General features: G+C 45.8%; 3 protein-coding genes and 1 long non-coding RNA gene across 6 annotated transcripts; 3 read left to right on the top strand and 1 right to left on the bottom strand.

Annotated features, from left to right (window-relative positions):
* The first annotated feature begins 25,476 nt into the window (after positions 1–25,476).
* On the top strand, positions 25,477–30,141 carry LOC127292836 (uncharacterized). Of its 3 annotated transcripts, none has more exons than XM_051322336.1 (7): positions 25,477–25,724; positions 27,497–28,060; positions 28,159–28,304; positions 28,400–28,643; positions 28,749–28,853; positions 28,936–29,118; positions 29,213–30,141. In XM_051322336.1, the coding sequence occupies exons 2-7, from the start codon at positions 27,536–27,538 to the stop codon at positions 29,903–29,905; spliced, it is 1,896 nt and encodes a 631-aa protein (XP_051178296.1). In that variant the 5' UTR covers positions 25,477–25,724; positions 27,497–27,535; the 3' UTR covers positions 29,906–30,141. The 3 variants fall into 3 exon arrangements, with proteins under 3 accessions (XP_051178296.1, XP_051178295.1, XP_051178297.1); XM_051322335.2 differs by lacking the exon at positions 25,477–25,724 and adding an exon at positions 25,781–26,005; XM_051322337.2 differs by lacking the exon at positions 25,477–25,724 and adding an exon at positions 26,075–26,515.
* Positions 30,142–33,522: 3,381 nt separating this feature from the next.
* Positions 33,523–44,690, bottom strand: LOC127292833 (serine/threonine-protein kinase TOUSLED). Its single transcript, XM_051322333.2, has 16 exons — positions 44,096–44,690; positions 43,738–43,827; positions 43,419–43,616; positions 42,580–42,630; positions 41,783–41,890; positions 41,655–41,699; positions 41,139–41,251; positions 40,618–40,684; positions 40,016–40,082; positions 39,652–39,749; positions 39,236–39,415; positions 36,871–37,081; positions 35,786–36,050; positions 35,401–35,455; positions 34,987–35,148; positions 33,523–34,001 (listed from the first exon to the last, which is right to left on the bottom strand). The coding sequence occupies exons 1-16, from the start codon at positions 44,315–44,317 to the stop codon at positions 33,906–33,908; spliced, it is 2,028 nt and encodes a 675-aa protein (XP_051178293.1). The 5' UTR covers positions 44,318–44,690; the 3' UTR covers positions 33,523–33,905.
* A 40-nt stretch (positions 44,691–44,730) lies between these two features.
* On the top strand, positions 44,731–46,415 carry LOC127292835 (uncharacterized). Its single transcript, XM_051322334.2, has 3 exons — positions 44,731–45,339; positions 45,422–45,503; positions 46,017–46,415. Exons 1-3 carry the CDS (start codon positions 44,875–44,877, stop codon positions 46,178–46,180), a joined length of 711 nt encoding a protein of 236 aa, XP_051178294.1. The 5' UTR covers positions 44,731–44,874; the 3' UTR covers positions 46,181–46,415.
* Positions 46,416–56,357: 9,942 nt separating this feature from the next.
* Positions 56,358–57,642, top strand: LOC127292832 (uncharacterized). Its single transcript, XR_007845403.1, has 2 exons — positions 56,358–56,733; positions 57,303–57,642. It is a non-coding gene; the product is annotated as an uncharacterized lncRNA (long non-coding RNA).
* Positions 57,643–71,426: the final 13,784 nt, after the last annotated feature.

Raw genomic sequence — 71,426 nt, 5'->3', positions numbered from 1 at the left:
AACTAGTGGGATTTTTTAATTCCATGTATGTCCTGGTTAACTTTAGAGATGTAAAACCAGTCTATCTACCTGTTATTTGGGATCACAAACCTCGGGAAAAAAAGATGCCAAAACAAATCGAATGTAATTTTTGCAAAGATTCTGAATCTGTAAAGCATTTGTTTTCTGAGTGCATTGTAGCTAGAAATCTTTGGGATGATATTATTGATGTGTTCAAAATAGAGATCAATTTCTTTGAGGATGTTGCATCTAGGTGGTTATGTAACAACTTCAGTTTAATTTCGTTTCCTCTAAAGTTTTGTGGGGAATTCGGAATTGTAGAAATAGCTAAGTTTTTAATGGAACAACCTGGCTTAATATGAAACATGTTTGTAGTATGGCTTTACTTTATCTGAGGAGATGGGGACTTATCGTGAGATTTATGCCCACTATCTAATAGTGGGAAATAGAAAAAAAGAAATTCGTTCTATATACATTCGAACCACTCTTGGTCATATTTCTTTTTATAGAGAACTAGAGGAAGCCATACAAGGAATTAGTCGGGCCTATTCATACATTATCTAAACCAGGAAGTTAGATTCGGCGATGCCCCTCCCCTTTCGGGGGGCATTCCGATTTCCCTAGTATCATCATTTTTGCCGCGCGAATTCAGATTGAGATTAAGGAAATGAAGTTAATTAAATTTTCAAATCACTGACTCAAGCCAACTCCAGGCCCAATAGAAGCAAGCCCTACGGCCAATCCAGCAGCAATAACAGAAGCAACATCAATTAGTGGATTCATGGTGAGTTCCTCGTGTCAAAAAAAAAGAAATGGTTAAGGATACAATCAACGAAGAAATTCTTACTTCATAAGCTCTATTAGGGAGAAGTATACTATCGAAAAAGAACTTTATACTTTCTAAATAAAGAAAAAAAGTACCTAAAGTACCTGTGGAAATGGTCAAATTCCAAATAAAATAATTTGAAATAATTAAAGTAAAGGGTACATTTTACCCTGAAACGGGTATCTTTGTATCTTTTTTTCTTTATTGTTATTTCTAACTCATATTTATGAGATAATAAAATATGGCAAAAGCTATACCAAAAATTGGTTCACGTAAGAAAGTGCGTATTGGTTTACGTAGGTATACCATAGAAATTCAGGATAGAAAAGCTATACCTATTCATTGGTAGTAATCATGAATACTTCAAAAAAATGTATTTGTTTGAAGTCATGATCTGAACGAGTCGCACATACACCCTAGCACATGTTCCTCGACGCTGAGGGCATCCTTTAAGCGCGGCCGTTTTTCTCCTATCCATAATGATGTACCGGAAAATACAACGTTTTTATTATTTGACCAACCATCAGGAGAAGCAAATACAAGGGGTACACTAATTACTAAGACTGAGGAAGTCGCAATTAATGCAAAAACAGCTAATTGGAAAGCAATAGTCATATTTCTAATCCTCCAAACTACCATCAAATAAAGTTGACTACATATTTGATCCCTCACTTAACCAAAATTGTAAAAAAATACAAGAAGTAGGAGGGGTTTAATCATGAATCCATTGATCCTTCTCTTTAATTAAAACTTTTTTTTACTTAACCACTTTTTTTATTTGCATATGGGGGTGAGGAGAGGGGATTTAGTCTGTTCAAGGACCTGTTCGGTGCGAGCTGTCACTGATCATGGATTTGTTGGCTAGAAAAACCTCGGTTCCTCTAATGCTAGAGGAACCTTCGAGTGCACAAGCTTCGACCGGATATCTTCCTGGAACCTGCAAAGAAAATGTATCACAGTCATGGACCAAGCTTGAAATTAATGCCATTGGGGTCAGCTCCATATCCTCTCTCTTACATTGGGTCAGTCTTCATAAGTGAACCTAAATCAGGACTAATTTAGTGAAGTTTTGTCACTTTTCATTGGAGTCAGCTGACCCCAATGCAAATGAAGCAGCTCCGTCCCTGATCACGATGGGATGGTGACTCTGGCATACATCCAATAGCATCTAGAAGATAGCTCGATCCATGTCGTGCTATGACCTATGATGCTTTGCTCCCAATTAGCAGAGGTAGATTAAAAAAAATTGAGTGTTGGCTGTAAAAGTGGTGGTAGCGCTTTATGATTAGTGTTGTTCCGGCGGGGCGGTCTAGACTTTAAAGTCCCGGTAAAGATATTTTGATCGCTGATACGTCTCCGACGTATCGATAATTTCTTATGTTCCATTCCACATTATTGATGATATCTACATGTTTTATGCACACTTTATGTCATATTCGTGCATTTTCTGGAACTAACCTATTAACAAGATGCCGAAGTGCCGATTCGTTTTCTGCTGTTTTTGGTTTCAGAAATCCTAGTAAGGAAATATTCTCGGAATTGGACGAAATCAACGCCCAGGGTCCTATTTTGCCACGAAGCTTCCAGAAGACCGAAGAGGAGACGAAGTGGGGCCACGAGGTGGCGACACCATAGGGCGGCGCGGCCCAAGCCCTGGCCACGCCGACCTGTGGTGTGGGCCCCTCGTGACGCCCCTTGACCTGCCATTCCGCCTACAAATAGCCTTCGTCGCGAAACCCCCAGTACCGAGAGCCACGATACGGAAAACCTTCCAGAGACGCCGCCGCCGCCAATCCCATCTCGGGGGATTCAGGAGATCGCCTCCGGCACCCTGCCGGAGAGGGGAATCATCTCCCGGAGGACTCTACGCCGCCATGGTCGCCTCCGGAGTGATGTGTGAGTAGTCTACCCCTGGACTATGGGTCCATAGCAGTAGCTAGATGGTTGTCTTCTCCTCATTGTGCTTAATTGTCGGGTCTTGTGAGCTGCCGAACATGATCAAGATCATCTATCTGTAATTCTATATGTTGTGTTTGTTGGGATCCGATGAATAGAGAATACTTGTTATGTTGATTATCAATTTATATCTATGTGTTGTTTATGATCTTGCATGCTCTCCGTTACTAGTAGATGCTCTGGCCAAGTAGATGCTTGTAACTCCAAGAGGGAGTATTTATGCTCGATAGTGGGTTCATGTCTCCGTGAATCTGGGGAAGTGACAGAAATCTCTAAGATTATGGATGTGCTGTTGCCACTAGGGATAAAACATTGGTGCTATGTTCGAGGATGTAGTTACTGATTACATTACGCGCAATACTTAATGCAATTGTCTGTTGTTAGCAACTTAATACTGGAGGGGGTTCGGATGATAACCTGAAGGTGGACTTTTTAGGCATAGATGCATGCTGGATAGCGGTCTATGTACTTTGTCGTAATGCCCAATTAAATCTCACTATACTCATCATAATATGTATGTGCATGGTCATGCCCTCTCTATTTGTCAATTGCCCAACTGTAATTTGTTCACCCAACATGCTGTTTATCTTATGGGAGAGACACCTCTAGTGAACTGTGGACCCCGGTCCAATTCTCTATACTGAAATACAATCTACTGCAATACTGTTCTACTGTTTTCTGCAAACAATCATCATCCGCACTATACATCTAATCCTTTGTTGCAGCAAGCCGGTGAGATTGACAACCTCGATGTTTCGTTGGGGCAAAGTACTTCGTTTGTGTTGTGCAGGTTCCACGTTGGCGCCGGATCCCTGGTGTTGCGCCGCACTACATCTCGCCGACATCAACCTTCAACGTGCTTCTTGACTCCTACTGGTTCGATAAACCTTGGTTTCTAACTGAGGGAAACTTACTGCTGTACGCATCACACCTTCCACTTGGGGTTCCCAACGGTCGCGTGCTGTACGCGTGTCAAGCTAAATTTCTGGTGCCGTTGCCGGGGAGATCAAGACACGCTGCAAGGGGAGTCTCCACATCCCAATCTCTTTACTTTGTTTTTGTCTTGCTTAGTTTTATTTACTACTTTGTTTGCTGCACTAAATCAAAATACAAAAAAATTAGTTGCTAGTTTTACTTTATTTGCTATCTTGTTTGCTATATCAAAAACACAAAAAAAATTAGTTACTTGTATTTACTTTACTTATTTCATCATGTTCCCTTTTAATTTTACCGTAAAAAACATGCCGGTAGGACGCGGGTCTATAGTTGGGAGAAATAATATAGAAGAATTTTTCAACCATGTTAGTACCGTTGACGATTTTGAAGATAGACACTTGGTAGATCTTGCTCCTACTTATGAAATTGCTGCTGCTCTAGTTCGCAAGTTGGAAACTAAATTTGTTAATCTTAATCCTATAATCCAACACATGTTTTTTACACTCGGTGATATGGAAGAGGGGGAAAAGAAAGATTTTGTCTTAGAAATCCTTCTTAGAGAATTTGGTGGTCTAGCAAGGGAGGCTAGAAAGGTCTTTGCTAAATATGATATGATTGGTTCTTGCACCAATTTTGTTAGTCTCCTTGAAAAGATGGACATGGATAGAATAAGGTACACTAATAATATTAATGATGGTGGGGAGATCAAAGCACCAATACCATGTAAGCTCCTAGCGATGAATGATGCACTAGAAAATAACTATGCTTGGCTTGTTCCTGAAAATTTGTTTGATGAGAGTAGCAAGCCTAAGACTAATGAAAAGGGAGATGCTAAAACTTATGTATCCAATATACTATGCTTAGTTGAGAAAACTCCGCATCCCGCTGTAGATGCACCATCCTTCGATAATACTTGATACACACTTTCTGCGCCTAGCTGAAAGGCGTTAAAGAAAAGCGCTTATGGGAGACAACCCATGTTTTTTACTACAGTACTTTGTTTTTATTTTGTGTCTTGGAAGTTGTTTACTACTGTAGCAACCTCTCCTTATCTTAGTTTAGTGTTTTGTTGTGCCAAGTAAAGTCGTTGATAGTAAAGTTCATACTAGATTTGGATTACTGTGCAGAAACAGATTTCTTTGCTGTCACGAATCTGGGCAAAATTCTCTGTAGGTAACTCAGAAAATTATGCCAATTTACGTGAGTGATCCTCAGATATGTACGCAACTTTCATTCAATTTGAGCATTTTCATTTGAGCAAGTCTGGTGCCTCGATAAAATTTGTCAATACGAACTGTTCTGTTTTGACAGATTCTGCCTTTTATTTCGCATTGCCAGTTTTGTTATGTTCGATGGATATTTCGATTCCATTGACTTTAAGTAGCTTTGTGCAATGTCCAGAAGTGTTAAGAATGATTATGTCACCTCTTAACATGTATATTTTGATTGTGCACTAACCCTCTAATGAGTTGTTCTAAGTTTGGTGTGGAGGAAGTTTTCAAGGATCAAGAGAGGGAGATGATACAACATGATCAAGAAGAGTGAAAGCTCTAAGCTTGGGGATGCCCCGGTGGTTCACCCCTGCATATATCAAGAAGACTCAAGCGTCTAAGCTTGGGGATGCCCAAGGCATCCCCTTCTTCATCGACAACATTATCAGGTTCCTCCCCTGAAACTATATTTTTATTCCATCACATCTTATGTGCTTTGCTTGGAGCGTCGGTTTGTTTTTGTTTTTGTTTTTGTTTTGTTTGAATAAAATGGATCCTAGCATTCTTTGTGTGGGAGAGAGACACGCTCCGCTGTAGCATATGGACAAGTATGTCCTTAAGCTCTACTCATAGTATTCATGGCGAAGTTTCTTCTTCGTTAAATTGTTATATGGTTGGAATTGGAAAATGATACATGTAGTAATTTGCTAAAATGTCTTGGATAATGTGATACTTGGCAATTGTTGTGCTCATGTTTAAGCTCTTGCATCATATGCTTTGCACCCATTAATGAAGAAATACATAGAGCATGCTAAAATTTGGTTTGCATATTTGGTCTCTCTAAGGTCTAGATAATTTCTAGTATTGAGTTTGAACAACAAGGAAGACGGTGTAGAGTCTTATAATGTTTTCAATATGTCTTTTATGTGAGTTTTGCTGCACCGGTTCATCCTTGTGTTTGTTTCAAATAGCCTTGCTAGCCTAAACCTTGTATCGAGAGGGAATACTTCTCATGCATCCAAAATACTTGAGCCAACCACTATGCCATTTGTGTGTTGGAGATATGCCCAAGAGGCAATAATAAAGTGGTTATTATAATATCTTTGTGTTTATGATAAATGTTTGCATATCATGCTATAATTGTATTAACCGAAACATTGATACATGTGTGTTATGAAAACAACAAGGAGTCCCTAGTAAGCCTCTTGTATAACTAGCTTGTTGATTAATGGATGATCATGGTTTCGTGATCATGAACATTGGATGTTATTAATAACAAGGTTATGTCATTAGTTGAATGATATAATGGACACACACCCAAATGAGCGTAGCATAAGATCAAGTCATTAAGTTCAATTTTCTATAAGCTTTCGATACATAGTTGTCTTAGTCCTTCGACCATGAGATCATGTAAATCACTTACACCGGAAGGGTACTTTGATTACATCAAACGCCATTGCGTAAATGGGTGGTTATAAAGATGGGATTAAGTATTTGGAAAGTGTGAGTTGAGGCATATGGATCAATAGTGGGATTTGTCCATCCTGATGACGGATAGATATACTCTGGGCCCTCTCGGTGGAATGTCGTCTGATTAGCTTGCAAGCATATGATTTGATCATAAGAGATGACATACCGCGGTACGAGTAAAGAGTACTTGTCAGTAACGAGGTTGAACGAGGTATGGAGATACCGATGATCAAACCTCGGATAAGTAAAATATCGTGTGACAAAGGGAATTGACATCGTATGTAAATGGTTCAATCGATCACTAAGTCATCGTTGAATATGTGGGAGCCATTATGGATCTCCAGATCCCACTATTAGTTATTGCTCGGAGAGGAGTCTCGACCATGTCTGCATAGTTCGCGAACCGTAGGGTGACGCGCTTAAGGTTCGATGTCGCATAAGTAGATTTGAATATGGTATGGAGACGAAGTTTGTTCGGAGTCTCGGATGTGATCCAGGATGTCACGAGGAGGTCCGGAATAGTCCGGAGAATAAGATTCATATAAGGGAAGTTGATTTCTGGGTTTCGGAAATGTTCGGGATTTTTCCGGTGGTTGACTGGAAGGTTCTAGAAGGTTCCGGAGGGGTCCTCCATGGGGCCCACGACCTAGGAGGCCTAGCATGGGCCGAGGGGGTGCTCCCTGGCCTAATGGGCCAGGGGCACATGGCCCTGATACGTCTCCGACGTATCGATAATTTCTTATGTTCCATGCCACATTATTGATGTTATCTACATGTTTTATGCACACTTTATGTCATATTCGTGCATTTTCTGGAACTAACCTATTAACAAGATGCCGAAGTGCCGATTCTTTGTTTTCTGCTGTTTTTGGTTTCAGAAATCCTAGTAACAAAATATTCTCGGAATTGGACGAAATCAACGCCCAGGGTCCTATTTTGCCACGAAGCTTCCAGAAGTCCGAAGATGAGACGAAGAGGGGCCACGAGGGGGCCAAACCATAGGGCGGCGCGGCCCCCCCCTTGGCCGCGCGGCCCTGTGGTGTGGGGCCCCCGTGCCGCCTCTTGACCTGCCCTTCCGCCTACAAATAGCCTCCGTCGCGAAACCCCCAGTACCGAGAGCCACGATACGGAAAACCTTCCAGAGACGCCGCCGCCGCCGATCCCATCTCGGGGGATCCAGGAGATCGCCTCCGGCACCCTGCCGGAGAGGGGATTCATCTCCCGGAGGACTCTACGCCGCCATGGTCGCCTCCGGAGTGATGTGTGAGTAGTCTACCCCTGGACTATGGGTCCATAGCAGTAGCTAGATGGTTGTCTTCTCCCCATTGTGCTATCATTGTCGGATCTTGTGAGCTGCCTAACATGATCAAGATCATCTATCTGTAATTCTATATGTTGCGTTTGTTGGGATCCGATGAATAGAGAATACTTGTTATGTTGATTATCAAAGTTATATCTATGTGTTGTTTATGATCTTGCATGCTCTCCGTTACTAGTAGATGCTCTGGCCAAGTAGATGCTTGTAACTCCAAGAGGGAGTATTTATGCTCGATAGTGGGTTCATGCCTGCATTGACACAGGACAATGTGATGAAAGTTCTAAGGTTGTGTTGTCTGTTGCCACTAGGGATAAAACATTGATGCTATGTCTAAGGATGTAGTTGTTGATTACATTACGCACCATACTTAATGCAATTGTCCGTTGCTTTGCAACTTAATACCGGAGGGGTTCGGATGATAACTTTGAAGGTGGACTTTTTAGGCATAGATGCGCTTGGATGGCGGTCTATGTACTTTGTCGTAATGCCCAATTAAATCTCACTATACTCATCATGATATGTATGTGCATGGTCATGCCCTCTTTATTTGTCAATTGCCCAACTGTAATTTGTTCACCCAACATGCTGTTTATCTTATGGGAGAGACACCTCTAGTGAACTGTGGACCCCGGTCCAATTCTCTTTCTTGAAATACAATCTCTTGCAATCTTGTTCTACTGTTTTCTGCAAACAATCATCTTCCACACAATACGGTTAATCCTTTGTTACAGCAAGCCGGTGAGATTGACAACCTCACTGTTTCGTTGGGGCAAAGTACTTTGGTTGTGTTGTGCAGGTTCCACGTTGGCGCCGGAATCCCTGGTGTTGCGCCGCACTACATCCCGCCGCCATCAACCTTCAACGTGCTTCTTGGCTCCTACTGGTTCGATAACCTTGGTTTCATACTGAGAGAAACTTGCCGCTGTACGCATCACACCTTCCTCTTGGGGTTCCCAACGGACGCGTGTTGAACGCGTATCAAGCAGCCTTTTTCTGCGCCGTTGCCGGGAGATCAAGACACGCTGCAAGGAGTCTCCACTTCTCAATCTATTTACTTTGTTTTTGTCTTGCTTAGTTTTATTTACTACTTTGTTTGCTGCACTAAATCAAAATACAAAAAAATTAGTTGCTAGTTTTACTTTATTTGCTATCTTGTTTGCTATATCAAAAACACAAAAAAATTAGTTACTTGCATTTACTTTATCTAGTTTGCTTTATTAAAAATACAAAAAAAAAATAGTTACTTTTGTTACTATGTCTAGCTCTGAACCTGTTACTTCTTCGCCTGAAGAATTAGTCTTCACTTTCAAACAAGGGGATGAGGAGAGTTTTAAGGATGTTTGGTCTAGAATTTTTACTTCTTATCGTAAAACCGAACCTCAAATGACTCTAAGTTTGCTCCTTAGTAATTTTTTTTTGGTCTTATGGTTCGCTATAGATATGCTTTGGATACTTTAGTGGGAGGAGATTTCCTTCATTGCAATGGGGATCAAGCTTTTAATGCCATAAAGAAGTTGGTTGCATCACATGATTCAGCTAATAACTTTGATTCAGCCCTCACTAGCATATATAGTAGATTAAACAATCTCGAGATAAGTACATCTCGCTTGGATGATAACTATTGCCATGTTCGTAATCGTCTTGAACAAGTTTTAGTGAACTCTAAACTTTCATTGTGGGATCCTACTGTTAAAATTGTTATCGGTGATCGAACTCTTCATGCCTACTGTGATATTATGTCCGAATTTTGCCTTATGCCTGAGAGCATTTATAAATCTTTGAAACTTTGGGGAGTCGAGGAAGGAGGAGAAGAAATAACTTTCATTGATAACTCTGTTATAATTCCTAAGGGAATAGCTGCAGGTGTGCATACAACCATTCTTGGAAGAACAATATCCATTGATTATCTTGTTATTGAATGTGTAGGGACAGGAAAAATCACACTCGGAAGATCCCTGCTGAAACTATTGGGAGCAGTCATTGATGTGGGAGAAGGCACTCTGAAATTCACCTCTATACCGGGGGGAAATCATATATTTCCTAAACCAAAGGGAAAGAAAAACAATAAGAAAGGTAAGGGTAAAGCCCAAGGTAAGGTTGACACACCATCTCTTGATAATACTTGATATACACTTTCTGCACCTAGCTGAAAGGCGTTAAAGAAAAGCGCTTATGGGAGACAACCCATGTTTTTACCTACAGTATTTTGTTTTTATTTTGTGTCTTGGAAGTTGTTTACTACTGTAGCAACCTCTCCTTATCTTAGTTTAGTGTTTTATTGTGCCAAGTAAAGCCGTTGATAGAAAAGTTCATACTAGATTTGGATTACTGCGCAGAAACAGATTTCTTTGCTGTCACGAATCTGGGCTGTTTTCCCCTGTAGGTAACTCGGAAAATTATGCCAATTTACGTGAGTGATCCTCAGATATGTACGCAACTTTCATTAAATTTGGGCATTTTCATTTGAGCAAGTCTGGTGCCATTTTAAAATTCGTCAATACGAACTGTTCTGTTTTAACAGATTCTGCCTTTTATTTCGCATTGCCTCTTTTGCTATGTTGGATGAATTTCTTTGATCCATTAATGTCCAGTAGCTTTATGCAATGTCCAGAAGTGTTAAGAATGATTGTGTCACCTCTGAATATGTTAATTTTTATTGTGCACTAACCCTCTAATGAGTTGTTTCGAGTTTGGTGTGGAGGAAGTTTTCAAGGATCAAGAGAGGAGTATGATGCAACATGATCAAGGAGAGTGAAAGCTCTAAGCTTGGGGATGCCCCGGTGGTTCACCCCTGCATATTCTAAGAAGACTCAAGCGTCTAAGCTTGGGGATGCCCAAGGCATCCCCTTCTTCATCGACAACATTATCAGGTTCCTCCCCTGAAACTATATTTTTATTCCATCACATCTTATGTGCTTTGCTTGGAGCGTCGGTTTGTTTTTGTTTTTTTTTTGTTTAAATAAAATGGATCCTAGCATTCACTTTATGGGAGAGAGACACGCTCCGCTGTAGCATATGGACAAGTATGTCCTTAGTTTCTACTCATAGTATTTATGGCGAAGTTTCTCCTTCGTTAAATTGTTATATGGTTGGAATTGGAAAATGATACATGTAGTAATTGCTATAAATGTCTTGGGTAATGTGATACTTGGCAATTGTTGTGCTCATGATTAAGCTCTTGCATCATATGCTTTGCACCCATTAATGAAGAAATACATAGAGCATGCTAAAATTTGGTTTGCATATTTGGTTTCTCTAAGGTCTAGATAATTTCTAGTATTGAGTTTGAACAACAAGGAAGACGGTGTAGAGTCTTATAATGTTTTCAATATGTCCTTTATGTGAGTTTTGCTGCACCGGTTCATCCTTGTGTTTGTTTCAAATAAGCCTTGCTAGCCTAAACCTTGTATCGAGAGGGAATACTTCTCATGCATCCAAAATACTTGAGCCAACCACTATGCCATTTGTGTCCACCATACCTACCTACTACATGGTATTTTCCGCCATTCCAAAGTAAATTGCTTGAGTGCTACCTTTAAAATTCCATCATTCACCTTTGCAATATATAGCTCATGGGACAAATAGCTTAAAAACTATTGTGGTATTAAATATGTAATTATGCACTTTATCTCTTATTAAGTTGCTTGTTGTGCGATAACCATGTTCACTGGGGACGCCATCAACTACTCTTTGTTGAATTTCATGTGAGTTGCTATGCATGTCCGTCTTGTCTGAAGTAAGAGAGATCTACCACCTTATGATTAAGCATGCATATTGTTAGAGAAGAACATTGGGCCGCTAACTAAAGCCATGATCCATGGTGGAAGTTTCAGTTTTGGACAAATATCCTCAATCTCATATGAGAAAATTATTAATTGTTGTTACATGCTTATGCATAAAAGAGGAGTCCATCATCTGTTGTCTATGTTGTCCCGGTATGGATGTCTAAGTTGAGAATAATCAATAGCGAGAAATCCAATGCGAGCTTTCTCCTTAGACCTTTGTACAAAGTGACATAGAGGTACCCCATTGTGACACTTGGTTAAAACATGTGCATTGTGATGATCCGGTAGTACAAGCTAATTAGGACAAGGTGCGGGCACTATTAGTATACTATGCATGAGGCTTGCAACTTATAAGATATAATTTACATGATACATATGCTTTATTACTACCGTTGACAAAATTGTTTCATGTTTTCAAAATTAAAGCTCTAGCACAAATATAGCAATCGATGCTTTTCCTCTATGGAGGACCATTCTTTTACTTTCAATGTAGAGTCAGTTCACCTATTTCTCTCCACCTCAAGAAGCAAACACTTGTGTGAACTGTGCATTGATTCCTACATACTTGCTTATTGCACTTATTATATTACTCTATGTTGACAATATCCATGAGATATACATGTTATGAGTTGAAAGCAACCGCTGAAACTTAATCTTCTTTTGTGTTGCTTCAATGCCTTTACTTTGAATTATTGCTTTATGAGTTAACTCTTATGCAAGACTTATTGATGCTTGTTTTGAAGTGCTATTCATGAAAAGTCTTTGCTATATGATTCACTTATTTACTCATGTCATATACATTGTTTTGATCGCTGCATTCACTACATATGCTTTACAAATAGTATGATCAAGATTATGATGGCATGTCACTCCAGAAATTATCTTTGTTATCGTTTTACACCGGACGAGCAGAACTAAGCTTGGGGATGCTGATACGTCTCCGACGTATCGATAATTTCTTATGTTCCATGCCACATATTGATGTTATCTACATGTTTTATGCACACTTTATGTCATATTCGTGCATTTTCTGGAACTAACCTATTAACAAGATGCCGAAGTGCCGATTCTTGTTTTACTGTTTTTGGTTTCAGAAATCCTAGTAACGAAATATTCTCGGAATTGGACGAAATCAACGCCCAGGGTCCTATTTTGCCACGAAGCTTCCAGAAGTCCGAAGAGGAGACGAAGAGGGGCCACGAGGGGGCCAAACCATAGGGCGGCGCGGCCCCCCCTTGGCCGCGCGGCCCCCCCCTTGGCCGCGCGGCCCTGTGGTGTGGGGCCCCCGTGCCGCCTCTTGACCTGCCCTTCCGCCTACAAATAGCCTCCATCGCGAAACCCCCAGTACCGAGAGCCACGATACGGAAAACCTTCCAGAGACGCCGCCGCTGCCGATCCCATCTCGGGGATCCAGAGATCGCCTCCGGCACCTGCCGGAGAGGGGATTCATCTCCGGAGGACTCTACGCAGCCATGGACGCCTCCGGAGTGATGTGTGAGTAGTCTACCCCTGGACTATGGGTCCATAGCAGTAGCTAGATGGTTGTCTTCTCCCCATTGTGCTATCATTGTCGGATCTTGTGAGCTGCCTAACATGATCAAGATCATCTATCTGTAATTCTATATGTTGCGTTTGTTGGGATCCGATGAATAGAGAATACTTGTTATGTTGATTATCAAAGTTATATCTATGTGTTGTTTATGATCTTGCATGCTCTCCGTTACTAGTAGATGCTCTGGCCAAGTAGATGCTTGTAACTCCAAGAGGGAGTATTTATGCTCGATAGTGGGTTCATGCCTCGCATTGACACAGGACGATGTGTGAGAAAGTTCTAAGGTTGTGTTGTGCTGTTGCCACTAGGGATAAAACATTGATGCTATGTCTAAGGATGTAGTTGTTGATTACATTACGCACCATACTTAATGCAATTGTCTGTTTGCTTTGCAACTTAATACCGGAGGGGTTCGGATGATAACCTGAAGGTGGACTTTTTAGGCATAGATGCAGTTGGATGGCGGTCTATGTACTTTGTCGTAATGCCCAATTAAATCTCACTATACTCATCATGATATGTATGTGCATGGTCATGCCCTCTTTATTTGTCAATTGCCCAACTGTAATTTGTTCACCCAACATGCTGTTTATCTTATGGGAGAGACACCTCTAGTGAACTGTGGACCCGGTCCAATTCTCTTTCTTTGAAATACAATCTCTTGCAATCTTTGTTCTACTGTTTTCTGCAAACAATCATCTTCCACACAATACGGTTAATCCTTTGTTACAGCAAGCCGGTGAGATTGACAACCTCACTGTTTCGTTGGGGCAAAGTACTTTGGTTGTGTTGTGCAGGTTCCACGTTGGCGCCGGAATCCCTGGTGTTGCGCCGCACTACATCCCGCCGCCATCAACCTTCAACGTGCTTCTTGGCTCCTACTGGTTCGATAACCTTGGTTTCATACTGAGGGAAACTTGCCACTGTACACATCACACCTTCCTCTTGGGGTTCCCAACGGACGCGTGTTGAACGCGTATCAGGCCCCCAAGGCCCAGGCCGGCCAACCCCCTAGGGTTTCCTAGGGGGGGATCAACTTGGGGGAGGGGAAAGCCCTCTCCCCCCTCTTGGCCGCCACCCCCCCCCCCAACCCTAGATGGGAAGGGGGGCCACCTTGGCCGGCTGGCCCCCTATATAAAGAGGGGAGGGGGTGGCCGGCCACACCCCCCATCCATTGCCTCCTCCTCTGGCCGCCTCTCCCTCCACCATACGCTGCTCCGGCTTAGGCGAAGCCCTGCAGCTTTTCTTCCTCCACTACCACCACCACGCCGTCGTGCTACTGGAATTTGGAGGAGATCTACCACACCTCCGCTGCCCACTGGAACGGGAGAGGAAGGAGCTTCATCGACACCGTACGCGCGACCGAGTACGGAAGTGCTGCCGGATTGCAGCACCGGGGACGATCGTCTACACCAACAACGAGATTAATCTCGTAGGCTTTGGAATCTTCGAGGGTTAGTCTCATCTCCATCTCATTGCTTCGATCTTGTAGATTAGATCTTGGGTGTTCCATAGATTAGATCTTGGATTTATTCGTCTTTGCGGTAGGAAATTTTTTTGTTTTCTATGCTACGAACCCCATCAGTGGTATCAGAGCCATGTCTATGCATAGATCTGTTGCACGAGTAGAACACAATGGTTTTTTGGGCGTTGATGCTCTTGTTGCTTTAGCTTGTGTACTTTGCTTCTTGCGGGATGGTGGGATGAAGCGGGCCGGGCTAACTTTACATGACCGCGTCTCATGAGACTTGCTCCACGTTTGACATGCAACTTGTATTGCATAAGTGGCTTTGCGGGTGTCTGTCTCTCCCACCATAGTGAAGATTGTAATTTACACTTCTATTGTCAACACTAGTATCACCGTTGTGGTTCATGTTCATAGGTAGATTAGATCTTACTCGAAAACCCTAAACCACGTAAAATATGCAAACCAAATTAGAGGCGTCTAACTTGTTTTTGCAGGGTTTGGTGATGTGATATGGCCATGATGTGATGATGATTATATTTGATGTATGAGATGTTCATTATTGTATTATGGCAACCGGCAAGAGCCTAATGGTTGTCTTTAATTTTGTTAAAGACCTGCGTGTCTATTCATCATGTAATAGCTTTATTTCAAGTAGTTGTTATAGTAGCTATAAGTGATGGACAACCATGAAGCGGCGCCACTGACCTTGACGCCATGCTGGTGATGATGGAGATCATGTCCGTGCTTTGGAGATGGAGATCAAAAGCACAAAGACGAAAGGCCATATCATATCACACATTATGAATTGCATGTGATGTTAATCCTTTTATGCATCTTATTTTGCTTAGATCGCGACGGTAGCATTATAAGATGATCCCTCTCACTAAATATCAAGATAATAAAGTGTTCATCCTTAGTATGCACCGTTGCTAAGACTTGTCGTTTCGAAGCATCTCGTGATGATCGGGTGTGATAGACTCTACATGTGCATACAACGGGTGCAAGCCAGATTTGCACACGCAGATACCAAGGTTGCCTTGACGAGCCTAGCATGTACAGACATGGTCTCGGAACACGGGATACCGAAAGGTAGAGCATGAGTCATATGAATGATATGATGAACACTTTGAGTGTTCGCCTTTGAAGCTACATCTTTTCTCGTGAAGATCGGACTTGGTGTAGTGGATTTGGTTCGTGTAATCACTAAAACAATGCGAGGGATGTTGTTTTAAGTGGGAGTTCACCTAGTTAATTTCAGAATTAAAATTGAACTCAATTTATCATAAACTTAGTCTAAACTCTTTGCAAATATGTTGTAGATCATGGCGCCCCCTCCATCAATTTTAACCAGTTCCTAGAGAAAGAAAAGCTTAAGGGCAATGGTAGCAACTTCACTGATTGGTTCCGTCATGTGAGGATTTTCCTCACCGGTGGAAGCCTTGCAATATGTGCTCGATGCACCGCTAGGTCCCCCACCACCTCTGCGGTGTCCGAGGACATAAAGAATGTTTATGAGACTCGGGCAACTCGGTACTCCGAAGTTCGATGTGCCATCTTGTGCAGCTTAGAGGCAGAGCTCCAAAAGCGTTTTGAGCACCACGACCCTGTGAGATGATGCGTGAGCTCAAACTTATCTTTGAGACTCATGCGGCCGTGGAGAGCTATGAGGCCTCGAAGCGATTCTTTACTGCATGATGGAAGAAGGCAGCTCCGTTAGTGAGCACATGCTCGTCATGTTCGGGCATGCGAAGAAGCTCAATGACTTGGGGATGATGATCCCTAACCAGCTGGGTATTCATCGTGTCCTTCAATCACTGCCACCAAGTTACAAGAACTTCGTGATGAACTACAACATGCAGAACATGAATAAAGATTTACCTGAAATCTTTTCCATGCTGAAATCTCTTTGAAGTAGAGATTAAGAAGGAGAACCAAGTGTTGATGGTCAACAAGACCACCAGTTTCAAAAAGCAAGGCAAGCCTAACAAGGGTAACTTCAAGAAGGGCGGCAAGAAAGTTGCATCGCATCCCGAGAAGCCTAAGGCTGGTCCTAAACCTGAGATCGTGTGCTATTACGCTGGGGAAGGGGCACTGAAGCGCAATTGCCCCAAATACTTGGCCGATCTGAAGAGCGGCCACGTCAAAAAGAAAGGTATATTTGATATACATGTTATTGATGTCTATCTTACTGGTTCTCGTAGTAGTGCCTGGGTATTTGATACTGGTTCGTTTGCTCATATTTGTAACTCGAAACAGGAACTGCGGAATAGACGAAGCCTGGCAAGAGACGAGGTGACGATGCGCGTTGGAAATGGATCCAAAGTCGATGTGATCGCTGTCGGCACGCTCCCTCTACATCTACCTTCGGGATTAGTTTTAAACCTTAATAATTGTTATTTGGTACCTGCGTTGAGCATGAACATTATATCTGGATCTTGTTTAATGCAAGACGGTTATTCGTTTAAGTCTGAGAATAATGGTTGTTCGATTTATATGAGTAATGTCTTTTATGGCCATGCACCTGAGATGAATGGTTTATTCTTGTTAAATCTCGATAGTAGTGATACACATGTTCATAACATTAATGCTAAGCGAATGAAATTGAATGATAATTCTACTTATATGTGGCACTGTTGTCTTGGTCATATTGGAGTGAAGCGCATGAAGAAACTCCATTCCGATGGACTTCTTGAGTCACTTGACTTTGAGTCACTTGACAGATGCGAAGCATGTCTAATGGGAAAAATGACTAAGACTCCATTTTCTGGTACAATGGAGCGAGCTACAGACTTATTGGAAATCATACATACCGATGTGTGTGGACCAATGAGTGTAACATCGCGCGGTGGTTATCGTTATGTTCTAACCTTCACGGATGATCTGAGTAGATATGGATATATTTACTTTATGAAACACAAGTCCGAGACTTTTGAGAAGTTCAAGGAATTCCAAAGTGAAGTAGAAAATCAACGTAACAAGAAGATTAAGTTTCTGCGTTCTGATCGCGGAGGCGAATATCTGAGTTATGAGTTTGGCATGCATTTAAAGAAATGCGGAATACTTTCACAGTTGACACCACCGGGAACACCACAGCGTAATGGCGTGTCCGAACGTCGTAATCGAACTCTCTTAGATATGGTTCGGTCTATGATGTCTCTTACCGATTTGCCATTATCGTTTTGGGGTTATGCATTAGAGACAGCCGCATTCACTTTAAATAGGGCACCATCTAAATCCGTTGAAACGACACCGTATGAACTATGGTTTGGAAAGAAACCTAAGCTGTCGTTCCTTAAGGTTTGGGGTTGCGAAGCTTATGTAAATAAGTTACAGCCTGACAAGCTAGAACCCAAAGCGGAGAAATGCGTCTTCATAGGATACCCTAAAGAAACAATTGGGTAACCTTTCTATCACAGATCCGAAGGCAAAATCTTTGTTGCCAAGAACGGTTCCTTTCTTGAGAAGGAGTTTCTCACTAAAGAAGTGACTGGAAGGAAAGTAGAACTCGACGAGGTTAATGAACCTTCTCTCATAGATCAGAGTAGCGCAGTGCCGAAAGAAATTCCTGCACAGCCTGCACCGATAGGAGAGGAAGCGAATGATGATGATCATGAAACTTCGAACGAGGAAGCTACTGAACCTCGCAGATCGACGAGGGAACGTACTAATCCTGATTGGTATGATCCCTATCTGAATGTCATGATTGTGGACAACAATGATGAGGACCCTGCGACGTATGAAGAAGCAATGATGAGCCCAGATTCCAACAAATGGCAAGAAGCCATGAAATCCGAAATGGAATCCATGTATGATAACAAAGTATGGACTTTGGTAGACTTACCTGATAGCCGCAAGGCTGTCGAGAATAAATGGATCTTTAAGAGAAAAACAGATGCTGATGGTAATATTACTGTCTATAAAGCTCGACTTGTCGCAAAGGGTTTCCGACAAATTCAAAGAGTTGACTACGATGAGACTTTCTCACCTGTAGCGAAGCTAAAATCTGTGAGGATTTTGTTAGCAATAGCTGCATTTTTCGATTATGAAATCTGGCAGATGGATGTCAAAACGGCGTTCCTTAATGGTGATATTGAGGAAGAGTTGTATATGGTACAACCCAAAGGTTTTGTCGATCCTGAAAATGCTGACAAGGTATGCAAACTTCAGCGTTCCATTTATGGACTGAAGCAAGCATCCCGGAGTTGGAACCTACGCTTTGATAGAGTGATCAAAGACTTCGGTTTTATACGGACTCATGGTGAGGCCTGTATTTACAAGAAAGTGAGTGGGAGCTCTGTAGCGTTCCTCATATTATATGTAGATGACATATTATTGATTGGGAATGATATAGAACTATTAAGCAGTGTTAAAGGTTATTTGAATAAGTGTTTTTCAATGAAAGACCTTGGTGAAGCAGCATACATTTTAGGCATCAAGATTTATAGAGATAGATCAAGACGCCTAATAGGCCTTTCACAGAGTACATACCTGGACAAGATTCTAAAGAAGTTTAGAATGGATGAAAGCAAGAAAGGGTTCTTGCCTATGTTGCCAGGTAAGGTCTTGAGTAAGACTCAAGGTCCAGCTACAGCAGAAGAAAGAGAGAGGATGAGCAAGATCCCCTATGCTTCGGCAGTAGGCTCTCTCATGTATGCCATGTCGTGTACTAGACCGGATATCGCACATGTCGTTAGTTTGACCAGCAGATATCAAAGTGATCCAGGAATGGAACACTGGACAGCGGTCAAGAATATCCTGAAGTACTTGAAAAGGACTAAGGATATGTTTCTTTGTTATGGCGGTGACCAAGAGCTCGTTGTAACCAGTTACACCGATGCAAGTTGGAACACCGATCCTGATGACTCTAAGTCTCGATGCAGGTACGTGTTTATATTGAATGGTGCGGCAGTAAGCTGGAGCAGTTCCAAGCAGTGCACGGTGGCGAAATCTTCAACATAATATGAATATATAGCGGCTTCAGAGGCTTCATCGGAAGCGGTATGGATGAAGAGGTTCATTGTTGAGCTTGGTGTGGTTCCTAGTGCATTGGACCCGTTAGTCATTTATTGTGACAACACGGGTGCCATCGCCAATGCAAAGGAACCAAGGTCACACAAGAAGCTGAAGCATATCAAGCTGCGTTTTCATTCGATTCGCGAGTACATCGAAGATGGTGAAGTAGAGATTTGCAAAGTACACACAGATCTGAATGTTGCAGATCCGTTGACTAAAGCTCTCCCCAGGGCAAAGCATGACCAACACCAGAATGCTATGGGTGTTAGGTACCTTACAATGTAATCTAGATTATTGACTCTAGTGCAAGTGGGAGACTGTTGGAGATATGCCCAAGAGGCAATAATAAAGTGGTTATTATAATATCTTTGTGTTTATGATAAATGTTTGCATATCATGCTATAATTGTATTAACCGAAACATTGATACATGTGTGTTATGTAAACAACAAGGAGTCCCTAGTAAGCCTCTTGTATAACTAGCTTGTTGATTAATGGATGATCATGGTTTCGTGATCATGAACATTGGATGTTATTAATAACAAGGTTATGTCATTAGTTGAATGATATAATGGACACACACCCAAATGAGCGTAGCATAAGATCAAGTCATTAAGTTCAATTTGCTATAAGCTTTCGATACATAGTTGTCTTAGTCCTTCGACCATGAGATCATGTAAATCACTTACACCTAAGGGTACTTTGATTACATCAAACGCCATTGCGTAAATGGGTGGTTATAAAGATGGGATTAAGTATTTGGAAAGTGTGAGTTGAGGCATATGGATCAATAGTGGGATTTGTCCATCCTGATGACGGATAGATATACTCAGGCCCTCTCGGTGGAATGTCGTCTGATTAGCTTGCAAGCATATGATTTGATCATAAGAGATGACATACCGCGGTACGAGTAAAGAGTACTTGTCAGTAACGAGGTTGAACGAGGTATGGAGATACCGATGATCAAACCTCGGATAAGTAAAATATCGTGTGACAAAGGGAATTGACATCGTATGTAAATGGTTCAATCGATCACTAAGTCATCGTTGAATATGTGGGAGCCATTATGGATCTCCAGATCCCACTATTGGTTATTGCTCGGAGAGGAGTCTCGACCATGTCTGCATAGTTCGCGAACAGTAGGGTGACGCGCTTAAGGTTCGATGTCGCATAAGTAGATTTGAATATGGTATGGAGACGAAGTTTGTTCGGAGTCTCAGATGTGATCCAGGATGTCACGAGGAGGTCCGGAATAGTCCGGAGAATAAGATTCATATAAGGGAAGTTGATTTCTGGGTTTCGGAAATGTTCGAGATTTTTCCGGTGGTTGACTGGAAGGTTCTAGAAGGTTCCGGACCGGTGCTCCATGCGGCCCATGACCTAGGAGCCCTACCATGCGCCGAGGGGTGCTCCTCTGGCCTAATGGGCCAGGGGCACATGGCCCCCAAGGCCCAGCCGGCCAACCCCTAGGGTTTCCTAGGGGGATCAACTTGGGGAGGGAAAGCCCTCTCCCCCCTCTTGGCCGCCCCCCCCAACCCTAGATGGGAAGGGGGGCCACCTTGGCCGGCTGGCCCCCTATATAAAGAGGGGAGGGGGTGGCCGGCCACACCCCCCATCCATTGCCTCCTCCTCTGGCCGCCTCTCCCTCCACCATACGCTGCTCCAGCTTAGGCGAAGCCCTGCAGCTTTTCTTCCTCCACTACCACCACCACGGCGTCGTGCTGCTGGAATTTGGAGGAGATCTACCACACCTCCGTTGCCCGCTGGAACGGGAGAGGAAGGAGCTTCATCGACACCGTACGCGCGACCGAGTACGGAAGTCTTTGCCGGATTGCGACAGGGACGATCGTCTACACCAACAACGAGATTAATCTCGTAGGCTTTGGAATCTTCGAGGGTTAGTCTCATCTTCATCTCGTTGCTTCGATCTTGTAGATTAGATCTTGGGTGTTCCATAGATTAGATCTTGGATTTATTCGTCTTTGCGGTAGGAAATTTTTTGTCTTCTATGCTACGAACCCCATCATTGTGTCCACCATACCTACCTACTACATGGTATTTCTCCGCCATTCCAAAGTAAATTGCTTGAGTGCTACCTTTAAATTTCTATTCTTCACCTTTACAATATATAGCTCATGGGACAAATAGCTTAAAAACTATTGTGGTATTGAATATGTACTTATGCACTTTATCTCTTATTAAGTTGCTCGTTGTGCGATAACCATGTTCACTGGGGACGCCATCAACTACTCTTTGTTGAATATCATGTGAGTTGCTATGCATGTTCGTCTTGTCTGAAGTAAGGGCGATCTACCACCTTATGGTTAGAGCATGCATATTGTTAGAGAAGAACATTGGGCCGCTAACTAAAGCCATGATCCATGGTGGAAGTTTCAGTTTTGGACAATATCCTCAATCTCATATGAGAAAATTAATTGTTGCTACATGCTTATGCATAAAAGAGGAGTCCATTATCTGTTGTCTATGTTGTCCCGGTATGGATGTCTAAGTTGAGAATAATCAATAGCGAGAAATCCGATGCGAGCTTTCTCCTTAGACCTTTGTACAGGCGGCATAGAGGTACCCCTTTGTGACACTTGGTTAAAACATGTGCATTGCGATGATCTCGGTAGTCCAAGCTAATTAGGACAAGGTGCGGGCACTATTAGTATACTATGCATGAGGCTTGCAACTTGTAAGATATAATTTACATGATACATATGCTTTATTACTACCGTTGACAAAATTGTTTCTTGTTTTCAAAATCAAAGCTCTAGCACAAATATAGCAATCGATGCTTTCCTCTTTGAAGGACCTTTCTTTTACTTTTATTGTTGAGTCAGTTCACCTATTTCTCTCCATCTCAAGAAGCAAACACTTGTGTGAACTGTGCATTGATTCCTACATACTTGCATATTGCACTTATTATATTACTCTATGTTGACAATATCCATGAGATATACATGTTACAAGTTGAAAGCAACCGCTGAAACTTCATCTTCCTTTGTGTTGCTTCAATACTTTTACTTTGAATTATTGCTTTATGAGTTAACTCTTATGTAAGACTTATTGATGCTTGTCTTGAAGTACTATTCATGAAAAGTCTTTGCTATATGATTCACTTGTTTACTCATGACATTTACATTGTTTTGATCGCTGCATTCACTATATATGCTTACAAATAGTATTATCAAGGTTATGATGGCATGTCACTCCAGAAATTATCTTTGTTTATCGTTTACCTGCTCGGGACGAGCAAGAACTAAGCTTGGGGATGCTGATACGTCTCCGACGTATCGATAATTTCTTGTGTTCCATGCCACATTATTGATGATATCTACATGTTTTATGCACACTTTATGTCATATTCGTGCATTTTCTGGAACTAACCTATTAACAAGATGCTGAAGTGCCGATTCTTTGTTTCTGCTGTTTTTGGTTTCAGAAATCCTAGTAAGGAAATATTCTCGGAATTGGACGAAATCAACGCCCAGGGTCCTATTTTGCCACGAAGCTTCCAAAAGACCGAAGAGGAGACGAAGTGGGGCCACGAGGTGGCGACACCATAGGGCGGCGCGGCCCAAGCCCTGGCCGCGCCGACCTGTGGTGTGGGCCCCTCGTGACGCCCCTTGACCTGCCCTTCCGCCTACAAATAGCCTTCGTCGCGAAACCCCCAGTACCGAGAGCCACGATACGGAAAACCTTCCAGAGACGCCGCCGCCGCCAATCCCATCTCGGGGGATTCAGGAGATCGCCTTCGGCACCCTGCCGGAAAGGGGAATCATCTCCCGGAGGACTCTACGCCGCCATGGTCGCCTCCGGAGTGATGTGTGAGTAGTCTACCCCTGGACTATGGGTCCATAGCAGTAGCTAGATGGTTGTCTTCTCCTCATTGTGCTTAATTGTCGGGTCTTGTGAGCTGCCGAACATGATCAAGATCATCTATCTGTAATTCTATATGTTGTGTTTGTTGGGATCCGATTAATAGAGAATACTTGTTATGTTGATTATCAATTTATATCTATGTGTTGTTTATGATCTTGCATGCTCTCCGTTACTAGTAGATGCTCTGGCCAAGTAGATGCTTGTAACTCCAAGAAGGAGTATTTATGCTCGATAGTGGGTTCATGTCTCCGTGAATCTGGGGAAGTGACAGAAATCTCTAAGATTATGGATGTGCTGTTGCCACTAGGGATAAAACATTGGTGATATGTTCGAGGATGTAGTTACTGATTACATTACGCGCAATACTTAATGCAATTGTCTGTTGTTAGCAACTTAATACTGGAGGGGGTTCGGATGATAACCTGAAGGTGGACTTTTTAGGCATAGATGCATGCTGGATAGCGGTCTATGTACTTTGTCGTAATACCCAATTAAATCTCACTATACTCATCATAATATGTATGTGCATGGTCATGCCCTCTCTATTTGTCAATTACCCAACTGTAATTTGTTCACCCAACATGTTGTTTATCTTATGGGAGAGACACCTCTAGAGAACTGTGGACCCCGGTCCAATTCTCTATACTGAAATACAATCTACTGCAATCTTTGTTCTCTTTGTTTTTACGCAAACAATCATCATCCGCACTATACATCTAATCATTTGTTACAGCAAGCCGGTGAGATTGACAACCTCGCTGTTTCGTTGGGGCAAAGTACTTGGTTTGTGTTGTGCAGGTTCCACGTTGGCGCCGGATCCCTGGTGTTGCGCCGCACTACATCTCGCCGCCGTCAACCTTCAACGTGCTTCTTGACTCCTACTGGTTCGATAAACCTTGGTTTCTAACTGAGGGAAACTTACTGCTGTACGCATCACACCTTCCACTTGGGGTTCCCAACGGCGTGTCAATCGCGTTTGTATGTCTTTGTTTTGTTTGGTACCTCCGAGAATCTTGGTTTCATTTTGATAATATGGGGCCGGGGAGTAGTACTCCTTGCGTATCTAAAAATCATTGTAAGTGCATGTTTGGAAGGGTTTGAACGAGAGAAAAAAGTACACATACGTTGTTTCAAGACTAGACATAACTATTGATGTGTTCAACTGTGCTCGGATACGAGACGTTGTGTGGGATCTCCAGCGGATCGAGCCGTCAGCGACGAGTCATTTCAAGCCTAATTTTGAGATGCAAATGTGTCACCGCGGACACCGTATCTCCACGCGTCTTCCTGTTCCACTACCGGGGCCACACCGAGTAGCCCGTAGCCAGATTTGATGTAAACATGCCTGACCTGTCGCTCCATCTTATACTCCATATCTTAATCATACATATTTTTGGATCTACCCATTACAACACTCCATTAAACACTCTACCTCTAGTAGCGTAGCAGAGCACGAAACTTGAAAGAGTGCTTATTCCCAAATCTTCCAATGTTAGGACAAAATGAAGTTCCCAACGTTCGAAAAACAGCTTGGCATTACCGCAAACCGACACTTCAGATTAATTATAATCAAAATTCACACCTCGTTGTTTGACCAAAAAAAAATCGAGACAGAACTCACAAGAAGCATAGGGAATTTCATCGCTGTCCAACAAAATCGCAAGAAATGTGTCGCATCACTCCTACTCAATCGTAGTGGCCCAAACGTTTTGCTTCGCCCGGATCGGCCCCGGTCTGGTTACCGTTGGCGCTCGTGTCCCCACGAGGGAAAAAGGCGTCGGACCGACGGCCAAAAAACAAAAGGCCTACACCCGACCGGACGGCGGGCGAGCAACATGGCGCTCACGTTCCCCCACAACAGTGTCTCATCAGCCGTCCGTCGCCGATCGGGCGGCTAGATGCGCGCCCCGAGTCGAACGTTGAGATTTAATTCCTAATCTAATCTGCCAGCGCTTTCCCTGCGTCCCTGTCTGCGCCGCGCGTGTTCCCTCCATTGATTCTCTCCTCCTCTGCAGCATTGCACCCTCTATAAAGCCGTGGGGCGCCCTGCTCCGTTGCAGATCAATCACACCACCCGCCCATACCTAGCCGTTGGGCGCTGCATCGTCTTCTACCTCCGCCCTCCGGCCATCACCTTGCTTGGGTGAATTGATTTCCTACAAGTGGGAGATACTTGCGGGACTGTGCAGATAGGTGGCGGAACAGTGGATAGATAGATAGGCTCGTGCGTCGCTGTCGGACTCTGGATCGCCCCTGACTCATCGCCGCCGCGACCAGTCGCCGTCGCCGTCGCTTCACAACTCCGGTAAGTAACCGCCCCGCGCGCTATTTATACCCGCTTTCAGTTCCCCTGCAAACAGTACCACCAATCTTTGCTTTCGCCAACGCCCCTTTCAATCAAATCCCCTGTGCCTCCCCTACGTCTTCCCGCTGCCGCATTTGCTGAAAACACCCCGTTCCGTTACAACCGTGAACCTACGTCTTTCGCCAAGCACATATAACCGTCGTTCTCGTTTCTTCTTCTTTACTGCCTTCGTTCTCGGCGGCATCATGCCGGGCGTCACGGCCACCAAGCTGCTACAGAAAGTGAGTCGCCGAGATCGGCTGCAAAACTAAGCAGCGCCTTGCCGCCGCCGCTATGCTTGACCACGCTTTATCTATTTTTGTTTCTGTCTGTTGCGATTACCTGGGTCCTTGTTGCCGTTTCGCCTTCGGGCGGGCCTCGCCGGAAGATGCCAACAAATCCGGCGGCCGCGCCGTATGAATGCCAAAACACCCCGATCCGTTACAACGGCGGGGAGGGCCAGAGGAGGATAGTCTGCCCGTTTTTTTGGGAAGGAGTGGATGGCATTGAAGCCGGCCGCTGCTCCGTCTTCCATGCCCGCACCAATCCAACCACTCCTCCATCCATGAACCTTATCGTCGCCGCCGGCCCAGGCTATATAAAGAGGAATGAAAAGGTGGAGAGAAAGGCAGCAGGCTTCAGCGCTTCACGCCTCCTCTCTCCATTCTTCTTCTTCTTCCCATCCACCCTAGCTACCATTCGTCTCTAATCGTTGCCGCTGGCTCACACCACCACCGCCCTCTGTCCTTCTGGTAAGAGAGGCAGGCCAAGGCCAGCCATGGCCGTTTCTTGCTTGCCCATTCAACACTCTAGCTATTGCTGTGTCTTCTGTCAAACATAAAAAAATGAAAATCTTTTTTTTGCTTGTCTGTTGCTTGCTGGGAGCATTTACCGTGAGCTTGGCTTGGACCTGAGTCCAACTGTCCAAAGGTGCCGGCCGTTCACGCGTCTTGGATTTTGCCACAGATTTCCAATCGGTTGCAACAAACGCATTGAATTTGGGCGTTCATCGCCTGAGCACTTCACCCCAATGCCCCTCCTCATAGGATAGGAATAGTGCTCTGCTCTCGTGGTGGCAGGGTTAGCAGCATAGTAAACACCTCCCCCCTCCTCCCTGTTCTTGCAACGGTTCATACGTTTTGCGGCGTCTGCAAGGATGGGCGTCCTGCTGCTGTAGCGGCTGCCCTCTTCTTCCTCTGCTTTGCTTCTGGTGATTTAGTCATGTCTAATTATTTGCTCATTTCTACAATTTTCTGTCTTTTGTGTTAATTCTCTTATAGTTTTCTAATGTCTGCAAGTATACTCCGTTTGATTGCCATTTGAAGCACGGTTCTTAGTCTTCTTTTTGTTACAAGTACTAATTGCAGTTTTTCTGAATGTTGCCAGATATTGCACAGATACCTTAAAATAAACAATGGATCGCTTAAACTAACGTGACATCATCATACGACTCGCTTTCACAATCACAACTTGCACTAAAGAAATCATCTGACAACTAGTAGTATACTGTAGTAGTTTTTAACAAAAACACGCCGCAGATCACAACTATCTCTTAGCACTACTACAACCATGGCTTCTTGCATCCTTGCGCGTTCTCGGATCCCCTCGCCGTTGACTGCATCCATTGATCCTCCGCCATGTCGGTCGCCTGCCGTCTCCGGGCCGGCGTCCTCAAGCCGCTGGAGGACGGTCTCACTGTGATTCTCATCGGGTCGCTTGAATGTTTCGCGCAGGTCAAGAAGCTCCTGGTCCCGCTCCTGCACCGGCACAGGATGGCGCTGCTCACGGCGCCGGCGGTCTTCGCCGCGCTCCTGCTCTTCTGGGCAGTGCTCGGCTCCACCGACGCGGACGTTGCGCCGCTGTACAAGGACCCAGCGCAGCCCGTGGAGGCGCGCGTCACCGACCTGCTGGGCAGGATGACGCTCGCGGAGAAGATCGGGCAGATGACCCAGATCGAGCGGCTCGTGGCCACGCCCGAAGTGCTCCGGGATAACTTCATCGGCAGCCTGCTGAGCGGCGGCGGGAGCGTGCCGCACAAGGGCGCCACGCCGCAGGAGTGGCAGGCCATGGTGGACGGCTTCCAGAAGGCCTGCATGGAGACGCGGCTCAGCATCCCCATGATCTACGGCATCGACGCCGTCCACGGCCACAACAATGTCTACGGCGCCACCATCTTCCCACACAACGTCGGCCTCGGCGCCACCAGGGACCCTTACCTTGTCAGGAGGATCGGCAACGCCACCGCGCTCGAAGTCAGAGCCACCGGCATCCAGTACGCCTTCGCGCCCTGCATCGCGGTAAGTCATCTTAAATCCTTCAACAGCAATGCCGCTCAGAAATTTGAACTTTTTATTGTTGCATTGTGCTGAACTCTGCTGCTTATGTCCATGAACAGGTGTGCAGAGATCCGAGGTGGGGCCGGTGCTACGAGAGCTACAGCGAAGATCACCGGATCGTGCAGTCCATGACGGAGCTCATCCCGGGCCTCCAGGGTGAGGTCCCCGAGGGCTTCACCAGCGGGATGCCATACGTCGCCGGAAAGTATGACCCCGTCCAAGAACACTTTTGTCACACATGAACCGTCCGTCACTACTTTGTTTGTACAACTCATCTTACAAAGAAAAAATTGAATGTAGGAACAAGGTTGCGGCGTGCGCGAAGCACTTTGTCGGTGATGGCGGCACGGTGAACGGCATCAACGAGAACAACACCATCATCAACGAGCAGGGCCTGATGAACATCCACATGCCGGCTTACCTCAACGCCATGAAGATGGGTGTCTCCACCGTCATGATCTCCTACTCCAGCTGGAATGGGAAGAAGATGCACGAAAATGGAGATCTCATCAACGGATACCTCAAGGGCAAGCTCAATTTCAAGGTAAGAACAATATGTAACAATCATAAACAGTTTGAACTACTTACCAGATGTTGGATTATTGTAATCTTCAGATGTTCATTTGCTCTGTTGCATCTTGTTGTACAGGGCTTCGTGATCTCAGACTGGGAGGGCATTGACAGGATCACAAACCCTGCAGGGTCGGACTACTCGTACTCGGTCAAGGCTTCTATCAATGCCGGCCTTGACATGGTAAGGCCAACCTCCCAGTTAAAGAAACCATCTCTGACTGCAATGCTGCTTGCTGAGATCGACGATTCTTGTCATGTCGCAGATCATGGTGCCTAACAACTACCAGAGCTTCATCAGCCTCCTGACTGGCCACGTCAACAGCGGCGCCATCCCCATGAGCAGGATCGACGACGCCGTCACCCGGATCCTGCGCGTCAAGTTCACCATGGGCCTCTTCGAGAACCCTTACTCAGACCCCAGCATGGCTGGTTATCTCGGAAACAAGGTACTGATTGATGAAGCTGAATTTTAGAAACCAAAATGTTGGAAACGCACCTGAACTTCTGAACTTATGGTGTGCTCTGAATTTGATTTTCCAGGAGCACAGGGATTTGGCGAGGGAGGCGGTGAGGAAGTCGCTGGTGCTCCTGAAGAACGATGGCAAGGCGAGTGACAAGCCGCTGCTGCCGCTGCCCAAGAAGGCAGCCAAGATCCTCGTCGCCGGTAGTCACGCCGACAACTTGGGCTACCAGTGCGGCGGTTGGACGATCGAGTGGCAGGGCGACACCGGCCGCACCACCGTAGGAACGACCATCCTCGACGCCGTGAAGGCCGCCGTGGACCCGTCGACGGCTGTGGTGTTCGCCGAGAACCCCGACGCTGACTTCGTCAAGAACGGCGGCTTTTCCTACGCCATCGTGGTGGTAGGCGAGCACCCGTACACCGAGACCAAGGGCGACAACCTGAACCTGACCATCCCGGAGCCCGGGTTGAGCACCGTGCAGGCGGTGTGCAGCGGGGCGCCGTGCGTGACGGTGCTCATCAGCGGGCGGCCCGTGGTGGTGCAGCCGCTCCTGGCCGCGTCGGACGCTCTGGTGGCGGCGTGGCTCCCCGGCTCGGAGGGGCAGGGCATCACCGACGCGCTGTTCGGCGACTACGGGTTCGGTGGGAAGCTGCCGCGGACATGGTTCAAATCGGTGGACCAGCTGCCGATGAACTACGGCGACGCGCACTACGACCCGCTCTTCCCGCTCGGCTACGGCCTCACCACCAACGCCACCAAGGCCTACTAGACAGGATTACTAGACAGCAGGAAAGTACACCATACTAGAGATAGGAAACTGGGACATGAACCGTGAGTTCCTGCTCCCTGCCATGGCTGCCGATCGATTTGTTTCGACCGGTTTACTATTATTAGTACTATTCTTTTTTTACTGTCTTATTATTGTTGGTTGATCTGGTTGTATGCTCGGTTCTCATTGTGGAGCAGTATATAATCCAATTGATGAGCAATTTCAAGTGGCTTCAACCTTCAAAGATCAAGAATACTCTAGAAGAGAATAACAACACCAAACCAGACAGCTTATCTCACCAAACCAGATAGCCTTTATAAAAGGAAGATACATTCTTGAGAGTGTTGTCTCTGCCCATGAAATTATTCATAATGATTTGCATAATGGACATTCTGATTTTATCTTTAAATTGGATTATGAAAAAACTTATGATAGGGCTGATAGGGATTTTTTACTAAAGATGATGGAGAAAAGGGGCTTTAACCCATATTGGATGTCTATCATTAAAGGTCTTTCATACAATGGATATGTGGGTGTCAGATTAAATGATAAAAATAGTGAGTTCTTTTTTTACCAGTAGAGGTGTTAGACAAGGAGACCATATATCTCTAATCTTTTTAAATTTCATGGCTGATGTTTTCACCAAAATGCTGGTTAAAGCTGCTGCCAGTAGGCAGCTTGCTGGTCTTATGCAAAAGTTGGGTAATGGAGGGGGATGCAATATGCTGTTGACATCTTGTTATTCTTAGAAAATAACATGTGTTCTGCTATCAACTTGAAGTGGGTCATATCCTGCTTTGAATAGATATCTAGGATGAGAAACAATTTCCATAAATGTAATTTGGTTCCCATTAGTATAATGGAGGGGGATGTGCAGCTTTTTGATCAAGCTTTAAGCTACAAGTTGGGGGTGTTTCCTTTGCAATATTTAGGGATACTAGCTAAGGAAGGAGAACATACAACCTATTGTTGACACGATTTTGAAAAAAAAAACAGTAGGATGGAGGGGGAAACTTCTTAACCATGCTGCCAAGTTGGAGCTGGTTATAACTTATAAGTGTAATAGCTAGTATCCCTTTGTATCTGCTGAGTGTCATTAAATTTCCTAAATGGGCTATTTCCCTAATCAACTCTCAAATGACTCATTGTTTTAGGATAATTATGAGGGTCATCACAAGTATCACTTAGCTAATTGGGGATGGTTACTCAGAAGAAGGAATATGGGGGCCTTGGAATCCCTGACCTAGCTGAGATGAATCTTTGCCTCCTAGCTTCCTAGATTAAAAGATATAATCTAAGTGAGGACAAGCTTTGGAAACAAATTATTGATCATAAATACAGAGTTGGTAATCCTAATTTCTTTTCATGTCCCTCTACTGGTGCCTCTCCTTTTTGGAAAGGTGTGCTCTTGGCTGCTAAAGCTGCCAAAATGGGTTACCCGTGGAAAGTAGGTGATGGGAAGGAAGTAAAATTTTGGGAAGATCGCTAGTTGGTACTTGTAGCTTGGCCATTCAGTACTGGGAAGTATATTTCTTGGTGAATGAGTAAAATAAAACTATTGCTGACCTTTGGGATGGTGGATCCTTAAAAGAAACTTTCAGAAGATGTTTTGACCATAGGCTCATGGTACAATGGTTTGAGATTCTTCAAATTGCACACACCATTCAGCTTACTCCTGATAGTGATGTATCTGGACGTGGGAAGCTGGTGGATGTGGCAATCAGTAGATGTTTTGACTTTGTGTTTTCTGTGATGAGCTTGAGTCTTGTCGGTATCTTTTCTGTGAATGTGTTGTTTCTTTCAACATGTGATCTGGGATGAAGAGGATTTTGGGTTTTTACTTCCCCTCTGCAACTATAGTTGACATCTCTTCCTTATGGAAAAACAAAAAGAAAAATGTTTTGATATATATGGTTAATGTTGTTATCTTCAGAATTATCAGGCTTACCAGAAATGACATGGTGTTCAATCGAACACAATGGTTTAGGATGCAGGTGTTGTGGAGGAAAACTGCTTCCAACCTTTCACAACGTGGCATCCTACTAAAGGAGGAAGAAAAAGGAAGGCTGATAATGATGGTGAACAAGCTGGAAATCTTGGGTCGAATGACACCTCTGTTATCGTGGCTGGAACCTAGGTGACTCCTCACAAAAGGGCGAGAACTACTCTGGAAGTATGCACTATGAACCACGAGAGGTGTTCTGGACCTTTGCTAATCACTGCTGCAGACCTTGCGAGAACTCTGGGAGGAAATGGCTTGATCCTGGTGGGAGACGGTGAAGGGTTCACAGTGCTTCATAGGCCTTAGTCGGGGAAGACTTGGGTAGGATCAGGTCTTAGATAGGATCTATGAGAACAATTTTTTTGCAAAGAAAAAACATGTTCAAAAAATCTGAAAAAAAATCACAACACACATCTATGTTATATATGCAACGCCAAAAATTTGCAACTTCAAATTCGACATACATTTGGAGAGACAAAAAAGATAAATCTGAGTGTGAATAGTGTGAAATACTACTCAACCAGATCTGACACTATTCACAATAGAATTTGTCTTTTTTGTTTCTCCAAGTGTAGATCAGATTTTGAGCTGAAATTTCTTGGAGTTGTAGATACAACCTATATGCATGTTGTTTATTATTTTCAGATTTTTTCGCCTGTTCAAAGTATGTTTTTTCTGAGTTGATCCTATGATCCTACCTAATGGAGAGATCTTATACAAGTCTCTCCCGGCCTTAGTCCTCCTCTCCCATGTCTTCTCTTGTAGAGTTTGGTTTGTGTCAGTTTTACATCGTCATGAGTCTTTCCTCGAAGTGGGAAATGTTGAGAGCTTTGAAACTTCTCCCCCTAGCTAGTTTTGTGTGTAAGTCTGAGTAGACCTAGCAATATGTGATGTTTTGTAATAGCGCTGTGACATTTGGTTTCGGAAATGGAACTGGGGCTATGTCCAGTTTTTCTTTTTAAAAAAGAATAACAACACCAAATATTACCATATTAAGGCAAGTGGTAGGCCTACTAGAGAGGATTAGTTTAGACCAACGGGAGGGTAGAGTTAGGTATGTGTATTGCATTCATCCATGTGAAATTGGGGGATTTTTTAAATCAAACATGAAGTGATTGAGGTTTCACTTACATCCAAGAGTAGGGTATTTTTAATAACTGCAAAATCAAAACCACCGAAAGGTGAAATATGAATCTAAATTTAATGTTTATGTCACAGAGTTCCATCTCCCAAACTTCAGGGATCACTTTATTTCAAAAAACACAAGTTTCAAATAACTGAAAAAAAAATATAGATGTAGTGAGTGATGTGTCCTTCAAACGTATGGATCTAAGTATAGTAAAGAGTGCATATTTTCAAAACTCCAAGCTTTGTTATTTTTGTGTAGCCCAAAAATCAAACAATCTAGGGCTGCAATTGTTTCTGCAAGCTTGTAAGATACATCATTGACTGCATCCATATTTTTTTTAAAAGATTTTTTGAATCTTGTAAATATGATTTCCAGGTTTTTTTTTACTAGAGCCAACGAGAGTTTTGATATATATATCCAACTTAAACAACTGAGATACATCTTATATATCCCCCGGCGTATGCATCAGAAAATCCTTCGGGAACATACGAGGATTCACATACTGTATCTCTGATGAATGCTGGTTTGGCAAACCTTGCCAGCCATACGAATAAATACAGCCTTTTTGAAGGAGCCATCGTCAGTAACGCTAGGCACCAGCCAAAAACAAACATCACATAATGCATGGAGGGGCGGCACAAAAGCATTGAGAGATATCAGAGAGCATGCCCCTGAAGACTAAAAAGAGGCAGACCTTTGATGTTTCAGGTCACCACAGTTACTAGAGCAAACGATTTACAATATATACAGTCAAACCATTGGAGACATTCTTGAGTTCGTGAGATCTTGTCCAGAATCCTTTTTGCAGAGTGGCTCCCCAACCTCCAAAACAAAAATTCGACTTCTAGTCATGCGTAGACGTGTAGTGTCTACCTCTTTGCATAGGAGAGATATGGATCTTGAGCTATGGATAGAACGTCTGGTCTTTCTGATTGGTTGTATGTCAAGCAACGGCGTATCAGTTCCTGCATACGTTGAAGTAAAAAATATAAATGAAATTGACTGACAAACAAAATGGGAACAATAATGTTTCACATTAGTACAGCTAAAAAATTCCATTTGTGGTAATTGGCAATGCAAGATCAAAATATTGCCAAACTAGCAAACAAGCATGGATTGCGAGTCGAAAGACTAGTCGAGACTAGTCGACGACTAGTCTACGAGTCGCATTTGCAAGGTCGACTCGGCCAGTCGACTCGACTCATTTGATGAGTCGATCGAGTCGATCGACTAGTCTTGACTAGTCTCGACTAGTCCAGGTTTGTGAGTCTGTCGACTTAAAAAATGACCCCACATGTTATAATTTTTTCCATTCTTTCCTCCCATTCCCATTTTTCCCCGTGTTCCCCCGTGAAACCAAGATCGAGAGACAGTTTCCCCCGCTCAAACCCAAAAGCCAAAACACATCTTGGTGTTCTCAACCTGTAGGCTGCAAGAACCTGTCGGCCATTGGAAGGAATTGCCCAGGTTTTCCCCCACTCCCCTGTCCCCAACCTGTAGGCTGCTGGTTCATGGACAAGAGGAAGGCCTTGGCCATTGGAAGGAATTGCCCAGGTTTTCCCCCACTCCTCTATCCCTAGCCTTATATTCTATCCTACATTAAACACATTAGTAATTTAGTGTTAAACATGAGTCTTGCTGAGTCGAGACTAGTCTTGACTAGTCTCTGAGTCGCTGCCCCAGAACGACCTGTCGACTCGTCGACTCGCAATCCTTGCAAACAAGGGCACATACTTACTGCAAAAGTGAATACTTAGCAGATAAGGGATGTTATCATCATTTTTTAGATAACTCATGGCATCCATCAAAACTAGAGCCTAAGAACCAAGTTGAAACCGAACTGACAGTCTCCTGTCACAACGCATAGCATGCATAATCTAGCAAGGGAAACACTACAACAAGTGATGGCTCAAAACGTACATATGCCATATGAACAAACAGAAAATATACCTTCGCCTCATTTGATACAGCTGGCTTTGGAGGGAATTCCACCCTCCGTGCGTTGATGATTGTATCCTCCCGAAGTATTCTCTCCTGGGTCTGGTCATGACCAAAAGGACGCCTCCCATAGAGCATCTGATAAAACATTACACCAGCTGACCAAACATCCACCTGCATGACAGCAGCAGCAATAGTTTACTCACCAATCGGAATGAAGCTGCCGTTGCCATAACTTGGTTGTTTAAACTGAAAGTTTGGGAAGCTCATAAATGAGTCCAAAACTTGAAGAAGAGGGTTAACTAGGGATCATGTCTCCGATTTTGTACAAACAAAAATGCATATCCACGAGACCAGATTGACACAGTAGAATGGACCAACTGTTGATTACATTGAAAGGTAAAACATGCTGGCAAATATCAATACCTTAGATGAAATAAATGGTGTTTTGCTGAGATCAAAGCATTCTGGTGGCAGATACCTGGAACAAGAACAAAGAATTAAAAACCAGAAAAAATTCTCATTCTGAAGGAACATTGATGCAGCAGACCCATTAACATAAACAAGAATTGAATGTATAATACAACCAGTTTACATAGGCGGTAACACAAGAATGGTTCCACTCAACAAACAGTAATTTGTTTTGAAGGTTATACAATTATACACCAAAGGTAATACTAAAAGGTCCATGAACTACTGCACCAGGAACAGCAAATCAAATCCCAACACTCCAAAGGATACCATAAAAACACTAAGATCCGGTCTATCTAGTAAGGATTAACTGAGAAAGTGAACGCACTCAGCCACTCACCAATAGGTTCCAGCTCCCTGAGAAGTGAGTTCCATTCCCTGAGACCCAACATCATCCTCCACTATCTTGCTGAGGCCAAAGTCTGTAACTTTCGTAACACCGACCTCATCAAAGAGAACGTTGCCTGGTTTGAGGTCATAGTGGATGATCTTCTGAGCCTTTTTGTTAAGATAAACAAGGCCCTGAAATACTTGAACAATTATGATTCTTGCTTCCTTTTCTGGAAGAACTGGTGTTGCTTTAAGGACTGCATCGAGATCCTTTCCTGGGTCAAACGTGAGCAATGGAGATAACATTATTAGATGCCACTACATCTTGATCTGGGAGTTCTAGATTTTGATAGTAAGATCATTATCAATAACTAATCCCTCCGGTCCTTTTTAATTGACTCGAATTCAGTACAAAGTTGTACTAAATCCGAGTCAATTAAAAGAGACTGGAGGGAGTACAAACTACTACAAGTATATGCTAACTATAACTAAGAAGATAACAGCAAAAATGTAGAAACTTCAATCTACTATATGAGATATGATCTATCATAATTTGCATATGTATGCACTAGCAGTCTGGTGCCAACATCAATGCCATGCTCAGCAACTAAAAAAGATTACTTCTGCCTCCATTCAATATCATTAGAATTGCTAATAATCTATCTAAAATATTAGTGGCATCAGCATAGTTTCCTGTATGCATCTTAGTGATCAAACATGGCAGTCGTATTCCATACCTTATAAGCTCATAATGGGGTATTAGTGCTCCATATAAAGATCATATAAATGGCAATGTGGAAGTTGTAACTCTAAAAAAACTAAGACCAAATATATGGAAGCATGGTTTAAATGTCCCTTTTAGTTCCTGCCTTGAACATTTTATTTCGCTACCTATACTGCTAATATTAAAACTGAATAAGTTCGCTGGTGTAAGGGTTCATCGTAGATTGTATCTGGGCTACACCGTTCAATCCTGGCACAAACCAATCCTAAAGAGGAAAAAAACATGAGGAAATGGATATAATAAATGACATAAGACTCCACACAAAAGAATCGACAGAACTGAATTTACACTGTCAAGAAGATAAATTATACCGCTGCAATATTCTAGGACGGTGCAGAATGTGTTGTGGTCAATCTCAAATATATCCCATAGCCTGACAATGTTCGTATGAACCAGAGTCTTGTGGATATTATATTCACGAATAGCATGCCGTATGTAGCTTTGCTTTTTCTCCTCACTCCACTGAGCATTCAAACCATGGAGCTTACAAGCGACGTACTTGTTTTCAACCAAGTCAAAAGCCTGCTCGAAGGAACAGTTTCATGTTAAGTGTTACCATACAAAGATTTCTACAGATAAGATGTGAATGCTATATCAAAACGCAGTGAAATGACTTTAAAAAGAAAGCTGAAAACACTAATCAATGTTCTGACATAAAAAATAAATTCAACATTAAATCTGGTACAAGGTGGTATACCCTCCTCTTATTTTATAACACCTTGCATTTTATGAAAGAAAAGGAAAAAAGCTGCCACAGACAAGGATCAGAAATGGAAGGTGATGGTTCTTGGTAAGTCCGGCACGAAGCACCCTTGCGAGGCTTGGATGGCACCGTGGTAGGATTTCAGTAGGGTAACTAGTTAGCTCAGTACAAGGTCAATGGACAGGGAGGAGAGAAAAGAGCGTAGGGATTAGAGAAATAACTTATTCTTGGCATGCTTTTATAGCATATCCTAATACAACGAGTCAACGACTAGGCAAACTAAACTACAGGCATAATTTCCAAAATAGAACCGTACTATTTCTCCCTATCTGACAAGTCGATTAGGAGCTGACAGACAGCTGGAAACCAAATCCACTTCTCAGTCACTTGCAATGGCTGCTGCCACATGCTGCCTGGAGTACTGGTTTTCCTATGCGACGTAAGCCAACAGACCCTAGTGCAGCCACCAGCAACCCCTGTCCGGGCTCCCTCTGCCGCCGGCCTGCTCCACATTAGCGGTGGGCACAGGCAGTCTTCCGTGGTAGTGCAGTGGACATCCTTCTCAGATACGGCAGGTACAGTTCGACATTGCAGGGCGAACAGAATTGCAGCTCGGTCTCGCAGGTTCACTCCGGTAGGGTTTCCTCCAGTGGTTCGGATAGGTGGAGACTGGAGAGTCATAAGGCTCTGGGCGAAAGCTCGGGATTCGACAGGGGTTGATGATGGCTCGTGGGTGTCCTTCTCTTCTTGGAGGCATTGTCAAAGAGTACTTCCTCTAAATTAGTCTGTGTACAATTTTGGGTGACCTGTCTAAGGTCGGTGTTTATCTTGTGCCTTGCAGCTCCTTCTAACACAATAACTTACCAACGGAAAAAAGTAACAAGTTGCCCTATGCTGGATACAAAGTTATTAAAAAATGGAGCAGATTTCGCTCACAGCACCTGGATACGATTCCAACTACAAACTAATGGTCTCCTGCGTGCCTCTAAAAAGGCCGGTTTTCGTGGTCAATAAATCACAATATCTATTTCTCATAGCCATGAAAGTAGTCATTGTGCTAATGACCTGACCATGATACACAATTTGATATAGTGAATCCAGTAATGCAGACAGCCCTTTTTAAAGCGCTAGGCCGGGCTTGCCCCTGACTCTAAAAAAGAGCTGGAGGTTTTGCCGAAGTAGGCTTTGGCTAGTAGTATTTTTTTCTGATGGAGGCTGTTGGTATGGCCAGACCATTCCGAGGTTCAGTCGGATGCTCGTGTGCGGTTCTAAGCGAATGCTTAAGTCGTTGACATGGGTTGATGTCGGTGACGATGGCACCCACAGGCGCCGTTTCCCATCTTGAAGGTGTTTCCAAGAACTTGCTCACAATCACTCCGGGTGGCAGACATGTTTCGCGGTTGAGGACTGTTTGGCTTGATGAGGGCGTTGTTTTCCTCTTTTGTCATGTAAATATTCATTGTATCTCTTTGCATTTCTCCTATCTTAATGAAATAAGCAGAACACCTGCCTTTCTGTCAAGAAAATCAATAAGTCAACGGACATTTCAATGTCAGATGTGTTGCAGTGTTACTCCAATTGTTTTCATACAGATTTTGTCCACTAAAATTTAAATAAATACCAGGTTTGCTTCTTTGTGTCTAACATTTTAACTTCCTCCCATAGTTTGTACCTTTTACACCCATCTTGGATAGGCCAGGATCCAAGCCTCCCTGCCCACCCAAAATGAAGCTCTTGAAAAGAGCAGATATAACTCTTCTTTGCAATGAAAAGAAACGAAATATCATTGCGTTTTCTCGAAAAAAAAATGCAGATATTGAGAGATACAACTAAATTAATAATGGTAAAGTGCAGTGGTGCTAATACTTTATTGACACAAAATGCATTGGTACTTAAAGATGCACTACTGGTAACAATGGTTTAGTGCTCCTGTTTTTTGTTTTAATATATGTATAGCTGAAGAAAGAATATACCTTGTACACCTCACTAAACCCACCCTTTCCAAGAAGATTTAACAGAGCATATCGATGATGAAGAATTTGGAAGTTATTAAAGCGTGATCCGTCTTCATCTCTAAGACGCTTCATTTCACGTATAAGCCTTCCCTTTTCCAATTCATACCGATCTCTTTCTCTCAAATACTGCTCTTCTTCCTGGCATTGAATTATAAAAAGTAGGTCAAGAGGGGGAAGGTGTGTTCTAGCAAAGTGGGATCCCGCCTAAATCCCACTTATACTTCATTTTATCATTTCTAGTGCAAATTTTTTTCTCAAAATTTGCACTAGAAATGACAAAATGAACTACAAGTGGGATTTCGGTGGGATCCCATTTGACACCTTAGTGTGTACGATAACAAGTAGCAGACCAGCATACAGGAAAATAAAGTTACCCGTTTGATACTTGTTAACCGAGATTTACATATCTCATCCTGTAAAAGGAAATCTTCCTCAGACATGCTAGTTTCAGCATCACTGCCATCACCCTTATCTACAATAGCAAACCATCACAAATAAGCAGTGTGCGTAAAGAGAAGTGACGGCAAAAAAATATTACTTAAACTGATATGTGTGTTTATCTCTTGCTTGTGTAAATGCAGAGGGCTTTCTTTAGTTACAAAATAATGAACTGAAGTAATAAAATACATACATCTACTTCAGATGTTCTTCAGTGTGCAAGATAGTTCAAACAGTAACTTCTAAAGAACGTGAGCCAGTACAAGACGATAATTTTAAAAAAGAAAGGGTAACACTTACCAGATTGTCTTTTCTTTAGAGATTTACGATGCCTTTCAATAGCCTCTTTTGTTTCCAGCAATGATTTCTACAGAAAGGCACAACATACATGAGCAATAACAAAGTGATGGTACATAATTGTCACTGTCAAGAATTGGAATTATATAGCAGGGCGGCAAAACATGTAAAGACAAGAGCTGCAAGTCATACAATGTGCCCCAATAGATAAAGCTGTATGGCATATAAACTGCATGCCAACCCAAGTCAGATCAGCAAATTAGGAGCAAAAACGTTTCCCTTGTGAACATGATGCTCAATTTAAAAAGAGCAAGGTGTCATATAACTATATAAGATGCTTGGATGGTAATAAACTAAGGCTAATAACGTGCGGAAGTGATCGAAATCGCAAACAGGACAAAAAGGAACAGAAGTTCACTAATAATATGCCTTCTGGACTAAATGTGAGTAAATGTGTTATTGGCTGGGTATCTGAACAGATCACATAAATCAAAGTTTCACAATAAGTTGTTTACAATTAATATTATGAGCATCTTTCACAAACGAATACTTTAGCTAATAGTGTGTACTGAACTGAACAGATCTATGGAGCCGCAGAAACTTACAAGGTGTGAATTAAGGTCCTTTATTGCCTGGCCATCCTCCCATGTTTCAGATATCATAGTTCCAGCTCTGAGTTATATGACAGAGAGTAGTCAAAGAAGTTTGCAGTGTTCCATACGCAAAACAGGAAATAGAAGAGATGAGAAAATATCCACTGTTCCAGAAAAATTCCCAATACTAGAACACATACTGGATCTATACAGCAACTGACAGGTCATGTTATTAGCCTGTTTCTAGAAGACAATATCGCAGCATACATACTTGTACTACCTCCATCTAAGTGTTACTTTTGTCTAGATACGGATGTATGTAGATGCATTTTTGTTATAGATAAATCTGTATCTAGAAAAAGTTGAGACACTTATTTTTGGACGGAGGGAGTATAACAATATCAAGCTAGTTAACAATGGCCCATTTACAAAGTAGTACTATTATTCTTCACACAAAAGGAGATTTAGATATGACCTTCTACAGTCTACTATTCCTCATTACGTGTTGGAAGTTCAGATAATTAGGAGATTACCTCATAACACCAATGTTCCCAAGTCTAAAAGATTCCTGCTTTAACCTCATCCGTGCTTCTTGCCTTTCTGCTTTTGATACTGCTATGAGCAGGTCTGACAGGACCTTCATTTGCTGCATCAATGAGAATGGACATGTAAGATAAATACTACTACTTTAATAATGGCTAATATTGCATGGGTACAAGAAGTGTTGTGTGTGCAGACACAGATTTATGCGTACATAAGAAATTAAGAATGAAGAATTGGTAAACAGAAATGGCTGAGTATGAGATAATAGTAACAATCTGCCGATATATAGCACAAGGTTTTAAAGGCGTTAAGGCGTCTTAAAGCGGCTAGGGGGCGCTCTGGCGCCTAAGCGACGCCTAGGCGGGCGCTTTGGACGCCTAGGCGCCTAAAGCGGTCGATTTTCCAAGGCGGAGGGTGGGCGCCTTGACGCCTAAGCGTCGCCTAGGCGACGCCTTAGGGACGCCTTTAAAACCTTGATATAGCATCCAGGGTTCTAAGTGTGAAACCTTTGATTTCTTTTGTTGATCTTGATCTTTGAAATCCTTCAGTTCCTGGTAGAATAATGCAAAGGCAACAAGTCAAGAGACCTAGGGAAGTCAAGAGAAAATAAAGCTTCTAGTGAGTATATCCTTACCTTTGCTAACCTATCACTAAGTTGATGACAGTCAGTCGCTTCTTGACGCGATTTGTTAAGCTCCTCCTCCAACAATGCAACTTTACCACGTAACAGTGATAGTTCTTCCTATTCAATTGGGAGTGCTTGAGAATATAAATTTGAAACAAAAACAAGTGACCCTAGAACATGTTAGTATGGAACACTACATTTCACGAGTATCACTGATTCCCTATAAGATATGAAATGGCCCATTGCAATATTCACCAAAGTAGATCATGCTTTCAGTACGATATCTTAAGTTCTTAACCACAGCAGAATACTTTATGTAGTTAAGATGCCTAGATGCTAGACTCAAACAGAAGTACTGAATCAAATAGAAACACTTCTCCTTGAAGGTAAGGGCATGTATACATGTACAAAAGCCATCAGAAAGACTACTTTATGTAGTTAAATCGCCTAGGTGGCAGACTCAAATGGAAGTATTCGGCAAAACAGGAACTCTTTTTTTTCTCAAAGGGAAGGGTCTGGGACTCTGGGTCCATATACGAACATCATCAGAAGTACTTGCATGTACTACCTCGGTTCTGTTTTAATCGACGCGGCCATCTACTAGCAGCAAGCACATATACTCAACAGGCCCGCGTCGATTAAATGCGTACGGAGGGAGTATATGTATAATCTAAGCACACAAAACACATTCAGAAGCAGAAGCAGAAAGATATGTATGGATAGTAAAAGGATGCATTTGTATAGCAGACCAAGATAGTGTGTAACTCTGTATCTCATAGAAAACGATGTAGAGAAATAATTCTTACATGTATTGCAGTCCTGTCCTCATTCCCAGGTAGAACACTTGATCGGGAATCCTGTATATGGAGCAAATGGTATGTAAGCTAATAATTTAGCACATGAGGATGAATGATTCCATAGTAGGGTGACCAAATGTTCATTACAAGTGTTTCTGCTTGTCAGTAATGGGGACTGTATGAAGCAAATAAGGGGAAATGGTGCTGTTACTGTATAAGTATGTGTATGTGTATGAGATTACAACAAATTAAGCCCTCAGATGCGCCATATCTTTTATCACTTGAGCACAGAATGTACAAACCTTTGGGATCATCATACAGTCAGATTATTACAATCAAATTAGCCAAGCTATCATTGAGCAAGGATTTCAGCCATTTCATGAGTTTCATTCCAGTCCACAAGATTCCAAGATCCTACCTTAATGTGGAATTTTAAATATGTTATGGAACTTAAACTATTTTATCGATCTAAGTCGTGTCATTTAGTAAAATCCAATTCCTTGAGGTGCTTATTGTGATGTGTGACCTATTTCAGCAATCCACCCCTGCCCCAAGTGAGCAAAAATCTAATGGTTTTATTTCAGCATTCTCCAGTTGATTAGAACTTTTCCATATCCAATAAGCTAATCGCTCCTTATCATTGATACATCTCATAATATGAACAACAGCAAAATTTTCACCATCATATTTATATCTTGTACTGACCAATGACCTCTAAAAGAATCTGCAAGAAGAGCCCATGCAGTGATGTGATCAATTCAAGTGAAAGAAAGAAATAAAGCAACCTTAACCATGGGTGAGTCCAAAGCTAGGAAGATAGGATTTTGAGAACAAATTGCATGGCATACCATGCTGGTCAATTTGTCATGCTGGCCATTCGACACAGTTACTGAGGAAGTCGAAGTCTGTCGTGCTTGATCAACCGTCTTCGAGCCACGTCCTCGGCCACGCCCCCTTCCGCGGCCTTGCTTTTTTCTGTTTGGGTTCTCTGACGGCAGTCGTGCGTCTGCGACATCTGCTATCTTTGCTGCCGCGTTAGCTGATCCCTGGCATTGACAATCACAAAAGGATGCGCCAGACACGATGTTACTAAAAGGGAAGTGTAAGGAAGTGAAGAACAGAATAGTTCTGGTGTTTAATTCTAGCTGATTCCTGTTAGAAGAGCACCTCGAAATTTCCAAGAGCTAGGCCGTGGTCGCAATCTGGGGATCTCGGACGCTTCATTGTGTTCTTCTGTATCAAGAACTCCTCGCCGTTCTGACCAGCAAATGCAGGAAACATTAGTTTGGGTTAGAGGGAATGGAATTGGGAATGGGGATATTGAACTGGTCTGTGATTAGCTAGAATATCGAGCAGCATGTAAAGGTTTGCGGAAGGAGATGTTGCAAATAGTTGCAGCCAGCATGATTGTAGAAGTATAGGTAATGTGCAGGCGAGGTAATCGAATGCAGTAGTAGATGAATAGTACGATGTTGTCCTTGTAGCAATAAAAAGGGGGGAGAAGAGTACAAGGTTTAGGGCTGACATCATCATCTGAAGAGGAGGACTCTGGCAGCTCCTCCTGGTCCATGAAGGTGGGGGCGGAGGCCGGGGAGGCCACCGGGTGGTGCGGCGGCGACGGGGGAGGCGCCGAGACGGCCTTGCCGGCCATGCGGGCCTCGAGCTTGGCGAGCTTGTCCGAGGACGGGTTGGAATTCGACGAGAGGTGCTGCACTATGTCCTCCCCAGCCGTCGACGACCCCGACATTGCGCCCCAACTGGATCCGGCCGTGCCGTGGCCCCCGAAGCTTCCGGGAGAAGCAGCCGCGCCGCACCGCGCGCGCTGGTCAGCTGCTCCTCGCCGCGGCGCGCGAGCGCGACGCAGGCGAGCTGGCGGGTCGATCTACAGTGGTCGCGCACGGGTCGCGGGGCGGCGAGCGGAGGCGGGCGCGGGGAACGAATGCGACCGGCCAAGGCAGCGCGGCAGCAACTGCCGCCCTTGTCCCTCGAGCTGGCGACTTGCTGGACGCTGGCGGCGGCGGCGGGTCGGGGCGAAGCGGCGCCGCCGCGAAGAGGATTCGGGTTGCGCAGCTCGGAGGGCACGCCCGGAAACGGAGGCGCAGGTGCAGCACCTCCCCCGCTTTTCCCTTCACTTCCCCTGCCTGCGATTCCATTGCCACTCTCTGCCTATATTTGCTCTCCTCCCGCTCCTCTGGGCCTCCACGTTCCGGCCCGTATCCAACTCAAGCCCACAAACCGGCCCTTGGGCCCTTCATTCTGAGAGTTTACCTGGCCGCGCCGCCTCCCTTGGTCGGAGAGCAAACAATGGCGAGTGGTCCGGAGGAGGAGAGAGCTCGACCAGAGGTCGACGACGACGACGACGACGATATTCCACAGCTAAGCTCCGCGGCCGCGACGGCTCTGCGGGAGTTCCTGGAGCAGCGACTCGAAGGAGAAAAGGGGGAAGGAGACAAGCCGGAGCTGGTCGCGGAGGACTGGCGGCTGAGCCAGTTCTGGTACGACGACCGCACCGCGCGGGAGCTCGCGGCGGAGGTCTCTCTCCTCGCCTCCTCCCTGCCCGGCGCCGCCGTGGCATGTGTCGCGTGCCCGACGCTCTACGCGTACCTCAAGAAGGGCAGCCCGGACGTGCCCGCGCGGCTGCTGGAGTACGACGAGCGGTTCGGGCGGTACGGCGGCGACTTCACCTTCTACGACTACAACCGGCCGGAGGAGCTCCCGCCCGCCTTGAAGCACGCCTACCGGATCGTCGTCGCCGACCCTCCTTACCTGGTAATTCGACCGTTTCTTGGGTGAGTAGATCCTGGTTTGAGTGAATTGTGGGGAGAAATGGTGATTGCTGTTGGTGGTGCAGAGTCAGGAGTGTTTGGTGAAGGTTGCTAAGACGGTGTCGTTTCTCGCGCCGCCTGAAGGCTCGTTCCTGCTCTTACTCACAGGTAAATTGATGCCTGCTCCGGTTGTTTATCAAGTCAACTGAACTCATGAGTGTTGTTTTGTACTGAGACAGAGTTTGATCCAATCAGTTATTGTTTGATACTTCATGGTTTTGTAAATGGGAACCTCATTTTATGTGTTAGCTAGTTGCTTTTTGTTTCGCAATAAAAATAGTGAGCACTCTGATCATATCAGCTTATACCACTGTCATGGGGATAGATTGTCGATGGCTGGTTACTGCAAGTGTCACCGTACACCAGCAGCTTCTTTTCATTCTTTGAAACTGAACATCATCTGCCTCTACTTATATGCAAATGGTTTTCTCTTCAACAATCATTTTAGCTTACTGTCGATGACTGGTAATTAGCATATCATTATCTACAGTTCGGCACTTGCTGACAACTTCCCTAATAACTTGAAAGCATGAAAATAATTTGTTGAAAAACATTCGGTCTTTTGAAAGATTTCTTTCCTCTCTAAGGAAATTTCGTGTGATTTCACACTTCCTTTGCCAGGGGAAGTTCAGACGGACCGCGTGCTGCAGCTCCTGAATGTGCACCCATGTGGTTTCAAACCTCAGCACTCGAACAAATTGGGAAACGTGTTCCGCTTGTTCACAAATTACGATCCTGCAGACAGACTCGGTGGATGGGATCGTAGCGACGGCGCCCACATTTAGCGCCGCTAATTATTTTGTGGCCCATGTCATTGGGTAATGCTTGTTTAGAAACAGAACATGATTTGGCAGTCACGGAGATGTTCATCCCGGTGATGTGCCCATATGTTACATCTTCCTTTCTGATGGATGAGAACGTTGTCAACGTTTGTGTTTGAAAAATATGTCTGCGGTCATGTATTATGGTCATGTAGTATGGAAACAAAACTTTCCACAAGTGTGCCTGTTTTTTTGGCAATGGTTGTTTTACAACAAGTGTATTATTGATAGAGTAAAATCCATCAATGGTCATGGAACTTGTTTAGCTTACTCGCTATGGTCACTGTACCTAGGAATACACTATTTACGGTCACTGAATACGCGTTGGAGCTCATCTAGGTCACTGATGTGCGGTAGACGTACGTATTTAGATGATGTGGCAAGTTGCAGACCCACCTGTCAGGCCAAGTAGGATTCTAGTACTTTATTTTCTTTTGCGAAAAGACACCCAAATTAGTACTTTTAAAAAAGGCCCTCTCTCTACATGTGTCCTTCCCCAAACGGTGCTCCACCGAGCGCAGGCCTCGCGCCTCACCAACTCCCCGGCGACCTCCACTGCACCTGCCTCAGGGAACCCTCCACTGTGCGTCTGACACCAGGGTCCGGATGGGCGCTGCCGTGGAGGCACAGAGAGTGCCTGCGGAATCACGCCGCGCGGAACGGGTCTGACACTCTGCTTTAAGCCGCGTGCCGCCTGCGGTTTCCACCGGAGCTTCCGCTGCTGCGAGCCGGTGGTGGTTACCTCGTCCTAGTCGTCCATGCCCTCCCCCGCTTCTGGAGCAAAAACATCGGCAGCGCCTCGGTGCGGCAGACGCCATTGCCGGCGTCCGCGGCGCGGCAGAGGCGCCAGAGCGCGGAGACGGCGAACTCCGTGGCCGTGTCTGACACAAGGATGCACCGATAAACCAAGTGCATGCGCGCGCGCGGACTGGAGACCCGCGTAGGAACACAGGATGCCGTCGAGCACGGCCATCGCCTTCGCACTAGTGACCTTGTCGGCGTCCATGAGGAGCTCCGCGACGACGGGCACGCCGAGCTCGGCGAAGCGCGCGGTTGCGCAGGCGCTGGCGCTGGCGCTGACGGAGGATGGAGTTGCAGCAAAAGGGTTAAGGGACAGATGCTCTGGTAAAATGTTGGAGGAGGAAGGCGGCTGCGTGGGAAAGGAGCTAGGGAGGTCGCAGCGGTGGGCGGCTGCCATGGGGCTGCTGGAGGCTGGTGGCGTGGTCGCGCGACCTGGAGTGGCGTCGGACGGAGGGGCGGCCGGCGCGTCCACCTCGGGGCCGGCGGGGGCGGTGGGAGGCGTGGTGGGGCCGTGGGGGAGAGGTGAAACGGATCAGGGGAGGGTGCGAGGGAAGAATACACGGGAGTTCGTCGTCGCTCCCGCCAACGGCGCTGCCGCATGGGAAGGGGACGCCTAGGAGGAGAGGAAGTGACCACAGCGGACGGGTGTAAGTTGACCGGCAATGCTCCAGTGAATAATGAGTCAGGCCACGACGGGCAGCAGGGGTAGAACCGCCGGCGCCGGAAGGGACGACAACCGCGCAGTCGTGGAGGATGCCCAGCGGCAGTGTAAGCGAGGAAGACAACCGCGCAGTCGTGGGGGGAGCAGCTGAAGCCGTGAAGGACCCCAACTGGTGTTTTTCTGAAGTAATCTGGGGTCTTTTTGCAAACAAAGATTCAGTGATAGAATCCTACTTGACCTGGCAGATGGGTCTACTAGTTGCCACACCAGCAAAATATGCTCTACCACGTACCAGTGACCTAGATGAGCTTCAACATGTATTCGGTGACCGTAAATAGCGTACTTCTATGTACGGTGACCATAGCGAGTAAGGAGAACAAGTTCAATGACTACCCATGTTATTGATACTAAACTTCTGAACAACTGCCAATGATTGTGAGTGAACATATGTATGTAGTCGCATAGAGTTCATTATCTATTACGTAGATGGTACACATAGTTTGATCATATCATTATTGTATGATAAGGTATATGTTTCTATCACCGTATTGAACAAGTTCAATGGTAGTTTATAAATGACGCCAAATGAATTCGTCCAGTTCCACATTTTAGCCATTTCGTCTGAGATTACAAATGTGTAAGGTCTTCGATTTCATTGATTCCTAGGTTGAGATTTGATTCAAACTAGACAAGGTTCAAGATAAGAAAACTGCAAAAAAGGATGGTCCGAAAATAAAATTTAGAAAATGGGCAAATTTAATATATATAATTTAAACTGAACTTGTATACTCATGTATAAATTATTTTATTACACTATGGTATTAATATTTAATAATCAATAATCATACCTTCCTTATTACAAAGTTATCATAGTTAATCAAATTTGAATGTTACTAATATTCATTGTATTATAGTTTTATTGCAATATAAGTTAATTATTACATACATAGTTAACAAAAATCTATGCATCGTTATTTTTTATATCTGCATTAATGTTTACATAGTTTTAATACTATGGTAGATATATCTATTAGGTATGATGCCAAATATATTAATAAAGAGATTTCTAGAGTATAATTGAACCGTTTGCTTGATTGTCTACCGGTTTTTTCGTGGTACACACAACGTGTTCAACAATAATCCAAAAATTCATACATGATATATACTGGATATTGAAAATAACTAATTACTAGCCATCATAAAAATATTATGAACTCTTCAAATTTCTCGTACAACAAGGCTTAAGTTGCTAGGCTCATCAAAAGGCCTTTAATATACTCAATTTCGTCCCATTTTTTCAACAAACTATACATAAAATAAAAAATGAAAATAATACTCTCACTACAATTAGGGGAGCTTCCATGATGTAGACTACTAATGTAGGTAACTCGCCATGGTCGATCAATTTGGTTTGCTCCAATGTGATAGAGGTCTGTGATCCGAGATTGCTCCTACAAAGACTGAAGCATTTATAGAGATATTTAATAGCTTGTTGGAGATATAAATAATAGCATAGGGATGATGACAATATTTTACTTGGGACTTGGCCCATCCTTCTTCTAGATTTTACACTTCTAACTTGGCCTAAAAAACATAAATACCTAGCTACCAACATCAAATTACTACCTAGGATGGGTTGTCCCTTGTGTCAAAAAAGGATGGGTTGTCCCGCCTCTCGGTGGCCTAGGGAGGGCACTCCGCTGTCTGGCCTATGGGTCGGTCGTCCTGACTGCAACTCGGGAGAAGAGCCTGAGGACACAACTCGTCTCTTCCTCGCGGCTTGGTGGTATTTACTTGGATGACACATTGTAATTATGTTCCTCTTCCGTCTACAACCCAAACCAGTTCTGAAGGCCAATTCATGTCGTCTAGATTGTTTGAGTTACTCGGGATTTACTGCGGCAATCTGTCGCCACTCCCCGCCTCAACATGGGTAGAGCTTTCCTTCCAAGAAAAAACCCCCATCCCCTCCTGCACTGCTGGTGACGTTGAGGTGTGTACCTCTGCGGTTTGTCTCCATTGATTGGATTACACAATTTGGTCCACTAAATCCTCAACAACTCTCTTCCGCCCCCTCGCAGTTGTTTGTGCATTCCGCCTCGGAGTAGAGCTTATATTTCCACTCATGGCCATATCTACTCAAGCCCACGAACCGGGCCATAATAACTTACTTTATTACACTACAATATTCATAATTGTGCCTTCGGTCGTTGTACGAGCAAGTTTTGATGGAGGGTGAAGTTTAATAAATATAACTTAAACTAACCATTTATACTCATGTATAACTTACTTTATTACACCACAATATTAATCAATAATCATACCTTCCTCATTACACAATTAGCATAGATAATGAAATTTAAATGTTACTAATATTATTTTTATTATTTTTATTGCAATATAAATTAATTATTGCATACATAGTTAACAAAATTGTATGCATCCTCATTTTCTTATATCTACACTAGTACACTTGCCCGTGCGTTGCTAAGGTCTAAGAAAGGCAAATATATATATACTAATTTACTATCTTAAAGCTGTAAAAAATAAATTCTAGATGAAGCTACTGTCCTAGTTCACCAAGTTGAATTGTCGACCCTGCCCTACTATTTCACAAGTACATATGATAATTGGATCTAATAATTACTTGAAGATCATGTTTTTTTGGGTGACCATAACAAAGCAAAGTTTGTGTATAAATACATTATACATGTCACTCCTCTCTAATAATGGTCAAGATCTTGCTATTTAGAGGGCGGAAAAAAATAATGATTGTAACTAAACCTGTTAATCCATTTTTCGTTTATTTACTTGTGAGCTTACGAAGATTTTATATAAAAGAATCTTTTTAAAAAACTGGAAAAGTAGAGTTTGAGTCTACTACGTCCTCTCACTGGTGGAGCTTCCTTGAGACAAAACCGGGCCATGGCCCGCCCATGTTTTTAGCTAAATTTTTTTTGCTCCTATGTATCCAAGCCCAGCTTGTCAGAACACACTGGCCCGTTATGCTGCTTACCTGCTTCGCTCGACTTTCTCTCTCACTTTCGTCGCCTGGCTATGGCGTGAACTGGAGGCATCTGCGTCGCGCCACACCACAGGTAGGCATATTCCTTGGGCGGGCCAGGACATTGCTGCATCGCAGGGGCAGGGCCAACAGCCGGACGCTGCAATTGAATCCAGCTCCCTAATCATCTCCAGTTTTTCTACGCTGTAATTTTTTCTTTCCTCAAATTCTTGGTTAGCAATTTGATAGCACCTTTGGATTGTTCACGAATTTACAGCATGTCCAGTAGCGTCCCCAAAACCGTTCTCCAAAGGGATTTGGGGCGTGCTGGACAAAAAAAGTTCCCAGCCGCGTCCCCCAAACCCGTTTTTTGTCCGGCGCGGCCCGATACGGTGTCCGGCGCCCCGAGCCCGTCCCCGCCCCACAGGGGACGCTCCGGGCACGCCGGACACAACGAAAAGCGAGGCGGGGAGTGATGGGGCCGACGCGTCAGCGGCACACGAAAAATGATCTCTTTTAAATGCAAACTATTTGAATTTCTGATTGGGGATGGGGACGCGGCTGGGGAGCGACGTCCCCCAAACGCGGCACGAACAAAACTCATCCCCAAACGCTCGATCCGGCGCCGTTTGAGGGACGGTTTGGGGGACTCGACTGGAGATGCTCTTCTTCTTCAATTTTGTGAGTTTAACAGCCATGCTAAGAATAAATTAATTGACTAATAGCTAGTGTCTAGGTATGGTTAAGAACAAAAAATAATAATGCTTTCTTTAGCCTGCCCGCCCAGGAAATTTCTTCAAGCTCCGCCACTGCGTCCTCTATAAATGAATTTTGTAGAATCACATGAAGAGTACGTAGATCAAACCTGGTCGGTAAAACTACCTTTGCCCACATGGACGGGACACCGGATGCCAAAAGAATATCGCGTAGCTGCCCTCACCTTGAGTTCTTGGCCACCGGCAATAACCCAAATGAAGAGCCATCTGCACTTCTACCAGTACAGTATGAACTGTGTTCCTTGCTTATAGTTCAGTAGGAATATGCACGTACATGAGGAAATTCAGATACTGCAGAGAGTATGGACTTTCCTTCTCTGTTGTTTTGCCTATCATGATTGAGAAATAATACTCTTTCAGAATTACAAGCCAAAGCACATACTGAAGATTGAACATCTGATCAGCCATCGCAAAATAATGTTCTTGTTTGTTGGCATGAAATAGTGACAGTTCTAGATGAGCACGATGGTAGGACTTGCTCATCTGGGATGCCAACGCGCTCACCAATGGAAGCCAGGAAGGCCGGCGGTCAGATGCGACAAAGGCCTGGAGTTTCCTTGTGGTTACGGCACAGGCTGTGAGAGCATCATCATCCATGTAGTGCAGACTTGCGGAGGATCCCTAGGTGATTGATCGATTAGGCTGCTTTATCAAGTGTCTTCGTTGGATTGTATGTCGCTGCCGGAAAGATAGTCCGTACCTGCCGTTTCCTACACCTGACGAACTCCTGCAAGGCTGCAACGGGCAGTGACGATCTGCCGTCGGTGGCCATCCAGATCGATGTTGATGACGATCTGATCTAGCTCTGCGCCTCTGCATCATCTTTTGTTTTGCCGCTGACCTGATTCACCAGGGCTGCCCAAGGATTTTAGCGTCTCCTTGTTTTCCCGATCCGACTTTCTCCTGTTAGATACTATTAGCCTTAAGCTAATCAACATAAGGATCTAATCTCGAATTAGAACACCAACTTAAGATTAGAATTTGTGTACCTTAGATGGCCAGCGATGACCCTCTCTGCCTGTTCGTTGCAGAGATGCTGAAAAGCTTGGAGAAGAAGATGATCATGGGCAGCATGCCGGCACGACCCTCCTGGTTGCCGGTGGTGGTGGTCTTCCCGTCACTTCTGGCCTCCCTAGATCGGTAGGGTGAGGGAATGTCGGGGCAAATCTAGCAAATCGTGAATTCATCAGCTCGTTGCTACATGCCCCCTCTCCCTTATATATGGCCAGTGTGATAGGGGACCAAAACCACATGTTGGTTATCGATGCCCCCGATCAGGGCGTGTACGAGAAAAAGTCACGCATGAGAAAAGGTCCTGGACGTTGGTCCTGTGGGCCCAACTTTTTATCTTAACGTTATGTTCCTGACTTTTCTCTTTTATCTGTTAAAACTAACAGATCAAACCCAACATTCTCCCCCTTGATCGTTAGTTTAAACCTCATTCTCCCATTCTCCATAGGAATAATAAACCAAAGTGAGGTGTTACAACGGCCAATGAAATGTTGTTGAACCTAAACACTTATGGCATACCAGCCTATCTCGAAATGGATAACATTTTACTTATTTGGAGTGATTTCTTTAGTGGTCCCTTCATTCTAGAATCATTTGGCTTCCAATAATCCCATGCCGGCAACATGTTCATAAAAAATGGGTGGAAAGCCTTTTGTCAACGGATCCTCAAAATATTTAGAAATACATGCTTAGCATCAATAATTTGATCCTGGATTCTATCTTTCACAACATGAAACATATTGTCAATGGTCTTGGCAACACCATTTAACTTGTTGCTACTCGCATAGAAGACTGCGTGTCATTATGCAGTAAGTGGTTTCAAGATGTTATCTACCACCTAGATTTCGGGAAAAAAACATTCTGACATACAACCTGCCTGATAGCCTCTTAACATGCCACATAGTTAATTGCATCATTAACGATGCCATTGATGTCATTTTGGAGCTTTTCCACGATATAGCTCCATGTGCGAGGGTGAGGATGTGACATGACGTGGAAACTTTAATATCCACACACCTCGCAAAATCAATGTCTAAATAACCCACAAAGTCGAGGTTACTAGGCATATTCCTAATGAGCATGTAAACTTTATTATCTTGCATGTATCGCAAGAATTTTTGATGGCTTTTCCAATGGTCCATTTATGAACTCAGTATTTGCCAATTATCCCGATCGTAAGTAGGGCGTGTTCATTATTAAATACACAATTTGCTTCTGACAACTGAAGCATAAAGAACCCGCGTTATCTGATCAGTTTAAAATGGTTCCTTGGACATTGAGATGTCCATCTTTATTGCCCTTAACTTTAGTAGCAGGTGAGATAGAGTACTAGTACATAATAGTTTCTTTTTGTACTCTATTTCCGTATGCCATCATAATATCGAACTTTTACTCCTTTTGGACATGTATTTATATCTTGGCGAACCTCAACACAATCAAAGTATGAAGTCATTACCAAGATCCTTCATATCATAATTAGAAGATTGAAAACTCTTGGATAGCCAATAAGATTCAATCTACATAAAGCGCTCGAAGCTTACTCCCCCTCAACTTGAGATACTATTGTAACATTCTTGTTTGATCCTTTCAAGATTTCCTCGGAGTCACATTTATTTTCATAGAGCCATATGGGGCCTACCATTATTCAACTCATTCAGGAAACTCTATTAAGTTCCATACATCATTAAAGCTCACAATATTCATCATATATGGCAAAAAACCACTAAGATGAATTTTCACACACATTATTTATCAAGGAAAATGGTTGAGACTCAACACAAGTGTTGCATTAGGGATTGCATAACTCTCAACCTAACTGATGCGTATGAACAAGGATCTCATGGAAATTATCCTTAAGATTTATGTGCATAAGCTCCAGTTCTCTGTGATCACTTTATATGGAGAACATGGCTCCAAAAATTTGATAAAGCTTCATTTCAGTTCTAAACACCAACACCGTTGGGAAGAAGGTGGAAAAGAACACGATGAAATGTAGCACATGATTATAAACAACGTTGGTCAGAATTACAATCATGAGCCACATGCTACACCATAATCGACATTAGAATGACAAACTTGCTACTTTATCATTCATGCGTGTTTCATAATGTTCATAAGGGAGTAATAACACATTAACATGAAAAGGAGACAAAGCATTAGTGTGATTTTCATTTATTCACTCTCCAAATAGGACTTCTCGTTGGTTCCATCATACTTGGAGAGACAAAGCATCATTGTGATTTTCATTTATTCACTCTCCAAATAGGACTTCTCGTTGGTTCCATCATACTTGGAGAATTAATACAATATCATTCTTGCGTAAGAAAAATAAGTACAATGACCCATATCAAATGAGACATTCCCTTTCCCCCTTCGAAATGCGGTAAACTTACCACAATTTCGATGAAGTCTCATTTCTCACCTCTCTTACATCATAATTTTGTCATAGCACACATAATTATTACAAATGATACATGCACCGAGGACATAAAAAATTCTCACCACATGGTGAGACTTACATAAAATGATTGCATTCGAAAGAACAAAAATGTTCATATAAAGAAGCAAGAAGTCTTTGAATGCTTTAGTCTTTATTGTCCTCATGGCAAAATCCTTGTCCATTAATTACCGAAAGTGGATATCATCTTTATGAGCATCATTATAAAACATTACACATTAGGAAAACTTGTATCAAAACAAGTTCATTTGTTGTTCTACTCCGTATCACCGTTGGGGCGAAAACGGAAGAAAGAACTTAATTATTAAAACTGACATATAGCAATAATCAACGTTGGTCAGAATATTGCCATATACCATGATAACATTTGCTCAGGAATATATCTCTAACCAAAACTTCTTGTTGGTTCCATTTTGACTAGAGAAAATTTTAAAATCACATATTGACAGGTGATTTTTTTTTTGTTTAGTTAATACCCAACATTAACATAAAGTACCAATATAATGAAATCCCACGTGTTATTTGACACATGTATTCATAACAAAACACCGGTCATTCTTCCATAATTTTTTTTTTGACACTACAATCTCAATAACATAAATCAAATGTGTCAAAATAATCATCAAAACTTTCAATGGTATGGTATAAAATACCATTCATTTTGGACATTAACATCATAAAAGAAATGACACCTCACTAAGTAAACATTAGAGGTACATTCATAGTGAAAATGACATTAATATTAATCATACAAGATGTCCAAATGAAAAATGGACGTTACTTTACATCATGGTTCACCAAATGATATTTGGTAAACAATAATTGTCAAATAAAAGACAAACACTTGGGCATAATATAAAGAACAACTTAAAGTTCTCTAAACAAAAGGAAAACATCCTTCTCCAGAGAAAATATAATTTTATCAACATCAATATGAGCCTTCATTACATTTAGATGGTGCATGTCAAAATACATAAAATGTACCGACATGGTACTTTAGCATAGTGGCTCAACATTATTAGGCCAAATAGTGCGGTGCGGAAAGCCGAACCATTTGACCTTTAACATTTGTCCTAAAGTGGCCTAAGCCCATTATTGATTATCATATGAGTAAGAAATATCATAACAATGTCATCAACATAATCACATAAAGTAGTTTCAGGTACAACTTTTCGTTATGATCAGAAACCTGCAGATACATTGTTCTCCACTTAACTTTCAGCCATTTAATAAAATAAAATAAAAAACTGACAGTAGCCCATTAACAAAACAGCCCAACATGAAAATGGCCCGTTATAGTCTGGCGGACCGGCAACTTGCCCGCACCACGCTCGACCGTCGGATTTCATCCGACGGCTGTCACCGCGCTGCGGTCGAACAAAACCGACGCCCCTCTCAGAACCCTAGCTTCATTTCTTTCCTCCCCCGATTTCTCCGCGCCCGACAGAGAGGGACGGCGGCCGGCGACCGGCGACCGGCGACCTGCTCGTCCTCCACATTTCTTGCCGACGCGGTAGCGGCGCTCGCCGGCGAAGCGTGTGCTGGACTAGGTCCGCTGCGCTTCTCCGTCGAGCGTAGCTGCCGGCGCCGTGTTCGTCAGGGGCGGCGTGGTCTAGCGGTGACCGGCGCACGCTGCTCAGCGACCTGGGCAACGCACCAGGCACGGAGGGCGACGGCAGCGCGCACGGGGTGACGGCGGCGCGGCCGGCACGGAGGCCGGCAGCCTCTCCATTAGTTCGGTGGTGTCCTCAGTACATTCCGCGCGTCTCCTCAAGAGAGATGACCGCGTGTGGCATAAAGCTTAAGGTGAGGATCCCGACTCGTCAACATTTGGTTTAATCCTCTTTCCTTTTCTAGGTTTTTCTGAATCTGGGGAATGAATTTTCTAAACATTTGATTCCCCTCCTCTTTTCTTCGCGAGCATGAGTAGCGGAAAATAAAAAAAAGTTCAAATCCTGCTTTCAGCTGGTACTAAACACGGGACATTATGAGCAGAATTGACTTAATCATGATCATAATCATCATCAGCAGAAAGCATAATCCTCTACTCATGATTTTTAGGTGCAAACAGGGGATTTGGGCATGATCATGTAGTTTATGCGAAATATTAGTCTCTTTAATCATGAAGAAACACCATCCGAGATCTTAGATAAAATTAGCCAAAGGAATTAGACCCATTAAAGAAGCGGAAACATTTGTTCAGGCCTAATTAGGGTTGTAATCCGAGATTAACATGCTCTGATACCATTGTTAGATACTATTAGCCTTAAGCTAATCAACATAAGGATCTAATCTCGAATTAGAACACCAACTTAAGATTAGAATTTGTGTACCTTAGATGGCCAGCGATGACCCTCTCTGCCTGTTCGTTGCAGAGATGCTGAAAAGCTTGGAGAAGAAGATGATCATGGGCAGCATGCCGGCACGACCCTCCTGGTTGTCGGTGGTGGTGGTCTTCGCGTCACTTCTGGCCTCCCTAGATCGGTAGGGTGAGGGAATGTCAGGGCAAATCTAGCAGATCGTGAATTCATCAACTCGTTGCTACATGCCCCCTCTCCCTTATATATGGCCAGTGTGATAGGGGACCAAAACCACATGTTGGTTATCGATGCCCCCGATCAGGGCGTGTACGAGAAAAAGTCACGCATGAGAAAAGGTCCTGGACGTTGTCCTGTGGGCCCAACTTTTTTATCTTAACGTTATGTTTTTGACTTTTCTCTTTGAGTAAAGTCTGAAAAAAACCTTGAACTTGTAGAGGGTGTCGGAATCAAACCTCGAACTTAGAATACCGGAAATCAGCACCCCCAACTCATAAATCCCGGTGCTTCTCACGGGGCTCTCGTTTTAGACGGGGTTCGCTGACGTGGCCGTAGTCAAGGCTGGGATTGGTTACTTTCTCTGAATTACTAGCATATCTGAAGAGGGAAACATAGGTGTTCTTGTTGTCTTCGTCCACCTTGATCTCCGAGCAGCTTGCACATAGCAGCAAGGCAGCAGCTAGCGCTATCCAGTAGCACACATCAAAAACGAGCACGCAGAGTAGCTGAGCCAAAGCAACTCGCCCAGCAGCAGAATGGGAAGTCGATTCGTGATGAGGAGACGCCAATTAACATGCGATGAGCTCTGGCAGGCGCCTCGTCGGCGGGGGAGAGGATCAACGGGAGTGTGAGCCGATGCAGTTTTAGGAAGTTCATGGCGACGCGGTCGAGGTCGGGCAGACTGCGAGGTGATGAGCGGCGACAGTAGTACTATCACCAGCACCCGCTCGCCACCTGCGTTGGGCCACTTCGCCGAGGGCGTCATGGCCAACCCGGAGGCGGCGAAGAGGTTGCGCGTGGGGGCGGTAGGAGCAGTCCGGGGGCACGAGGCAACGGTGACTCGCCGACGCGCCCGCGACTGATGTCGAGCAGCTTCTGCTCTCTGCTCTCAGCCTACGCCATCTTGTCCGCGTTGCTACTCGGCGGACTCGGCACTTGTGGCTCCCAGGAAAGGATCAGCGGAGACTGCTCGCCGCTCCGCGAGGAGCTCATACACAAACGAAATCCAGAACACGGGAGAAGAAAAGGGAGTGGAGGAAGATGATAGATATGACATGTGGTCCACAGTTGTCGCTGAGAGAGATGACTCATGTCAGCAATCCCTGTTTGGTAATGATGTAGAGGTAAATTATGACCGGGAATTAAAAGTTGAGGGTGCTGATTTCAGGGATTCCAAGTTTGGGGTTTGATTTCGACTTCCTCTACCAATTCAAGGTTTAAAACAGATTTTACTCTTTCTCTTTTATCTGTTAAAACTAACAGATCAAACCCAACATCTCCTTTCTTTTCTCTCCTTTCTTTTCTCTCTCCCTGCTACAGTTCCTGAGAGCGCCTCTCTCTGCTCCAGGCCGGACCGAAGCCCTCCTCGGCGGCTTTGCCGTCGGAGAGTGGTGGAGGCGAGGCGCTGCAGCTAGTAGTGTTTATAGTAGGGCTAGGTCTAGTAGAGGTTTGTCCTTTATGGCGTGTGGGAGTAGAGCTCCGGATCTTCCCGGCCAGATCTGGTGCGTCTTGTGGCTGCTTCTCGTCGCCGGCGTGCACTGCGGTGCGCCGTCGTCTGACGAGGAGCTGGGCGCAAGCATCTCCGTTAATAAAGCTATGCCGTCGAGCTATTCCACCCTGCTGCCATGGCGCGGCACGGGGTGGTCAATGTGGAGCTTCCTTGATCTGCTCCTGAGGTGGGAGGATGATGAGGAGCTCTGCAGATCGAGCTCTTGCAACAAGCGCTGCTATCTCCTCCACTGTGATCTGCAGGTGAGCTGCTTTCTCTTGGCCGGCCTTGGCGGCGAGGGAGAGAAAGTAGAGAGCCTCGTGGCGGCAGGGGGCGGGCGATGGCGTGGGGAGTTTCTGGAGTCTGTGCTCCCGTGGCGGTTCCCCAGCGGTGGCATCTTTTGGCCCCTGCTATTCTCGGTCGAGGCTGGCTCGCCATTCTCGGGCAAGAATCGCTGCTTGAGATTCATCTTCCTCCATCGGAGGATCTTTCGCACCTTGGCGCGTCATCTCACACTCATGCTCTCCCAAGTGGCCGAGTCCCCGGCGGGAGCAGGAGTGGCCGTGGCTGGAGGTGGTTCATCGTCGGCGAGCTTGGATCCGATCGCGTTTTCTGCGATCTTTTTATGGTGTTCTGTGCAAAAGTACTGGACTTTGGTGTAATTTTTCCTTTTCTTAAGGTCCTTTCTGTAATTGTTCACCCACCGACGAAGTAATACAGATTCCAGGTCCTTCGGGACCTTTCGTGTTCAAAAAAAAAAAAAACATCTCCATGTTCATGCCAGCCGCGCCGTCTTCCTATCGTCGAGATCGGTCGATTCCCGACTCGCTAGCGAAGAGTTGGTTGATGGATACTCGAGGCTTGACCGAGCAGTGTATATATGACTATATGAGCGTGTACGTAGGGCAAACCATACTTCGACCATGACTCTTTCTTTGAGAGTCCAGACCTGATACGCATGTGGATACCGATCGGGAGAAGGATGCGATTCGTGACTTACGTCCGTGCGGTTTTGTCCCATATCGCGGAGCGAGATTTCTGTACTGGTCGTGCGAGCTGACGGATACGGACGGACAAGATTTTAGGAGCGGACGGCCGTGATTATATGACGTACCAAACCAAACCGAACGATAGAAACATTTTTGTTTTTATTATTAGGTATAGACTAGTAAAATTGCCCGTGCGTTGCACCGGGATATATAAGAATAGAGATACACGTACGATAAAATTTCTTCCGATTTTGTTCAACAGTGAAAAATCACCCTTGATTAAATTGGTACAAGCAAAGACGGTGGGATCATATTGTAGGATGAGTTTCGTATAAGAAGAAAACTTTGTGTACACAGTTTCAAAGAAACAAACACTGAAATGCTCCAGCAAACCATTCTATGTTGTACTTGCTACGAGGAAATATATATAATAAAAAAATGCATAGAAAAGCAAAAATAGTAAGAAAGAAACATTATATTTTAGATCATAAGAGACACACCTTATTTGTTCAACTTCCTCTTCGACCAGATCTAACTGAGACCCCAAGAAATATGTTCTGCTTCATCCTGCAACCGTTTGAGTGATACATTAAAACTATCTTTTTGCAGTAGTGGCATCCTCTGTTAAAATACATCCTTATTCTACCGTGCAGTCCTAATGCCTGTGTCCATCTGAGATAACCGGTATTGGCAATTTATATTTGATGTCTTGTTCTATGTCTAGCGCACTGCGCACCCCAACTGCTTTATCCAAATTGAGCTAAAGATGTACGGCCTTCCATAGCAAACTACAATTTGATGATGCATCAATGAGCCTATTTAACATCTTAAATTTGACCATGTCAAGGAAGCGACCATACTACTCCATCATCCTGCTGATGCATCTCTTTCCATAGACCACCCTTAGACAGTCGAAAAGTATACATATTACACATCTGCATAATGTTTGATGCAGGGCTTGATCAAAAAGAAGATGAGAATACATCCATATAGCGCGTCAATTTGGTCTGACCAGCTTCCATGCAGTAGCCATGTTTGTCATTGACCTTGTCGTAAAGAAGTCGAAGCAAGGACACTCACCATCAGGTCCAGATTGTGGTGCATGTCGACGACTTCATCTGCAGATTTAAATATGCTATTGCTGACAATTCTTCCTTGTAGATACTCCAATTCGTATTGTCAAGCAATAGATCTTCTGCACATACCATACTCCACCCATCGTTGCTTCAGATGAAGCTTAGCAACTGAAGTTTGCAGGATAAATTTCAACGATTTTCTCGTTGCCATCACATGTTTTACTCCGGAACAGAGGCCCAAATTCTTCATTGCTGAAGATATTTAAATTCTGAGCAGGGGTGCAACTTTCAGCTAGACCTTTTATATAGCTCATAACAAAATTTATGTCTCGCCCGACGGAGAGGTGCAAGTCCTGGAGGTCGGTGCGTAAACCGTGGCGGCGAGGGGGCTTCAGTCTACTGGCGGAGAGGGAGCTCGCTGGGCCTAACATGCGGGCGAGAGCCGCCGCCGCTGGGCGACCAACGCGAGCAGCTTCGACGTGGTGCGGCCGGTTGTGGGGTGTGAGAGGCGGCGCCGGAGGAAGAAAGTGCAAGGCGGCGACCTCGCACCCGGCCATGCTCGTCCTCACCACACGCGTGTAACATGAATAAATTGGAGAAAGATTCGGGAGGCTTAATTTATGACCGGAACGTAATCCAGACTGCTGGCATGATTCCTAGATCGATCGTCTCCTCCTCAACCACGTAGTACTCGACATACCGGATCTGCATGTCCGGCGCCGGTTGAGCGTCACAAACTCACGGTCTGCACCAGCATGGCCCCCGTCGGCAGGAAGATCTGGTTCTTCATCCCGTCGCCGTGCACAGTGAGGATCACGTCCACGCTGTTTACCCTCTCCGCGAACTTGCGCACGTCCGTGCCAGCCTCGGCCACGTCGGCTCCCGCCGGTACCGCCATTGTTTGACGCATCGAGAGTTGGTCTTGTGCACAAAACCTAATTAATCGATTCCGCCGAATAGCTGTTTGGGCCCACTGCCGCCACCGCCTTGTTATCGGCCGCCGGCGATCTCGACTTGGCAGCCACCATTGATCACGTGTACTTCTTCTTGATGACGAGCAAAGTAAAAGTAGAAGCATGTGAAGGCTGCCGTAGTGCCGTCCATGGCGCACGGCTGCCGGCTGTACTCGCAGTTGTTTTCTCCGCTTCTGGTTGGTCTGCATTGCAGTTTGCAACCACCTGTAGTTAATTAACCCATCATCAGCGTTGATCAAGAACCAAGAGGTTCTCTGACCTTCCAAAGCATCTGCCCAGATCGTGCCAGTTCGAACTCGCGTGGTCGTCGAGGCTGGTGGTGCACAGGTGCAGCCGCCGCTGGCCACCATCAGAGCGCTACTTGCGACATCGTATTTGCATGTCTCGGTAGCACGGGTCGGAGTCCAACTAAATCGGGGCTGGACGCTCGGGGAAGTGGTCAATCACCACGACGCTGTGAGGTCGGCCGCTGGCCGCGGGACATCGCGGGTCCCCGTTGCGGGACAGTACCACGCCGGAGGAGGAGAAGGCCGGGCGTGCTACTCGAGAGGATGACAGGACGGGGTGGCGGTTTCCGGTGCCGGTCACGTGCGAGCCTGCGAGGCGCATCGAACAGCAGAACTTGCGCAGGCTCATCCAACAGCAGAACCTGCAATTGATCTAGGATTTTTGTGAAGCGTCTCAAGTTCTATTTATTGCCTTCCGTTTGCCAAAAAAGCTAAGCAAGGATTCCATGTCGAATACGACGATGTTCGGCGCTAGGAGTTCATGTCCAACGCGGTGCGTAGCTTTCTTTGTTGAACCTCCCGATGTGTTGCTCTGCGTCCTTGCGTGCGGCCGGGTCGTGATGGACTCCAGCTATATCCGGACACGCGCCCATATAAAACCAAGCGAACGAAGGCGCACTTTGCGATGGACCAAAGCGTAAAGCAACGGACCGAACCAAGGAAACGCTTCTTCCTTTATTATTAGGTATAGACTAGGACAAAACCCGTGCGTTGCTACGGAAAAAAATAAAAAACAATCAAATAGTGAATACAATACATGTGACAATGATAACGTTGGTCACATTACCAACACAAACTTAAGAACATCGGCCAACACAAACTGAAGAACATCGGAGAATAACCTGGTTCTATTATCTTGGATATTATCTGCCAGCAATCAAGCATGACATTGCTAATACTCCCTCCGATCCGAAAAAAGAGTCGGAAAAGGATTTTTTGCAAAACAACCCTTGAGTTTTTTCCTTCGTCAACCCGCACTCCCGAATCGTGTGCGGTCGTCACCCGCACGAAACCCTCACCCGGTCACCCCACTCGCACCTGCAAGCCGCTCGCTCTGCCCCTCGCCTCGCGTCGCCGGCTCGCCGCCAAGATCCCCATGCCGTGCCCCCTCGCTGCACCTCGCCGCTGCCTCCTCTCGCTGCGGCGCGCTCTGCCGTCGTCGCGCCGCGCCACCTTCCCTCACCCCGCCAAGCTCCACTCCACCTTCCATCGCCTCAGCGCGAGCCCTCCTCCACCAAAAAGCTTGACTTTTATCCAAGCCTGCGACGAATCGCCGAATCCGGGGTCGGCGAGGCCTGATCTGCTGACTACGAGGCTGGACGAGCCGGATCCGTTGGTCGCGAGGCCGGACACACCGGATCCTTCTCCCACGACGAAAAAGGCGGCGCCGATCGCTCCTGGTCCTTCGGCAGATCGCGGAGTAAATCGGCCAGAGGAGGGTGGAGGAAGCGTGGAGGAGTAGGTGCTGGCCGGAGTAGGGGCTGGCGTGGATCTGGACTTGGGTCCTCCTCAGTCCTCCCGCCATGATGCGAGCTGGGCAGATCGGCCAGGACGAGCTGGAGCGAGCTGGTGCCTGATTGAGGACGCGAGCTAGGCGTTCGTGGTCGCGGAGGCGAGCGGCGTTGTGTTTGTTTTGATTAATTTAGAAGGGGTTAACTGTAAAACGTGATTAGACTATCCCTTCCGACTCTTTTTTCGGATCGGAGGGAGTATAATTTACTCATAAAACCGCTCCTCTCGTTCTCCTATTTTTTTTACTTCTCTTACATCTATTTATCTTAATAGATATTTCAAAAAAATTGTACTTATCTCAAATTTAGCAATGAATAGTATAACATGTAAATAGTCAATTTATTTCGCGGTGTTGTATAGTTTGAATCGTTTGGATATTTTTGCAGTGTGGAATGTATTCGCCAAGTGACTTTAGACATAGGCATATATAAAATCTTTTAAAATAAGAATTTGGCACACGGGGCTTGTCCTCGTTTAAACAAATATTTACCACGGCCTCATTGAAGAATGGAGTAATTGGTCCTTCCGCTTTCCAGTATTGAAGGTTAAATAAATAGCATCCTTAAAGTTTAAGATCAAGTAGGATCTACAGACAAAATTGTCAAGAAATTTCTTCAAACCTTGAAAAAGATCTGCCAACTCAGAATTAACTATTATGCAGGTGTTGCAAAGTCTTGAAAGTAGTGCATTCTCCAATCTTGTTGCATGGAGCAGAAGCATGGTTAGTCTGGCAGTATGCCCATAAGTCAATTTATTATTTGTTAGCCGAAGATTTGCACCAAAGGAATCAACAATCAACACATTTTCTAGTTGGTGACTCAAGTAAATGCAATAAATTCCTTGTTGTGCCATAGAACAAATTAAGAAGCTTCTTAATTTCATGGAACTTTTTAGCGTACAGAACTTCAGTTATTATTTGAAAGAAGCATGTTTTTTTCTTCAAACAATACCTTGACGTGATTTTTTTGTCACAATGGCAGAACCTTATGCAAGTCCAAACTGTTCGGACCTTTCCATGGACCTCCTGATCCGCATCGTGCGACTCGTCGAGTTACCGGAGGCAGTCGCCTTCCGTTCTGTCAGCGTGGTGCGCGCCATGCATGACCATGGCTCATGGCCCAAGTCGCTGCACGGCATGGCTCATGTCCTTGGCGACGGTCGACGGACCATCTTCCTGGGAGCAAACAGATTGTAAGTTCTCATCGTGTGGATAGCACATGGCTCAGGCGATCTTGCTGTTCTTCACGTTTTCAACTTTTTCATTGGCCAATGGGCGCAGGAGGCCATGAGCTGAGCTGCTACACGGGCTTGTGTTTGCCGTCGACCTTCCTCATCGAGTATAGCAGGCTTCATCGATCTATCTTTCTAGCCTTGTATACACTGGCTGGCATGCATTGCTCCTGATCTGCACCGATGGCGTACTTGGTGAGTTGGTGTCGACCACGGCCGCCTTTGTCACGGACGCGGTCAAGCATGAGGGCGGGCATGACCTCGCAACTTCTCCGAGTGGGAACAAACGTGCCTTGATCTGAACGAGAATCGAGACTCCAAGGCATCAGTACGTGCAGGAATCAATCACCAGATCAGAAGGACACGGAGGACCTTCAAGGCTTCATATCGCCTCCACCGAGTTCACCATACTCAAGACCAGAAGATGAAAACACACGCTTTGAGGCAGATCAGGAGTTGCTCCGGGGCAGGTGCTAGATATAAGGAGCAGCAGCCGCCTACGAACGACATCTTGCTCGCCATTGATGTCACCTCGTGATCGCTCCCAGGGCGGTGTAGGTGGAGCAAACGTTCCTGTGGTCGATCTCTGTCTCCTTGATCTCACGTGTATATCCGACTCGATCCTCAGCGATCACATAATCCAGGATATTGCGGATTTCGTCTTTGGTCACGCTCGGTTCTGCAGCTTATCCTTCTAAACCTCGACGGCCACACGCGATTTGGTAGGATATATATATATATATGATCGAGTTGGATTCGGGAATCGGGGACTCTAGACCCTCGTGTCAAGCTTGGAGTCCTAGTCCCAGTCAAACGTATTCGTCCTGAACTCTTTTTTTTTTCCGCTGTGCAACATGAGGAAAAAGGAAAGTTCGGCGGACGAAAAAGGTTTGACAGTTGAAGACGTAACCAACGGTGGACGAAAACGTATTTTGACGGACCAAACCAAGGAAACGTTAGCTCCTTTATTATTAGGTATAGATTCTAGAAACTAAACTAAAACACTAATCCCTGTTTGGTTGCACATAATTCGGGCTCGGAATTGGAATTGAGGTCCAAATTGGCGAATTCCGCTGTTTGTTTGTGCTCGGTATTGGATCCTAGAATCGATGGGCCAATTCCGAGGGCAGCCCGCGCGCGGCTAACTTACATGGGTACCGATTCAGAGGGTCAGACCTCTGTATTGCTCTGAATTGGAGAGGCAACGCGCTCCGCCTCGCTCGCCCTGGCCGACCCTCTCCAACGCCGCCCTGGCCGACCCTCTCCAGCGCCGCCGTCCCCGATTCCGGCGCCGCCTCTCCCCAGGACAGCCCTCTCCGGCTCCCCTCTCCTCCGCCGGCCCAGATTTCAGCGCCGCCTCGCCCCTGGCCGGCCCTCTCCGTCTCCCCTCTCCTCCACCAGCCCGGATTCCGACGGCCCTCGCTCCTGGCCGGCCCTCTCCGGCGCCGCCCTGGCCGACCCTCTCCAGCGCCGCCGTCCCCGATTCCGGCGCCGCCTCGCCCTTGGCTGGCCCTCTCTGGCGCCACATCGCCTGGGGCTGCCCTACCCCGGCCCTCCCTCCCCGTCGCCTCCCTCCCTGCCTCCGCCCGCTGGGCCACCCGCCGCCGCCTGGAGGGATCCCGCGCCGCCGATAGGAGGGCCGGCACGCAGCAGCTCTGTAAACGCAGCAGCTCTGCAATCTGCCTTTTTTCGTTTTCTACTTTACTAGTACAAACGCCCGTGCGTTGCCACGGGGCTCAAAGTATATTTGATTGCTACAATATATAAAACTAATGCACATAAGATATTTGAGCTACTGTAGTGGCAACCCAGCAGACCACCCTCTGGGTTTCCCTGATATCTGTCTATGAGGTGGCAACTGCGGTATTATAACATGTATAAACTTAAATGTTCTCATGCCTATGAGGTAAGAACATACAATTACTGTCAAAGATCGCCTCCTATGGTCTTATAAAATGATTGACTCATATGACCACAAATTTCCTAGATTGAGCCTTCAGCGAATCATGCCAGGGTGGTCACAGGAGTTGTTCCCAGGCTAGAAGCTCTGTCGTCAGAGACGTAGCACGAAACCCTCTCAACAGGATAGTCCACCGCAAGAATGGACAGCACAGTGTTTGCAGTGATTAGTGGAGGCTCTTTCAATGGATCCACTATACTGACAAAGAAATCCATAGGTGCTAACCCAAAATCTTCTCCATCTCCATATCTGGAACAAGCATGGACTATGAAATTCACTGGATACATATAATTAATAATGTATAAACAACTTTAGCGGTACTACTACTAAGCATACCGTGCGATGAGTCTATGAACATAAGTCTCCCGATCAAAATAAGTAGATTTCACGGATTAAGCAGGAACACATATCTATTTGTTTGCAAGCTTACAAAATAAGTGTCCCTTGGTTTATTCCGCTTTCTCATTTATTTTGCAAATATGAAATTTCTATTACTCACATTCTACTTCTTAGTTATCACACACATGAGATTTTTAGTAAAGATGTTAGTAGAAAAGCAGATGTGGGATTATAATGTGTGAATCACAAACGCCTAGTTTATATGCTGTCAGTGTGGCATCCTTGTCGGGGGGAAGACCCCGGGTAGGGCAATGGACGCGGGAGCAGCCGGCTGGCCACTGGCTGGCTCGCGGCAAAGGCCGGCTGAGGAGCAGCCGGCTGGTCCGGAAGCCGGCTGGCTCTAGGTCCTAGTCGGCCTGGCTACGGCCGCCAATGCTGTAGCTGGGCCGGCTTCTACAAGCCATATCCGACTGGGGGTTTGTACCTCAGGCCGACTCGAGGCTGGCGAGTCTTGCACTGGAAGGAACCGGGTTGGTGATCCAGGTTCCCAAAGTCCACGCTGACTTCACCTTCCGTAAAGCGCGGGGCACTGTGGAGCAATAGTGCCACGCGCCGGACAGGCCATCATGGTCTACGTCGATCCGTACTGGCTACAGTGGCTGATGGCGACAGGGACACCTCCTCTCCATACCGCTGACCGTGGCAGCCGGATGGGACAGGCCATGAGGCCTCAACGGCTCCTGACGTCATTGCCTCGGGAAGGAGCGGAAGCCGGAGCCGGCCAAGCCGGCCAGTAGACTATAGGGTCTTATATGTAAAGTGCCGGTGTCTATATAAGCCGCGCTACCCCCTCTCGTGCAGGGGATCGATCATTTTCACCTCACTTCCACCCCTAGCGCTGCCCTGAGAGAGAGACTCTTGTCTTCCTTAGCCTCCCAGGAGTAGCCGGACACAGCTCAAGGAGCAACCTTGTACTGTGTGATCATCATATACACTCTAGCAGGAGTAGAGGTGTTACCTCCATCGGAGGGCCTCGAACCTGGGTACGTCGCCGTGTCGCTCGTCCCCATACCCGCATCCGGATACCGCCGTGAGATCTCCTAGGAACCACCTTCGTTAGCCACCCTATGGCATATGCCGTGACGATACCACGACATTTGGCGCCCACCGTGGGGCCTTCAGCATCCTCGGCCGGTGTCTTCATCCGGACGGGCCTCACCATCACCACCGGCGAGCGAGTCGCTTCAGGCTTGATCTGGAGATTCGGCTCCCTCGACCGCGCGCCGACAACGCTGGCTGCTTCGCCGACCGGCCCTTCCCAGCCGGCGGCAGCGTCATCTCCTTCGGCGGCCACGACGTCTACGTCGCCACCGTCGCACCGCCGCGCTACCCGCGGCAGGTGCTGCGCTGCGCAAGCCCTCCTTCGCGAGCTGGCAGCAGCGCTCCCGCCAGCCCCGCCGTCGTGCAAGTCATGATGGCTGGCGAGGAGCTCCCCACCAAGAACCCGCGCACCCGCGGCCCCAACCTGGAGCGCAACGTCGACCCCAACGCCTCCGGCTCGGGCCCAAAGGCGCCCCCACCTCCATCCCGGCTGGACGAAGTCCGGACGAAGTTGAGCTCCCCGCTCACCGCAGGCGGCGACGCCGCCACCATCGAGGCGGACCTGGAAGCACATCGCCAGCTCCTCCTCCAGCAGGCCGAAGAGTTGGCTGCAGCCAAGCGCCAGCTGGGCATCACCCAGCGTGAGTTCGAGCACGCCCATGGCTTCACGCCAGGCGGCAACAACCCCAGCCGAGCCGGCATGATCCGCAAGCGCGGAGGCGGCCTAGGCGCTGAGATCGAGCGCGACGGCGTGGAAGCGCCGGCTCCATCCGCGGAGCTGCCCATCTACAACACCCCCGACAAGAACATCCTCGCAGCCGAAGCGGCTTCGAAGGAGCTAGCCCTCCTCGAAGGAGAAGAGCTGCGCCGCCAGACGCAGCGCGTAGCTGACCTGTGCCGGGCTGCAGCTGAGCAGACCAAGGACCCCAGGTATGGTGCTTCGAAAGCTCCTCCCGTCCGCGCTGCTGCAGGCACCAGCAAGGACCACCACAGGGACACGGCCGAATCCGCCTCGCCCGCACCAAGCCGGCACAGAGACTCCCGCGACACCCGCGCAGGTTCAAGCCGGACAAGCCGGCTGGACGGCGGCCACAGCGGCCGCAGCCGCCCACCACCACACCGGAACGAGGAGAACGACTCCGAGCTGGCGGCGCCAAGGCGCCAGCACAGGCCGGCTCCAGAGCGAACCGACACCCGGCAGCCAGCACGTTCCCGGTTGGGCCCCCGCATCGAGCCCGTCGACGCCAGAGACCGCCTCGATCGGCTGGTCGAATCCCGCATCGCGGAAGAGGAGGCGCCGGCTTGCCCCAAGTGCTTCGGGCCCCGCATTGCCAACGAGCCCGTGCTCGACGGCTTCCAGCTCCCCCGCGACACGCCCAAGTACGACGGCACCGCCAAGCCGGAGGACTGGCTGCAGGACTACTCCACCGCAGTCGGCATCTCTCGAGGCAACAAGCGTTGGGCGGTATGCTACTCCCCCCTGATGCTGGTCGGCTCCGCCCGCACCTGGCTCAACAACCTGCCAGCCGGCAGCATCAACGGCTGGCTGGATTTCGAAGAGGCCTTCATCAGCAACTTCACCGGCACCTATCGCCGGCCGGGTCGCCCTCAGCAGCTTGAGATGTGCAAGCAGGGCCCGGACGAGACGGACCGCGCATACCCGACGCGCCGGGTGCGAGATGCGCAACTCCTGCGAGGGTGTGCACGAGATCCAAGCCATCAGCTTCTTCATGGGAGGCTGCCGGCCCAACACCATGCTGTGGCACAAGCTGCGCCGCAGCGACCCCAAGTCGATGGCCGCCTTGATGGCCATCGCGGACAAATACGCGCTGGCTGAGGAAGCCGGCAAGGCGCCGGCTGATATTTCGCCGGCCCCAGCAAGACGGGACAACAACAAGTCGGCTGAGTACAAGCCGGCAGACGGCGCCTCTCATGGCAGCCGGCGGGACAACTACCGCGGCAAGCGTCACAGCGACCAGCCGGACCGCCGGTACGGCTCCGCCCACGTAGCCGCCGTGGCAGACAACGCGGCAGGCGGCAGCCGCCGCCAGAAGCAAGACCGGCAGTGGAAGCCGAAGTACACCTTCGAGCAGATGCTCGACTCGCCGTGCAAGTACCACAGCGGCAAGAACCCTTCCAACCACACCACCCGCGACTGCCACTTCATGAAGCGGCTGACAAGCGGTGAACCTCTCCCGCCTCCACCCCCGCCGCCTCCAGCCGGCGGGCCGGGTGGCGCAGCCGGCGCGGAGAACGCCAACCTCGAGCACCACGAGGCTAACCAAGTGCACCATGGCAGGGAGCAGCTGGTCCAGCGCCCAGTCTACTACCTCAGCGAAGTGCTCTCCCAGTCGAAGCAAAACTACCCCCACTACCAGAAGGTCACCTACGGCGTATACATGGCGGCCAAGAAGCTCAAGCATTACTTCCAAGAGCACCCCATCAAGGTGGTTGCCACAGCGCCCTTGGCGGAAATCATTGGCAGCAAAGACGCCAACGGCCGGGTTGCCAAGTGGGCTCTGGAGCTAGCCGCCCACACCATCCTCTACGAGCCGCACACAGCCATCAAGTCACAGATCCTCGCGGACTTCTTCGTCGACTGGGCCGAGATGCAGTACCTGCCGCCTGTGCCGGATTCCACACATTGGAAGATGCACTTTGACGGTTCGAAGATGCGCAACGGCTTGGGGGCCGGCATCGTCATCACCTCTCCCAAGGGAGACCGGCTGGACTACGTCCTGCAGATCCACTTCGCCGCATCCAACAATGTGGCGGAGTATGAAGCGCTCATTCATGGGCTGAAGCTGGCCAAGGAGATTGGCGTACGCCGCATACTCTGCTTCGGCGACTCCGACTTGGTTATACAGCAAGCATCGGGCGACTGGGACGCGAAGGACGCCAACATGGCCTCGTACCGCTTCCACGTCTAACAGCTATCCGGCTTCTTCGACGGCTGTGAATTCCACCATGTGCCACGAGCAAACAACGAAGCGGCTGACGCCTTA

This window comes from Lolium perenne, chromosome 4, assembly GCF_019359855.2.
Source record: "Lolium perenne isolate Kyuss_39 chromosome 4, Kyuss_2.0, whole genome shotgun sequence".
Lineage (NCBI taxonomy): Eukaryota > Viridiplantae > Streptophyta > Magnoliopsida > Poales > Poaceae > Lolium > Lolium perenne.
Note: the sequence above shows the minus strand (reverse complement) of the source record. Positions and strands in the feature narration are given on the sequence as shown.

Excerpts from the sequence above, each read along its gene's own strand:
- LOC127292836 (XM_051322335.2), top strand. The coding sequence starts at position 25,970 with ATGCCGGGCGTCACGGCCACCAAGCTGCTACAGAAA. Across the intron at positions 28,305-28,399 it reads ATGCCATACGTCGCCGGAAA|GAACAAGGTTGCGGCGTGCG; the intron begins GTATGACCCCGT and ends AATTGAATGTAG. Across the intron at positions 29,119-29,212 it reads CTGGTTATCTCGGAAACAAG|GAGCACAGGGATTTGGCGAG; the intron begins GTACTGATTGAT and ends TTGATTTTCCAG.
- LOC127292833 (XM_051322333.2), bottom strand. The coding sequence starts at position 44,317 with ATGTCGGGGTCGTCGACGGCTGGGGAGGACATAGTGCAGCACCTCTCG. Across the intron at positions 41,700-41,782 it reads TTAGTGATAGGTTAGCAAAG|GAACTGAAGGATTTCAAAGA; the intron begins GTAAGGATATAC and ends TTATTCTACCAG. Across the intron at positions 34,002-34,986 it reads CTGTATCAAATGAGGCGAAG|GAACTGATACGCCGTTGCTT; the intron begins GTATATTTTCTG and ends CAACGTATGCAG.
- LOC127292835 (XM_051322334.2), top strand. The coding sequence starts at position 44,875 with ATGGCGAGTGGTCCGGAGGAGGAGAGAGCTCGACCAGAGGTCGACGAC. Across the intron at positions 45,340-45,421 it reads TCGCCGACCCTCCTTACCTG|AGTCAGGAGTGTTTGGTGAA; the intron begins GTAATTCGACCG and ends TTGGTGGTGCAG. Across the intron at positions 45,504-46,016 it reads GTTCCTGCTCTTACTCACAG|GGGAAGTTCAGACGGACCGC; the intron begins GTAAATTGATGC and ends TTCCTTTGCCAG.